This window comes from Rhinolophus hipposideros (assembly GCF_964194185.1).
Source record: "Rhinolophus hipposideros genome assembly, chromosome: 3".
In the NCBI taxonomy this organism is placed as follows: domain Eukaryota; kingdom Metazoa; phylum Chordata; class Mammalia; order Chiroptera; family Rhinolophidae; genus Rhinolophus; species Rhinolophus hipposideros.
Window position 1 is genome coordinate 65777250 of NC_138049.1, and position 72089 is coordinate 65849338.

The 72089-nt window shown below is 38.8% G+C and overlaps 1 protein-coding gene across 1 annotated transcript; it reads left to right on the plus strand.

The window, feature by feature from the left end:
- Nucleotides 1–5684: 5684 nt before the first annotated feature.
- Nucleotides 5685–36611, plus strand: TBX18 (T-box transcription factor 18). Its single transcript, XM_081039025.1, has 8 exons — nt 5685–7318; nt 8444–8648; nt 10819–10920; nt 14032–14203; nt 21006–21173; nt 25062–25126; nt 30865–30959; nt 32550–36611. Exons 1-8 carry the CDS (start codon nt 7021–7023, stop codon nt 33272–33274), a joined length of 1830 nt encoding a protein of 609 aa, XP_080895151.1. The 5' UTR covers nt 5685–7020; the 3' UTR covers nt 33275–36611.
- The last annotated feature ends 35478 nt before the right edge of the window (nt 36612–72089 follow it).

Consider the following 72089-nt stretch of genomic DNA (forward strand, 5'->3'; position numbering starts at 1 on the left):
AATCAAAGCATGTGGTTTCAAGAACGTTAAATGAAATACAATTAAATCTAATTTAATGGGGAAAAGATCAAAAAGTAGTGGGAAATTTTTCTCCAGAGCAAACTTAATTGTTGAAATTTTGACAGTTGCGTGGTCCAATTCTTAGTGTGGTGGTTTTAATATCAGCCCCTAGCTGGCTTCGCTCAAGTTGACGTCTCTCTACTTCTTCTGAGCAGGAACTCAATAAATACAGCACTCTCTGCTGACGGGCAACTCCTGTGTTGTGAGTAATATTTGCCAATAGATGGTCTGATGTCCTTTTCAGTGCAACCAGATGGGAAATTAAAAGAAAAATGTTTGCCTCTCCACATATTTATTTTTATTTGTTGTTGTGTTTGTCTTTATTTGTAACACATAAAGATGAGTTCTTTCTCTTAGAATCCCAAACCACAAATATCTCCAAAAAATGTATATTTCAAAAATTAAATCTACAGATGTAATACATACTGTGAACCCTATAAAATGCGTTTACAATGCTGACTTAAATAAAGAAATTTATAACTTTCATATGTACCTTCCTTGTGCAATAGGCAACTGCCATATGTTTCCGACTTCCATAATTCAGTTTTTCTTGGACATCTGTAGCAGGTAGTGAGTGCTTCTTAAAGTACATTTTATGTAATTTGAGAAGGAACCTGCACCAAAGACTAAAGGTTAACATGAAAAAAGCACAAGTCTTTCTAGAAATGCTAGTTGTTCTAAATTTACATCACCAATTATGCATAGACTGAGATAACTTTTTTCCTTCCCCTTTCTTCGTGAGACTGAATTTGGAAATGCAGTGATTCAGAAGTGCAGTATTGTGTATGCTGAGGATTCTTTACAAGCAAAATGTCTAAATGTTTTGGTAGAGTTCCTCTTGTTATCACTGTACTTTATTCTTTTGCTCAAAGATTCTTGCTTGGTTCTTCCTGAAAACGCAGGTTGGAAGTATATTCCAGTAAGATTCTTATTTGAGACAAAGTTTAATATTTTATATAAAAAAGGGGGGGCCCTCAAGCCCTTCCATTTTTCATCTATCTTAATTGTTTATGATACACTTAGTAAAGGATAGGAGAGTTTTCACAATTAAAAGTGAAAACAAAACAAAATCAAAAGTCATATAGAAAAGTCGTAGTTTGTTGTCAACTTTTTTTGCTCACATGTTTAAATTCAGGGTTCATTCCCAATGCTAATACTATTTTTCAATAGCTCACTTCTTTTTGTGCAGTTCCAGTGCTAGCTTTAAATTAATCTGTTAAAAGTCCTTTCATTCAGTTGAAACTGAAATGCCTCATCTGTCAGTACAAAAATATGAATAAATTCCAGCCACATTCTTCATTGTTTATACTTTCAGCAGATTATATAAATGTGCACAGAATTTCCACTGTTTAAGAACTGTTGGTATCTACAGATGTGAAATACGAGAACAGGTCCCAATTTACAGCCAATTAGAGGGTGTAATGATTTTTATAAAAAGCTAAACATCATACCTAGTGATTCTTAGACGGAGTCTAAACAGGGCACTTAGTTCCATTTTCAATTCATTTTATTAAACCTGTAGACTCAAGATAATATTTGTTTATAGGGGAAAATAGCATTAAATATTTAATTCAAAGAATATGAAGCTACATATTTTATATATCAATTTAAACATCACATTATGTAGCATTAAACTATTGGAATGCTTATTAACTGTTTGGAGAATATTATTTAATTTCCTTATTCGTTGTCTCAGTTTGATTTATGTCCAAATCTATCTGTTGCAATATTAGTATCAGCAATGTGTACCTACCCATCTTTGGGTATTGTTTTACATCTGGTGTTAATTTCATTATGGCCTTTAAGACATTTATAGTTGGATCAGGTATTAGTGATTGAGACAAGCGTTGCCTTCTTGGACATTTCTGTTACTAACTCCTAACTGTAGGGATGTGGGAGGAGTCTGGGTCAATGCATGAGGAAGTGAAGGCGGTGGATTTTCACGCACAGGGTGAAAAATAATGGCAGTATCGTCTGGAGGCAGAGCAAATACTGCTGGAAATTGGACGAGTGGGGAAGCTCATTCGCTCAGCCGAGCGAATTTTCCTCTGGACATATCACTGATTCTTAACTTCACCGCCCCTCCACCAGATCAGAGATTCCCTTCTCTCCCTTCCTTTCTCTTCCCGGTTGGAGAATTTGAAGGTGGGAGGAAAAGAGATATGAAAGGAAGCTTATCCTCAGAGTACACTCTCCTTTGGCTCTCCCCAAACCTCGCACCTCCCCTAAGCCCCAGCAAAAAAATGAACATTAATTGAAAAACAACACTAGAACATAATCTCTCCAGACCGGAACTGAGTTGGGGCTCTTGGGAGCCGCGAAGGGCTCTTCCATGGGTCTCGAGAGTTCTTTTTATAGCAGGACTTGGTCGCAGCTGACAGGAATCAGTAAGAGACTAGTCGTTGGAAGAGAAGGATAGTAAACAGTCACCAGCACATGGGGAGGTGCTATCTGTGCGTGCAAATGCGCAGCAAAAGCGAGCAGCGAGGAACTGCGATTCGGGTTAGCTTTCTCCACCGGGCCTATGTTTGCAGCTGCAGCCTGAAATCTGGCAGGGAGGAGGCCAGCGAAAGCGCTGCCGTCCATCCGTTGGCCGCCCTGTTTACTCCTGTAGCCTTTGTACATTTACATAGGTTATAACGTATTATATGTATATATATTTACATAGGTTATAACTTATTATATGTATTATATGTTTTTTATTAACCCAGAGCAGATGGGGAGGCGAGAAGAGTATGTGCAAAGAAAAGAGTGGGAAAGGGTAGGAGAAGGGAGGAGACAAGTAGCCCCAGCCCCGTGTGGGACCTTGCCCAGTGATTCAGGGCAGCTTCGGAAATCCACTACACGAATTAAGATAGGGCTCCTGCCCATATTAAATTACAAAGTAACGGTGCCAAACAAGTACCCCTCTTAGTGCTTGAATTGGGTACTTGCTCACCCCCACTCTCTTTTCTATTTCCGTATTTCTCACCGCGGTCATTTTAAAGCTAACATTAAGCATCTTTTTTATGCGCTGGAAGGAAGTCTGGATCGTGCCTGTGTGGAAATTTAGGGATAACCTGATGTGCCTGGAGTTCAGGGTCCAAGAACAGACAAACTCCCCTGTGTGCTAGGGCTTACATCCTTGTGTCAGGTCCTCAGTTTGGGAAATCAAACGTAAGGGTTAGAAACACTTACAGAGATGGTCAAATATAAAAGAGAAAAAAGTCTCTCTAGAGAAGGCAATCCTGACGCATATGATTTTTAAATTTAGAAATAAACAATGTTTCTAAATAAAATACAAGTAGCTTATATCAAGTAAGATGAAATATGTCAAGTAAGATGAAATAGCAAGTCCTCCCTAAATATATGTATGTATATAGTGTAAATAGTCTGTAGGCTAGAAAGCACAGCGGGAGCCGACGGAATGCACTTTAAAACAGAATCCTTCACGACTGCCCAATTTTAAACTGCACCAAGAAAAATAAGGAAGAGGAACCGGATATGCTTTTTAAAAACTCGCCCCCCCCCCCACACACACACACTCCGCCCCAGTTAGTTTTGCTATCTGGCTGGACACGAATTCTACTCAGCACCATTCTCCCAGAGCAGGACACGAAAGACTCCCCCCGACCTCCAGTCCCTGAGACAGACCCACTTTGATAATGTTCTTCCCTCGGTGACTTTTATTTGAAACGGAGTTCGGCTAGGCTTGCTTGCCAGGGGCCTGACCGTTTAATTCAGTTTTAATCGCTTCTTTAACATAGCTCATATTGGGAAAAGACCTTTTCTCTTCTAAAGTGATGGGAGGCACACGCTCTTCGTTACATACACGCCCACCCATGTTTACATGCGCGCAGGTGCACACACACGCGCGTCCACAGACACGTGCACTTACAGACACGTGCACAGGCGCGCACGCGCCGAGCTTTTTCTCCTGCCAATTCGCGCCCTGTCCCTGTTTCCTTTGCTCTCTTGACTGGCAAAGTGCAAGGCCCTGGCTCAGCCCCTGCATGCACGTGCCACGTTTTTGAGAACACTCGTTTGCCACCCCTCCAAAGGCCCAGACTCCGCCTGCCTGTCAACTCCGGCCTTTCCTCCCTCCCGCGCTAGGGAGAGGTTCGGCTCCCCTCTCTTCAGGAGCGAAGGTCAGGGTGCGGTGACGTCTGCGACCCGCTTCTTCGCGGGGTCGAGGGCAGCTGGTCCTGCTGGCTCCGGAGCCTGAACCCGATTCAACGCCAGCCCGAGGCGGCGAGCGGCGGTGCGACTCCATCGCTCCGGTTCCCAAAGTGCAGCCTGGACCTAGACTAAGGGGAACAGCGCCTCGGCCCGCCCCTCAGCACCCAGTGTACACCCGGGGTATTTCTAAGAGACACGTTCTATATGACATCGCGAGTGTCTGTGAGGCCCGGGTTTCCCGCTTGTAGTGTCTATGGACGCAAGTCCTCGGGCGTCCGCGCGTCCCCGGGTCTGAGCCCCTCGCTGCTCCGGGTAAAGGCGAGAGAAATGGTGGAGGCCTAGAGGAGGCTTTGGGGCGGTGTGATCCTCGGAGCGCCCGGCAGTCTCGTGTAGTCCCTTCTAAATCAGGGAGGACAAATGGACAAGAACCCGTCCACAAAGCAGGCTTCGCTTCTGGAAACCGCGTTAGTCCCTGGCGGGCTCGGGTTTCCGCCAACGAGCCTCTGCTCCTTCCCCGGCCGCCGGGTCCGAGTAGGCCGAAGGGCGCGGGCCACTCAACGCGCGGGCCTCAGCGCCTCCAAGTTTCCGAGGCCTCAGGGTCGGCCCGGGGCAGCCCTGGGTCTCTCCAACTTTGGGTCGCCGAGAGCCTGGGTCTAGAGCAGGGCCCTGCGTCCTGCGAGGCTGCGGCTGCGGGCTTCAGGCGCCGTGGCCTCCAGCGCGCCCCGCGCAGCGTCGTCCCGCAGCGCCCGCGCCGGCCCCCGCCCGCCTCACCGCACCCCAATTCCCGGCCCCAGCCCTCCAGTCCTTCCCGCTCTCTTAGGCGGGTGCTGGTCCTCCGCTAGGTTGCAGAAACCTGGTTTGCGCTCACCTTTTAGGCTGCACTGCCGGCCTGGGGCTCCGCGCAGCTGGGAGGCCCTCGGAGTCCCACCAGTTTGCAAAGCCTTTTTTTATTTTTTTGTTAAACAAATGCAAACCAACTCCTCCCGGTGGACTCGGTTGCTCAAGCTTTTAAAAGGGCCTCTTCCCCAAGGGTGTGAGGGGGTTAGTTTTGACCCCGAGGCTGTCGGACCCCAGCCGGCGGCGAGTGCGTGATGGCCGTGGGCACTGCCGGCTCAGGTTCCCACTCTTACCGCCGCCGTGGAGGACCCACCCGCTCCCCGGGCTTTGGTAAAACGTCTGCAGCGCCGAAGCTACTCGCTGAATCGCTCTACTGAAAGGTTAGAGAGAAGTTAGGGATTATAGGCAGCCAACAATTGTGGAGGTTGAATTGAGCGAGGGAGAAGAAAAATAATCGTTTGTCGTCTATTGTATACCAAAGATTTCAGAGTAATATGCATCATGAATGTTAGTCCACAAGAGATTTGCTTTATGTACAGCAACCCGTTTTTTGTTAATCCTGACCAAGAGTAGAGTTGAGATTGCAAACGGCTGTATAGATATACGTTCATCATTATTTTTTTAAAAAGCGTTGTTCTTTAAACAAATTGTTTTAAACAAACAAGTTGTCCCTTCTTAAAAGCCCGAGGGAAAAAAAAGATGTGACAAACTGTCCAAAGCAGGACAACAAATATGAAATTAAATTACAGAGATATTTAAAAACACAGCAATGGGAAATTTTATGGCATCTTAAAACTCATTTCACTTTGCGAAGTTTTTAGGGGTTTTAAAATCAAGTCCTTATTATTGAAGACATACAGAATTAAAATCCCACGACCTACGTTTTTCATTAACTTAATGCTTCTAAAGAAAAGGGAGGCTCCAAGAAAGGGCATACTTTTACTAACCAGTTCACATGAGGGTCTGAGCTTATTTTGGTCTCCTAAATATAAAGGATTTAAATATATCATGAATTCTCACTCCCTCCCCAAGAAAAATCCACCAACTAAAGCATAAACAAACAAACAAGTACGCCTAGTGTTATGCCGGGCACAGAGTGAGCAGAGGAATGTTTGAATGAGAAAAGATGGGCCCAGTGGATGTGAATTCTCTTCACACGTCAACATGTTCCGAGTTGTAGCAATATAAAGTGATAGGGAGTGGGACGGGACTTAAAGGTTTTTAAAAGATTCTTGATATTCTAGCTTGGTGATCATCCCGATTTAAAGTCAGAAGCCTTAGCGGTTCCGGGTCCTGGTGAGTTAAGCTGGAGATTGGGCTGGACAGGGCTATTGGAAGCAAGACCGACGCGGTTGTGCGCCCAGGGTTGGCACATCCGAGCCAGACGGCGGCGCTTTTCGCTCTAGGTTTTTTGCGACCTTGTAAGGAAGTGGGCGCGGGCTGCACGGCGTCGGCGCTTTCTGATTGGTCAGCCTTCTCGGTGATTGACAGGGACACGGACTCCACCCCCTCCGCTTTATTGACACTAATGAGCAAGTTCTTCCCACCGCTCTCCTGACTGGAAGTGCTGACAGATCAAGGCAACAAATTTCAATTACAATCCCTAATTTGTGTCCGCAGAGTGTTTTTTACCCATGTTAGTCCTTTCTGGCGCATCAGTCGAGTCAGATCTTGGAACAGCAGGAAGAGGTGGAAGGGGTGGGAGCGAAGGAGTGCATCATTGAGCGCGCGAGAGACCGAGGAAAGGAAACTTGGCGGGCGCGTCGCTGGTGCCTCGGATCCCCACACAAGCGAGAAAGAGGAAACACCAAATTTGTTTTTGCCCGTGGCGGGGAAGGGGACAGCTCTCGGCCTGCGGGAAGCCCCAAGAGTCGTTCAAATTTTGGTGGGGGAAGGAGAGCGAGTGTGCGCGTGTGCCGCGTGAGTGTATATGAGCGAGGGGCGGGTGGGCGCCGGGCGGCGGGGATGGCCGAGAAGCGGAGGGGCTCTCCGTGCAGCATGCTAAGCCTTAAGGCGCACGCCTTCTCCGTGGAGGCGCTGATCGGCGCGGAAAAGCAGCAACAGCTTCAGAAAAAGCGGCGGAAGCTGGACGCCGAAGAGGCGTCCGGGGCTGTAGATGACCGAGGCTGCAGCCGCAGCGGCGAAAAGAGCTCCCCAGAGGGAGACGAAGGCGCTGCGCTCCCACCGCCGGCTGGGGCGGCATCCGGGCCCGTCCGAGGCTGTGCAGACCTGGAGCTGAGCTGCGGCGCCCGCGAAGCTGCGGGTGAGTCGGCCCCTTTCCGCCCAACTTCTCTGCGACGCGTCCCCTCCCAGCCAGCCAGGTCCTGCCCTCCAGCCCGGCCGCGGAGAACCTGAACTTCCACGAGTCGTCGGCGTGCGCGAGCGCGGCGTCCCTACGCGTCCGAGGCAACTCCACCACTAGCGCCTTGGCCGTGGGTGTCAGGGCGCAAAGCTCGCTGCTGCCCTGGTCGCTCTCGCCGCGCCACTCGTGTCACCCTCCAGACGGTTAAAACGCAGCTCCCAGCCTCGCGTCTCCTGCTGCCGCCGCCCGGTCGGCGATCCGCACTCTCAGCCGCTGCCGTTGGCTCCGTTCGGCCGTGCGGAGCGGTGCTTTCCGCATCGGCCTCCCTTGGGGGGGGGGTCCAGCCTTTGGGTGCTCTTTTTTTCTTTCCTAGCTTTTAAAAGCGTGGAGGTGGAGGGAGCGATGGTATAACCCGCCCCCGCCCCAACCGGAACGAAAGCCCTACACCGTTTGGGCAAACCAGGAAGAGGGCGGCGTGTTTGCAAACGTGGTTTCCCGAAGGGTAACTGAACCGTTCCCTTTCCCTCCGCTATTGATTCCCGCTGCCAAGACAGACAGCGACCGTGGGCTTGCTTTTTGCGCTTGTTTTTGGCCCTTCACTGCTTGGCCAGGGCGGCCGGGGAGTTCGGCGGGAGCGGAGCCCGAAAGCTTTCTGGAGGGTGCCGCCGGCCCAGCCCAAAGCCAGGCGCTCCGGCCGCCTGTTACGAACGGAGGCCCCAGCGCTTGGGCCCGCGGGCCGGGCGCTAAGCACGTTTGCTGTGCTCTGGGGGGCGCGGGCGTACATCCGGGACCCGGCGGCTGCGCGAAACATATTTTGGGGCCTTGATCTGGCGGAGGCGGGGAGTCCCATACGCGGCCCGCTCGCCTCTCCAGGACTCGGGACCTGAGGGTTGAGCTTCCCTTAGACGGGCAGTGCGGGTGTTCCACCGCAGACCTGTTTGTTAGAAGGACCCGACGGCAGAGAAGCTGCCCCTTTGCTCCTGGTCCCTTTTTCTCTCCTGAGCCACCCTCCCGCGGTCCATCTCCCCATCAGGATTCGCCTCTTGAACTCTCACCGGTTGCCCCTTTCTACCCTTTGCTGCGCAGGCGGCTGCGAGGACGGCTTCCTGCAGGGCGCTTCGCCACTGGCGTCCCCGGGAGGCTCTCCGAAGGGTTCCCCAGCGCCCGCCCTGGCCAGGCCCGGGACCCCGCTGCCCTCGCCGCAGGCCCCGCGGGTAGATCTACAGGGAGCTGAACTCTGGAAGCGCTTTCACGAGATCGGCACAGAGATGATCATCACCAAGGCGGGCAGGTAAAGGGCGATCTGGCAAGAAAGGCCCCCAGCCCTGGCCGCAGCGCGCCCCTCGGGTGGCTGACGAAGAAGAAGGGCCTGCAGCGCGGTGGGGTCTCTGGTTAGCATTTTCTCACAGACAGGACAAGGTCCCGGGTAGTGGGTCCCTTTTGAAAGTGGCTTTGCCCACCTATCCCACAGTGCAGTCAGTGAGGGGCAGCCCCGCGGCTCTTGTAGGGTGCTCCGAAGAAAATCACTGTCGCCGCCACGGCGGTAGCCATTGCGATTGATACTCTGCGTGCAGGGTAGTTACAGATTCGTGGTCCTATTTACGTCTGTGCAGGCATTTATTTACGCGGTAGTTATTGTGTCTGGTTTATGGAACAAATCTACCCCCATTTGAAAACGAAGTTCACTTTTTAGAAAACCATGATTTGCTTTTTCATATTCGAGACATCTAAGTTGGTTCTTTATCTAAAGTTATCCTTGCAATGTGAGCAACAACATGAGAACGCGATGTGTTGTGCTATTTTGATATTAGACTACGATGAAAAGTTATTGCATTTCTCGGTAATGCATGCTTAATCCCTGCAAAAATGGTTACCCTGATTTTTGAAAACCAGTCTGTTTGTAGATCCACAGTTACGTAGCTAACGTTTTTTCCTACATGAAATACAACATATTAACCTAAATTTGCTGAAGAATACTAACAAACGTTTGTAAGAAGTTATAACCGTTTTTTGAAAGTGTGAAATTTGCACATCCATCAGTTAGTAAAATAAATGGATTTTGGGGCCAGATCATATTAATTTGAGGGAAGCACAGAAATATTTGCGTTTTAAAGTTTTCAGTTCATTTAGTGCAGTGAAATCTATGAATGATATCTTCCTTAAAAAGAACTTTAAAAGCACACACAACTCTTTCAGGGAGTACACATGGCAAAAACCTGGATAGCATAAAAGTATCCAAACTTATTAGAAATTACAAAAACATATTTTATTGAATCCATATGCTGCCTTCTGCATTTTCACAGAGCTATTATTAATGATCCAAATTCAGTCTTCAACAACACAAAGCAACAGTTGTCTTATAAAGGATGTAGTTAAAGACCTTTACTCTTTATCTTACAGGTGCACTGAAATAACACTAAAACAGCCAGCGTATTAAACCGTTCTCATGCCTAGTTAGGAATAATGGACTTTCTTTTTTGTGCATGAGGTCTTTAATGGCATTATTGATATAGAAAAAATTTGGTAAATAACTACTAAAATTTGCGTTATAAAGTTAAATTAGCAAAAATTAGATTAACTGGAAGGGTCCTAGACATAAATCATTAGATGGAAGTTTAAAAAAAAAGAGAAAGAACTGCTCTATTTGTTTTTTTATGTACAATAATTTGCTCTTATATTCCTTGCTATGTGCTCTTTTAAAAAGATAGGTGCATTTAGTTTACATCTCCTTTGATATGCATTTGTGGGGAGCCAACAGAAATTCGGATTTTCATTTGTCTTAATTGCAGTGTTTGGAGTAAGTGTGGTTAAATAAGAAAGCATTTTTCAGGTTATAGTGGGGGAAGGAATGATTTGGTAAATATACATTGTGTTTAGTTTCTGCTTTCAATAAAGAAGTTTTACTATACCTTTCAAATTTAGAGCAACTTTTGCACTTCACCTTTACCATGCTGCAGACAGGAAGTCCTGTCTCAATAAAGAACATATTGTTTGGTTATAGCATGGCACATTGGCTCCTTGTGGTTTTTTATAACCCTTTTAAAATTTCACATTATAATATATTTTATCACTTTTAGAAATTCAAATTTTCTATTTCTACTATTTGGAACGTTTTATTATTTCTACTATTAAAGTGAATGTGCTTATTGATTTTTGTTTTAAAAATACTTTCTTTAGTGCCTTTATTCCTGCGGTGTACAAAATTCTTATGCTCTTAGTTATACTGACATTTCAGTAAACATAGAACGCAAGTACAAGGTACAACAAATTACATTTAACAGCCTCAGTTTTGATATGTCCTGTGCTCGGATTCTTTGAATTAAATTACCAAAGTGAATGGTATAAATTTGTCCGTGTGAAAAATACAGATTCCAGAAGTTTCTTTGCTTATTCGTTCTCCATATGTAATCACAAACGAAAACAAAACCCAAACCCTCTTTCCTGCCCTCCTTTATACATAGGCGCATGTTTCCAGCAATGAGAGTGAAGATCTCAGGATTAGATCCTCATCAGCAATATTACATTGCCATGGATATTGTGCCAGTGGACAACAAAAGATACAGGTAAAGTGATCGGATGGGTACAGGAGGATAAGAAAACACTAGGATTTTGTAGGCTATGCCTATTTGATATGTGATGACTGTGATATTTGTTTCCAAAAGCCTATAGAATCCCCAGATCCATAATCCAGCACCCATCATATGCAATAGCCCAGAAGATGCCTTCTCTTCCAGTAAATGTGGAAACTTAATTTTTGTTTTGCTTTTAATAGATCCAGAAATGTCTTTAATACTTCATTGAGAACTTTTAATACTTCATTGTTGCCAAACTAAACGTGTCTTTTATATTGATTTACATTTCAATTAGAATTTTAAGAGGAAATGTAAGTAAAGCTTGTGCATAGACATCCTATTTAATGAAATGTTTTACATTTTTTGTGATTGTTTTATCTTTAAATAAATCCCCTGTATCTGGTTATATCCAAAATTGTCATTGTTTGCAGGCTTTTCCCCTTTACTTTGAGAAAATTATCGACGGAGTTTTACAATTTAGAAAAATAAAATCCCATAATTCATTATGATGTTGACATCTTTAAAGTGGTAATGAATTTGTTACCTTACTGTTGTTTTTTGATAGTTAACACAGTAATTTTTTTAAAAAACTGTGATATTTGGGTTTTGAAAGAGAATATATTTATGTAGACATCAAGTAAATTTGGAAGAGATATACATTCTTCAGTATCAAAACAGCCTTTCTTTGCTATTTTTCTTATGCAAGTAAGCGAATCAGCAATTTTTAATGATGAGGCTTTTTATTTTCTTGAAGAGTTAAAAATGCAAACATTTAAAAAAGGAGATTTTAAGTAGAAGACCAGAAAATGTTGCTCTAAATTTTGGTCTTCTTTGTTTCTGTTTTTTTTTGTTTGTTTGTTTTAATAAACACCTAGAACATTTAGTAAGTTTTTAAATGAAATCAGATTTGATTTTTATCACTTTTTAAAATTTAGGGAGTTGCTTTTTGGAAACAAGTTTATGGTGTCAAAGTATCCAGAGTTAATTAGTACAGGCACATATGGAACACTAAAAAAAATTGGTAATAAAAAGGACAGTTTTATTATGTGTGTTTTGTGTATAAGTTGTATTACTTATTTTAATTCAATAACTCATTAGGGAGTTTTGCTAAAATTATCTATTGCATAACAGAAGCTAGAAGACATTGAAGTTTTTTATTTAAATATACTTGGTTTAAAATCCATAGTCTAATGTGGGTTTTGTGCTGAGGACTATGATGTAATTCTTAATGAACTTAGAAAGTATTCCTTTATCTTCTAAGTTTGTCTCCTATTTCTTTCTCCAAATCTCTTTCATATATTTTTGATGGTTTGTTTTTCTTAACCGATTCTCATTACTTTCACGTGAAGCAAGAGCGATTTCAATTATTAATATTAAAATACCAGATTTTAAATGATCAAATTGTAAAACACAAGTTTGCTATCGCTTATATTGCTTTCCAAGAAATTTGCTTTTAGCATTTGTATTTAGAGTGTTTCACAAAGACTATGTAATAGGTGGCGTTTATTCTCTTAGTGGGTGTAGATTTTTGAATTATTCAATTTGCACACTTTTCCAAGGTTGTGATAGAGCTTATTACTTTATTTATTTTGGTAATAACACTATATCCATAGGGCAGTTGTTTTTCTTCATTTCTATGATTTACATTTGATTTTGCAAGTTTTTCAGCAGTAGTAGAAAAAATTTTTTTGCCTTAATGTCTGTTATCAAAATGTTATTTGGTCAAGTTAAAATGGTAGTAATTTATTATTAATGGTTGTAATTTATTAAAATGTAAAATTAATATTCACAAAAGCCTTTGAACTTAGAAACTTATTTATTGAAATTACATTGTACCAACTAAAGAAGTTTTTAAAAATTATTCTTAATTTTGTGATGATGAATTTTTCCCAATGAAAGGAATTAAAGAATAGAAGGCATATTGAACTCAAATAGAGCAAAGTATCTAACCATATTTGAAATAACATCTCTGAAACACCAGATATGTTATGAAAATGTTTCATGCTATTTTTAAAAGAAATTTGCATGTTGTACAGGTAGAATTCTCTGAGATTATTTGTAAATTGTAGCTTTAAATTCTATACCATATTTTAAAATACAAATGTAAGAAAAACACTTAAGTATATACAGTAATTTCATTTTCTAAGTCAGTCATTGCTATACTAGTTTTTAGTTTTTGAATTGGTATATTTTAACACTAAAATAATAATCTGAATGTAGGATTAAATATGATTTTATTACTTGAAACTTATATAAATTTATTGTTCTTAGGGTCAACATATTTGACCTACATAAACAAAGTTTTATCTCTTAATTAGAAGAGTAATATTCATTAGATATGCCATAATTTTAAAAGTTTGATGTATATTTGAATTAGTGGTATTTAAAAACTATTTACAGAATTTTTTTACTACTGTTAAGAAAGATAAATATAGGCGATAAAAGCCTACACAAACTTTAAAAATTGAACTGAATACTTTATTCTCAATTTATGTGTAATAGAATAAGAAAAAATAACTAAATGATAATAGATGAAATTTTTTTCGTATGAAAATGAAAGTTACTGAAACTTTGGAAATTTCCCCTTGACTTTCTCCTATCTATTCCATCAGCCTATATATAAGCCTAAAATGGGAAGTGTTAAAGGAAGTGGGACACTTTAAGATAGTATGACTCCCAAATATTTTTGAAATTTACTTAAAGGTGAGCTTGACCATTTAATAGTTTCTTCATGTCCATTGACTATCCAGATGAAAAATGGAAACTATCAGAATACAGACAGAATGAGTAACGTGAATAAGTGTGATTTATAAGAATTCGGATACTTGCATTTATGGTGGCGATAGCATGCATATTTTCACTAAACCCTTAACACACCACTTACTTTGAGTGGTCAATAGGTCACTGCTGCCTCAGAGAGCTGTGAAAAAGTTGTTGAAATCTTATTTTATATGCATTGGATGTAAGGAGCAAATCACTGTATTTTAGACAAAAAAAAAAAAAAAAGAAAGAATGAAAAGGTTCACGTTTTGTCTGATTCTACTGAATTGGAAATTCCAAGAAAGCAATAGTGGAGGTCCTGAGCCTTGTCTTGCCTTTTAGGTATGTTTACCACAGCTCTAAATGGATGGTGGCAGGAAATGCTGACTCCCCTGTGCCACCCCGGGTGTACATTCATCCAGACTCGCCTGCCTCTGGGGAGACTTGGATGAGGCAAGTGATCAGCTTTGACAAGTTGAAGCTCACCAACAATGAACTGGATGACCAAGGCCATGTGAGTAGATGACCTTCCTCATTCGCCACCATTGGATGGCGAATCTATATCTATATTGTGCGAGACTGAAGGGAATGAACTTGGCTAAGATCATATATTTCTGTCTTGGTTGATCAAAATGTGCATAAACTGTATCAGATCAAGGTGATACTTGCATCAGAGACTATGCCTGTAGCCAGAGTATCCTATGAAGCACTTAATAGATTAAAACTAGATACTGCGTTTGTATTGGAATGGAAGAAGCCCAGGCAGATGTTTTAGCCAAAACATTGTTTGAAATTCCATAAGGTGCTGATTATTAAACTTTGACTATGAATACTTGGGAGTTGGGTTAAATGGAATAATGATTTATTGTGTCCTGCCTGCATCCAGCTCTTTTTCCAGCTGAGGCTCATTGTTCGTCTATAATATTCCATCTGAAAGCTACCAATTGTTTTATAATGACACCTGATGTGTCAAAATATGTTACAATAATAACTCGTGTTAGTCTAAAAACTGCTGAAACATGATATGTAAGTCAAAGTCAGCCATTCAGATAATATAGTCTTTTTTAACACCTTATTAATTTTTATACAGTATTGTTTCTAGGCAAGATTACTACATTATAAGTAAGTAACTGTGGATACATGATGATTTTCATTCAAAGCTGGCATTTCTATTAGGTTTCTGTTATTTGAGAGAATTTTGATTGATGCAGGATTAAAATGCCTTTTCACTAGTTCATCATACATAAAATGAATACCAATTAGTTCATTTCTCAAAGGGGTGACAGAAAGATAGCATATTTATGAGCAAAACTTTTAAAACAAAATGCAAACTGTCACAAACTGGTAATACTGTGATGACAGGATATGATTTGCAAGTTGCTAGACAATAACTTAAGCAACTGACCTTACTGAAAACATTCAAGTACAAATTTCATTGTGATTCAAATGCAGTATCTAGACTTTAAGACACATCTATCTTACTTTGCCAGTGCTTTTGTTTATTTGTTGCCTTTTATGATTTAAAACAGAATCAGAAAGGTAGCATAGTAGATTTCACTTCTGAATCCAACTTCATGCCCTATATTTTAGTGCATGACTTCATTTCTCTTCTTTTTATTCTTTATTTACACAGTCAAGTTGTTCCAATTATTTTTCACTTGATTTCAATGAAAGAACACTAGCTACTTCTGTCTCATTGAAGGAACTGAGCCAGCATGCCCATTGAGGGATCTTTTATTGTTTTGGAATAGAAAAATTAAAAATGTCATCAAGTGCTACTTGTTTTAAAAAGCTTAAATATACTCTACTTTTCTGAGTTCTACAGTTTGAGAATATACCTTTTAAAGAGATAATTGGGTCTCAAACCTATATACTGTCATATACGAGGTACAAACTTCTTTTTCATAATTTAATATAGTTGTCTTATAATTCTCATTCTTTCAGGTAAAGTTTCTAGATGTACTTCTATGTCTAATATCTATAATACTAGGTATAAATCTAGTAATTTATCTACTTATATGATTTTAACTTTGTAATTTCACCAGACTTTATTTAAAACAGTATTCTCTAGAGAAACAGAAATAATAGGATGTGTGTGTTTGTGTGTGCATACACACACATAGATAGAGAGATTGAGAGATTGAGAAATAGAGATAGAGATTAATCGATAGAGAGAGAGACAGAGACAGAGACAGAGACAGAGAGAGGGAGAGAAGGAATTAACTCATGCAATTTTGGGGGCTGGTAGGTACAAAATCTACAGGGCAGATTGGCAGGCTGGAAACCAGGAAAGAGCTGATGTTGTAGCTCAAGTCTGAAGACAGTCTGGAGGCAGAATTTTCTCTTCCTCAGGGACTTCAGTCTTATTTTCTCAAGACCTTCAACTGATTGGATAAAACCTACCCACATTATGGAGGGTAATCTGCTTTGCTCAAAGTCTATTGATTTAAATGTTAATTTTATCTAAAAAGTATTTTTCATAGTAACATCCAGACTGGTGTTTGACCAAATATATAGATACCATGGCCTAGCAAAGTTGACACGTAAAGTTAATTATCACACAACATTTGTTTAAAACACAAAAGAATAGAATACAAATTGAAACTCCGGTGTAAATAACTAAATAACATTATATTTCACTATTAGGAAAAACAAAAAACATGTCAGAAAACAGGCAAAATCCAGAGAAGTGTGTCATCTGCCAGTGAAATCTTTCTTTTAAGGTTGTGGCAGGATGTAATACTTTAATAAAGGGAGGTAATTAATGTGTATGGGGAACAAGGAGAGAATGATACGTATCTGTGCCCTTTAGAAGCAAGGAAATTGCCTTTGCAAATGGTAAAAAATGTATCTATCAGTTAATACTAGAGGAGAATGGAGGAAAAATTCTCTTATTTATTTAAAAAACATATTTTTACAAACATCTTTGTAAAATGTATTAAAAGATAAAAAGCCATAGTCTTTGCCGTCGGTGATCTTCTAGCCTAGATGGAGAGAAGACATGCACACAGGTAATAACACTGTCTACTCAGAGAAGTACAGATGCCACATTATTCCAACCAGGAGAGACTGGGAAGGCTTCATAAAGAAACTGTTGTTTTCATTTACTCAGTTTGATGACTCCAAATGAGGTTAGATTAGAGACTAGGAATCTGTTTCTTATTCTGTTGTTGATGTGATTCAGATCCTAGGAACACCCTGATGGTACGCTTCCCGTGAGCTTTCTAATTCAGTTGTCCCATTCCTCGTGCAGAGACCCCACAGGGTCTCACCTCCTTGCCCTTTTATGTTGTGCCCTCTCCCCCACCACAGTTGTAAAGGAAGTGATGCTAATCTCCAGTTTATCAAATTGTAGGCTTAAGTGAGAAGTAATTTGCTAACTTGCACTCTAAATTGCTTTCTTACTTTTTTCGTGCTCTCAGTTCACAGTTTTACTTTGATAAAGATGTGTAAGTGTTCAACATAATGACTTGAGAACTCCATGTAGACCTGGGACTTTTATTAAACACAGTGATTGCAGGAATCATATTCTCACAGGGCTGTGAGTGGACCTAGAACTGCATGAGATATGAGATTATGTGTCACTGTGGTTACCCCAAAGTGACTTTTCATCTTTTCAAATGCCACGGATTGTTTAGAGTGGAATATTGGTAAGGATCTATAGTGGAAATGTCCCGCCACTCCACAGTCAATCCGAATGCTGGACTTTATAATCCATCCCTGCTTGCTCCTTGGGGAATCCTTAGCCAGCTCTATGTTGGATCCTGTGCAAACCAGGACTGGTCCTTGGGCTACCCATGTGCAGCTGGATAGCATGCTTCGGGGGTGGGGAGTATTTCCTTCTCATCACATTCACCTGGAATTTGCTGTATGGAGGGAAACATTTAGATGAGCATTTCCTTGAAGAATTAGAAGACATTTAACAGGTGCTCCTTAAACTTCAGCAAGACTCATACCTGCAGTGTTGGGGTGCTTTGGAAGAAAGCAGGGCCAGACAGCCACAGCCAGGGCACCTGTGAAAGAGTCTGTTTTCCCATCTGCTGCGGAATCATTGAGATGGAGGCACGCTAGCTCTACGTTTGTCCTCATCATCTTCTCATGTCTCATGGAGAATCTGGTGGGGAAGCAAGATACTACAGGGGAAATTGCCACACTCTTTCTAATGGAAAGAGTGTGCAACAGCTTAGAGGTTCAGCACATTCATGTTCACGGGCAAGTTGCTTTGGCTCTCTGAGGCTTGGCTTTCTCATAGGTTGTATTGGAACCAGAGAATTTTGAGTGAATCAAATGAGCTGATGAACTTGAAAGTACGTATCTGTAAGGAGTGCTTTATACACAGCATCACACCTGCAGCAAAACCAAGGCTGCCTTGCTGTAGAGCTTGTGATCTGCTGTGACTGCCTTGATTCCTACCATGTTTGTCAGTACTTGGTATCAAGGGAAATGCTGGCAGCCAAGTTTTTGTTCTCTGCTCCTCCTTGGTCCTTTGCTTGACTTGTTCCAACACTGCCATATAGGTCATCTAGAACATTTCCAGTCAGCAGGCAGTGTTTCCCTATTGATCTGTTTTATAAGGCACAGCTGGTATGTCTGTCACACTACAGGCATTTTTAGGCCCATCGGGTTGGAAATAAGTAATATCATGCTTTTTTTGACTTGAGCCTAGTGTCTCAAAAAAACATGTATTTATCTGCAAACCAATACTCTGTATTTAGGGACATAGGCCCATGTGATATCTGTGCTACTAGGTAAGGTCAAAACCAAAACAATCCTCTATCTAAACAGAATAGAACGCATGCAATATGCAGATCATAGGATTATTTGAGTTTCAGTGATGGGCATTATCATCGTGGTCTCCTCGTTTATAAGTCCAGTGATTCTCCTTGTTCAAATTGTTCTATTAATTAAGCAAAATATTATTGACTACTTGTCATTATAAGTTTGATAATTCATTAAAAAGCAAATAATGCTATGTTATAAAGATGACTTGTTTAGCATTTCCTAACAATTTCCAGAAATATACTAAATTCCTACAGATGGTACTGAAATATTATTTTGCTTGAATAATCTTCAGATTACTAGTGGCAGTTATCCTTTAATGTGCGAACATAGGCATATATCAGCTATTTCTGTACCCTACCACAATAGACCTCACCTTAAGTCATTTTGGAAATTTGGTGAGGATAGAAACAAATAAATAAAATAAAAATGTACATAGCTGTATGGAGAAATTTACTTGAGAGCACAAAAACTCCTTTTCATTGACTAGTAAGCAGAAACCCAGATCAGTTTTTGTTTCCTTCATTCCAAGTCAGTTCATTCTAGTCTTCTGAAATTGGCTATGCACTTTCTATTTGTGTAACGTGAAGCAGCTTTCTCCAATTTTTCTTCTGCTCTGGAATTTGCTGATCATTAGAATCATTAGAATTAGATCTTGCTTCTGTGTTTTTCACACTTTTTACTGACTCTCACAGCCAGACATATTTTGTATTATGACCCAGTGTGTGTGCGTGCACACACACACACACATACACACAGAAAACAATGTTTTGTAAGATAATACTTATCATTACTACAAGCAGCACACTATTCTGTACTTCATTTTATAATTTTATTTATTTAAAATATTTCTGGTAGCAACCCTGTAAATTAGTTTTGTGAGCCACTAAATGGGTTACTGAAATTCTGTCCTTTTTTAGATTTGGAATGAGATTTTTCCAGAGGTTGCAGATTTCTGTGTGTGTCCCCAGCTGATGATGAGGGCTATCGACTCCTCTTCTCCTTGCCTCATACTTATGCTGCCTCCTTTTCAACCATGTTTGGTGGGCACCATCACCAGATCTGCTATCCAGGCATTTTCTCTACTGACAGGAAATTTTAGGGTAAAAATACAAAACAAAACAAAACTAACCACTGTGCTGGTTATTACCAGAGAGTGAAGACATCCTCTTGTGGCAGCAATACAGTCTCCAGATAGAGGACTATTTGTGTTTGGCTGACCAGAATTCTGAGTTTGACTTATTAAACTGCCCGCATCCTGAAAAACGTGAGGCAGGTCAACCACTGTTTTTTTCCAAGACTTTTCTTTAAGCATTTTCCCTCTAAACTGATAACACTCCAAAACCTGCATTCAAATCATAGCTTAGGAAAGAGTGAGGCTTGTTAACTAAACTCATTAATGAATACTTGAATACAGACTCCTAGCAGCAAATAGAAAATCCCATTGGATGAGGTTATTTCTTTACCCTAGCTCCTCAACGTTGAAAGCATAAAACATGAAGAAGAAAAAGTTCACCTACCAAACCATCATCCAGAAATGATCACTGTTCATATCTTTGTAGGGGTCCTTTTTACTATTTTTATGTAGTTGTGATAAGTTTACAAACAACTTGGATCCTTTTTATCATGTAAGATTTAAAAAAAAAGCATTCCATCATGTAGTTAAAAATGTTCTAAACAGCATTAGTAATGGATGAATAATACTGTATCCCATTGTGTGGACTTTCATTTACCTAACCAGTCTACTCATGTAAGTGGTTTATAGTTTTTCCAGTTAGGAATGGTATGCTACACATCTTTGTACATGAAATGCTTTTCTGGATTTGGACTATTTCCTTAGAACGAATTCTCAGAAGTGCAATCATTGGTTAGAAGATAGTTCAACCCTATTGTCAGATTTCCCCTAGCAGAGTCTGAGAGTGCCAGCTTTTCCATCCCAGGCATCTGAGTTTTGGAAGCCTTGTTGTGGTGGAGGCATGGACTCTACACTCTCCAGACAAATCAGAGACTTCATGAGCCACAAACAAGGCAGATCCTGGGGTATCCTTAAAATTCCCTTTGACCTTGACTAGACATGTTGCAGTTATAAACAGAGGAAGAATGTTCTGTGAAGAAAACCTTGCTGTGCAAGTACTTATTTTTTAAGGGATGGTTGTAGTGGAATTTAAATAATCATTTCAATCTCACTTTCAGTTTTATTGGTTTAGACCCTGTATTCCATTCGGTTCATTATAAATAAAATGCTTATGAATTTATTTTTGTATTTTCAGATACAGAAAATTTGATGTTAAGTTCACATGGTTGTACATAGGGTTCCACCAAAATAATGATTTTCTTTTTCCTTTTGTATTTTTATGTATATCTTACAAGTAACTTTCTAGCCTTCCAGTTTTGATATACTTTATTAAACGGGCATTTCTGCATCTTTGGAATTTTTCATTTTCAACTGGGATTCATTTTACTATTAAATATTTAGTCATGGTGTTGAGATTGAGCAGACGTTCCTGATAAATTTCACTTTTCTTTCCTTGACATAGATCATTCTTCATTCTATGCACAAATACCAACCACGCGTCCATGTCATCCGAAAAGATTGTGGAGATGATCTTTCTCCCATCAAGCCTGTGCCATCTGGGGAAGGAGTGAAGGCATTCTCTTTTCCAGAAACTGTTTTCACGACTGTCACCGCCTATCAGAACCAGCAGGTATTCTTCTCAGAATTGGTATCTTTCTAGACTTTTCAGATGTAAATAGAAAACTAGCTATCCTTTCCATTGTATCTAAACATTATGAATTGACATAATGCATTTGCCATGTATGATGTCCAAGAATTGTAATAACAGTTCTTTATCCAAATAAGGCTACTCTAGTGAGGATTTCTTTAGACAAGAATGTGTCTTATGACTCGCAGTGTAGGTTTACTTTCTATTTTGAGATACTGAATCATGATGTCATAATTAAAATTAGAAAGCGTGTGTATTGCCTAGGAAATATACCTTTAGAATATGAAAAGTGAATTGTATCAGAGAGCATGGGCTTTGGTAGCTCACTTTATTTTAAAACTGTAATTTATGTGTTATGAGAAATATTTCAGAAGCATTTATCCTTTATAGTCATTTGGGGATATATACAAAAAGGGACGATTCTATCTTGAGATGGTTTAATTGTGATAGAGGGTAATGCATATGCTTATAGTTTGAAAGATCAGCAATTGTGGAGTAACCCTCTCATAAAATTAGAAATAATTTGATAAGTGAACTATTTTTTTTTCTGTGTAGGTAAGCATATGTATTTCTCTAAGGTTGTGTCAAGTAGGTGGATAAATTAATTAAGGCAATTACTTAATCCATGCAAATCTGGCCAGTTTTCATAAGAAATAGGGAAGTAGTTGAGGCTGATGTGGTCTGTGGTACATTTTTTTTAAAAGTTCAATGGTCAGCAGAATTATTTTAGGTCTCCACTTATCTTTAAATTTATATACATCTCAGTTAAAACTTTAAGGCTCTACAATCTCTCAGTTGTGGTTTCTGTTGTTTTCAAGCTTCTTCGGAGACTTGGATCCTGTCCTGTGTGTCCCCCCTTAGGGTGGAGAGGCTCACTCACTCTCCTCTGTGTGGAGATGCCAGGCCCACAGCTGAAGCTGTCTTGTCGTCTCACACTCACTTGTCACGCTTTTATGCAGGCTTTTAGAAAGCAACAGGAAATTAATCTTTCGAAGGGCTGGATGTAATTAGGAAGATATTCTTAAAGTATGTTTAGGGCAGAAAATAATTTTTTTTGTTTTTTAGGAAAAATATGATGCATGAGTAGAAAAGAGTAGTCATTTAGTACCTTTTAAACAAACCCAATTCATCTCCTCTCTCTCTCTCTCTCTCTCTCTCTCTCTCTCTCTCTCTCTCTCTCTCAACATGCAAAAATTAACTGCAAATATGTATTTTCTCCCAGCATCTGTGATGTAATACATGAGATGCAGTGGGTTTTCAGTACATGTTGGTGACTAACACCAATTAACAAATGTTGACAAATTGATTAAGAGTGTGGAAAAATTAGAAGAAAGGAAATTGGTAATTATAAAATGCAGTCATGTTCATTTTTTTACTTCCCAGCTACTATTTTGAGGAACTTGGTGGTTAACAAACAGCATGGGCTCTAAAACCTGGGGTCCCAGCCTAGTTCTACCACTAAGTAATTTCATGATCATAGGAAACTTAAGTCTCGGTTTAAAAGAAAACATAAAATTGGGATAATAATTACGTATAAGTTGCTATGAGAATTACATGCAATAATATACATCAAGCTCTTAGCACAGCATACATGGTATACATTCAATAGGTGTGATGTCAGTAATGAAAATAATGATAATAGTAATGTGCTATATCTATTTATACAAGGCACCATTGTATAAATCTGTACTCTTTTTAAACATACTATTTTAAACAAACATTTAAATTATTTAACATTATTTAAACATTACTTAAATGAACAGAGCATTGAACTATAATGAATTATAAAGAATTTCTTCAATGAGAGAGTGACAGACATGGTGAATCAATTAGCAAACCTTTACATTGTGTCATTTATGATGTAGTTTTATTCACATACTAGGACCATATCATATCAAACATATGTATCTCAGGAGTTACCTGGCTGATTGGAGGATGGCTAAGAGCACACATAAGACAATATAGAGGGATTGCAGATGACTTTCCAAACAGGCCTTTCTTTTTTATTTTACTTTATTTTATTTTTTAAATTTTATTGGGGAATATTGGGGAACAGTGTGCCTCCCCAGGGCCCACCAGCTCCAAGTCATTGTCCTTCAATCTAGTTGTAGAGGGCGCAGCTCAGCTCCAAGACCAGTGGCTGCTTTCAATCTTTAGTTGCAGGGGGCACAGGCCACCATCCCATGCAGGAATTGAACCGGCAACCTTGTTGTTGAGAGCTCACGCTCCAACCCACTGGGCCCCCCCAGAGATACCTTTCTTTGCCTTTGTGTTATCCAACAGTGTTTGTTTGTCTTTAGCCAAAATGGTACAGTCAGAAGTATGTTAATTAACTTTGTAGATTCCACTAAGCTAACAAACGTAGGAAACAAACCATGATATACTTCTTAGAAAATAGGAGGTAGAACCATACAATTGCACTCATATGTGGGATATAAAACAGAAAGAAACAGACGAGCAAACAAACAAACAAAAACTGATAGACACAGATAACAGTATGGTGGTTACTAGAGAAGAAATAGCGATAGAGGGAGGATGAAGAAGGTAAAGGGAGTCAAATGTATGGTGATGGAAGGAGAACTGACTCTGGGCGATGAAAACATAATGTAATATACAGATGGTATATTATAGAATTGTACACTTAAAACTTATATAATCTTATTAACCAATGTCACCCCTATTAATTTAATTTTTAAAAAATAAAATAGGCCTGTAAATTCCTCTGGGCAAAGTAGAGATCGTGTAAGAAATAGATAGAATATTGTTTATTAATGTTAATTTCAAGATGATATAACTAAAAAAAAATTGTTTTTAATGGAGACAACTAGACCATTTACAAAAATTTTCCCCCCAAATCTTAGGGTCTTAGTAAGCCAAAAGCTAGTGGATCAAATATATGGCGATGGAAGGAGAACTGACTCTGGATGATGAACACACAATGTGATTTATAGAGGATGTAATACAAAATTGTATACCTGGAATTTAGGTAACTTTACTAAAAATTGTCACTCCCAATAAACTTTAATTAAAAAACAAACAAATTAGAACTGTAGTTAAAATTAAAATATCATTTATTTCTATTACATGTATAATATTTAATCCCATTAGCACTTTCGAGTAGTGGTTACCTCTGGTTAGACATTACTATATTGCTCTGACGAGGTCAGGACTCCACAGATAAAAGAGGAAAGAGTAAAACTTTTGGATGACTGCCATAAAGATGGTTCAAGGAGAGATAAAGAAAAATAGAGGCAGAAAAGTGAAGGAGTGTATGTGACCTAATTCTGAAGAAGAGAAGGATATATAGGAGCTTAACAACATTCAAGGATATAAATGACTGTTAAATAGAAGTTGGATATTAGCTGTTTCCCATCACCACAATTGCAAGAGAGACAGTATTAAACCATGTGACAGAGTTAAGGAGAAGAACTTTAGTACAGAGATATTGTCAAACAAAGGGCAAGTATTCAAAAGACTATTCAGAATCTTTTCTAGGGATATTAAGAGCAAAACTAAATTTATTTATTTACAGAGTTTAAGTAGGGGTGGGGGAATGTCTTTTTTATAGCATATGAATGCCTCGATGATACTTGAAATTTTCTTCTAGCTTTGCTGCTAAGATAATAAATTATCTGGGCAACGAGAGAGGAACACAATAGAATCCTTTGACACTTAATTTTGGAATTAGTTGTAGTTCTTCCATTTTTTTTTGTTTGTTTATTTATTTATTTATACTTATTTACTGATTTATTTTTAATTTATTGGGGTGACAGTTGTTAGTGAGATTACATAGATTTCAGGTGTAACTTCCAGTTTTTAATAACCTTATTTAGAATAAAATTTGATACGATTTTTTTTCCTGCTCCGCAGATTACTCGTCTGAAGATAGATAGGAATCCGTTTGCCAAAGGCTTCCGAGACTCTGGGCGTAACAGGTAAGTCTTAGTGAAGAACATTCTGGCTGTGATAAACATATTTAATTTTTTTATTGTGAATTTTCCATTACAAAGTAAACAGTTGAATTTACTGATGTGGTTTTGAAATCATTTTTGATGAGGATTTAAATTTGTTAAAACTGTTGAGCCTTGGCTGTAACTCATTTTTAGATGCAGTGTTGTGACCTGCCCATTCTTAAGGTGAACTTCGATGTGTAATGCTGGGGTGAAAATGGAAGTTCTCGGGGTGTACAGTGCAGCAGCCACCTTTGAAGGAGCCTTGAAGAAGCCTGTCATTACGGGTCCTGGGGCCTCAGTATTTTCTCTGCATCTGCTCTTGGTTTAGAATTTGCTTAGTGATGTCCAACTATCTACTGATTCTATCTTCGGAATATGACAGGGTCTCTGGTTCCCTCAGATTTCCAACGAGAATGTGAAACTACTCCCCATTGCCAAGAGAGCTGATGTTCTTTAGTTTCCAGATTTGTCTTGGCTCTGCTGACAGCCATACACTTGTTTATTTTTTCTGTGTGTCGTGTTTTATGGTTGTACTAAGTGGGAGAGCTACAATAATGAATTCTACTCTATTACTTTTATCAAAAAGCAGATCACCCTAGCCTGTGTGCCAAGAGCTTTTGAATTTATTGATATGATTCTATTCCAATATAGTTTGGTGCAACGTTTTCTAAAATAACTGTTGATAGTAGCAGAGAGTAATAACAGACTAACGTTCTCCAGATGCCTTTTCAGGGTAAGGCTTTGACTTAAATGTTTTTAAAAGCATTTTATTTTTAAAAAGAAATATTTGAGAAAGTTTTTATTACTTTACTCCAGAAATGATTCTGATACTCCTTGAAAACTTGGTATTGATAGGCCTTGTCTATATGAAGTTGAAATTTCCAATTATCTTATTTTAGGAACAATTTCATTTAAAATTGTAGAAAGAAACAATCAGGTAGTAGTCCAGATTTTCAGTTCTTTCTGCTGATTAATTGGGCCAGATAGGTGTAAGCAGAGATCTTTTCTCAGAATACACTCAAGTCCTTGAAAGACTTGATTTCATCTTCCTATGCAATGATATTGTTTAAACACTATGCAATGTGAGGACTAAAATGCAACTGAAGTGCTTTGAACACTAAGCTTGTAACTTAGTGCAGGTAGACCAACAACAGGGCTCCCTTCTGAAACTCTTCTCTCTGTAGGAAGGTTTGCAGGTATTCCTACTCTGTTGCCTGCTGTATGGAAATTATTCTGTCATTTTAGATGTCTGTTTCAGTGTGGAGAAAAACTTTGCTTGGCTATTGTTACATTACATTAGCTCCTGGTTAACTTTGCTTTTCAGAGGAGTTTCTGAAAGTTGAATAATTTAGTAACTGAGATGGTCCCTGGTGAGGTGACTAAAGGGAGCCTTTGGGAGGACTCCTTTTCTACCTTGACAAATATTTTGGTGGAATCTTCTTGTGTTTTTGGTTTTAGCAGAATAGTATTTATCCATTTAAGAGTTTTGCATTAATTTCACAGTTCGTGGTGTTTTTGTTTTTTTTGTTTCGTTTTTTTTTCTCAGCAGAGAGTACATTTATTAAAACTCACTGAAACTCTGGGAGGATAGCACTGAGGCTTGGAGAGTATACAGCCAGGAATTCTGTTCAAGCTCTCCCGTAGGATTCCTCTAGCAAAGACCTCACTGCTGTTGACAGATCACACTGCTTGTACAGCGTTCTTTTATTTTTGAAGCAATAAATTTAAAAATATTTTAAAGGCATATTTTGGGTAGATAATAATAGTGAATAAACCTACAAATGGAAGTGAGATGATAAGACCCATTTGACAGGTTTTCAGAAAGCATGTCAGCATAATGAAAAGATATGTCAGCGTAATGAAAAGGCATTTGGTTTTTTAAAATTTGGTCAGTGAAAAAAAAATCAGTGGTATTGGTGAAAGTGAACTACTGCGCTTCTTGTTTGGTATCAGGAGGTCAAAATGTTGGGTTTAATATGAATATTGTCCTTCCCTTCGGCTGTTTCAAGAGTATATAGGCTTGGCATCCATAGTACTTTACTACTATTTTTTTCCTGACTCTAAAACTTTCAGTTTCTACTGGATTTACAGAACATATTGAATTACGTTATAACACTTTTTAAATTTTTCTAAAACTTAAAGTTTTAATTTTGCTTCAAATGTATAAACAATATCTTAGTACAGGAAAAACACGTTAAGCCTCTATGTAGCTTTCTTGTTGGTGAAATGAATAGTTTCACTTTTTTCTTATTGAAATTATTTTTTCTACTTCTCATATATAAGCTTTCCAGTGCTCATTTGGAATGCTAAATGTCTGTAAATCAATATTCCCGATTTAAAAATATCTGATTTTAACATTTTCCATTGATAAATACAAAAGACACTTATCTGGAGAAGAAAGGATTTAGTCAGCTTTAAAGATTTCTAATTTATGTATTATTTTCCGTAAAAAAGAGCCTAAGTTACATGTAAGACTTGGAGGGTACATTGGTGTTTGGGGCCTGGGGGAGGCCTGATATTTTTTATATATTAGTTGAGAAGGAAGCCCATGAGAAAAAATTCAGTATATTTTTTTACTACCCCTGGTTCTGTTTTGTGGTTGTCATTGCTTTCTAATACAAATTCTGTTTTTATTTTTCCTCACACATGAAATAAACAAATCAAACAGGACAAGAAATGAACATGGACTTGTGATTTTTTAAACTTTATAAAACAATTTGCTTTAATTAAAAATTATCCCTTCCTAGCTATTTATGGTTCTACAGCCTATTTTATAGAAATCAGTAGCTTTAGCCCTTAAAAGCTCTCCTGCAAGACATTTGCTACGTGAAAGAGAATTTATGTGCTGAGAATAGTTTCATTCTTCAGTTAGGCCTTAGGTTTGACCCTATAAAATTTTTTACTCAGGAAGGTACAAAAATTTCTTCTCTTTAAATACTTCAGGAAAAACATAACCATTTTACTAAATAAACTTGGCCATTTGATAGCATAAATTAGGGTGGTGATAAAATGTGGAAATTGTTCAAAGGCATCTTGTATAAATTATCGCCTTGGCTACACTCCTGCAGGAGGTGCCTTTTATCTTTTCTTTAACTAGACGGGAAAAGTCTCCATTACTGGAGAAAATGAAGGCTTTTTTAAAAAAGTCCAGATTCAGCTAATAAATATTTTATAACTGTTTCCTGCAAAATATCTGAAATTCTTTTTGGAACTTGCAGTGTGAAACAGCAGCCTGAAGAAAAATGTCGATAGCTCCAAATCAGATCACTTGTAGATATGCCACCTTCAGAACATCACTATAGAGCTTAGGGTTCTATGTTTGGCGTGATCAATGACTTCTCCCCAAGAGTTTAGCCTATAGATTTGCGTTTGAAACGTACTAAATTTTACACTGCTAAAGCAAGTAATGCAATAATGCTCATCTCTGCAGTTAATACATTTTTAAGTCCAGTGGCTGCTCATTAATTACCTCTTAGTAAGTTTCCCTTGAGACCACTTCTTTACCACTTTGGTATCTTTAATATTTAAAGCTGTGATTACTAAAACTCACATATGTGATAATAAAGAAGCAGTTTTATATTAAACTGTGTCCTGACATTCTTTAGCATTTAAAAAAGCTTGTTTCTAGAAAGTCATACAGATTTAGTATTAGTACAAGCTAAATATAGTGTAATCAACTAAACAGCACCTAGTATTCATTAGTCGAATATTAAATGCAACCTGCAGGCTATGTGGAGTTTGGGGACTGACTGGGCTACCAAACTCCTCCCCCCTCACACACACAAATTAATTCTTAAACATACATAAAATATTACTGAGTAGAGTGATCTTGGATTTGGCTTGTGGTCAGCCACAGATATGATGTCTGGTTTGGGAAAAATTAATTGCAAACAACTTTAGAGCTAGGAGAGGATTCAGAGCTTTTGGCTTTTGTATTCTAATCCTCACTTTGTGGAAAACTGAAGTCCAGGGAGGTTAAAACATCACATAGTGAGCTTTAGTGAGTTGCAGTCACAGTTCAGTTCTCCTGACCCTCAATCCAGTTTCCTTACCACTAAACAGTCTTCTCTCTGTGGCACACTGGTTATATCTGCAGCCAGATTCTGCGCTTCAGTCTCAGTGAGGCCCAGGTAAGGCATATGCAGTTCCACTCTGTGTCCTGCCCTCCCCTTTGGCAGCCCCCTACTAGCACCTGTGTGGGGCTGGTGATGGCTCTTTGAATTGCTTCCAGAGCAGCACCCCTCTCAACCGGTGACTTCAGAAATGGGTCAGATCCATGTATGGACTCAGGAGGATGCTTTGCATGCATCACATCATCCATCCACACACAGCTGTCTCTTCTTATCATGGAGACAGGGTGGTCATGCTCCTTATGGATTCATGACAGAAGCCCACAAAAAATGGAGTCTGTACTCTGAACACTTGAAGGAAGGAAATTCAGTGTGTAAAACCTTAGGACGAAACAACAGGTCATGTGAGATGGTTTTATCCACACACATCACTTACCACTGGTGTTTAGAGAGCTTTCAGCATGTTGTGTAGTTGGTGTGACTCAATCAGGGGAGGGGTGTTTCCTCTATTCTTAGTTCATAGTTCATGATTTAGGGATGCGGGGAATCCAGAGGAGGTAGCACTTTGAGTCTAAGCTATTGAGGATAGACCCTATCTTTGATACCTGTACTAAATACAGATTATCTGTGTTAAATAAAACAGTATCTGACAATCACAAGAGATATCTGAATATTGATTGACACTCAGGAAGCAGCCATTTCCTACAATGGAGCTATGTGTTTCAGGTTGTTTATGGCTGAAGTGGTAGCAGGAAGTATGGTGAGGTCTTGAGAATGGATTAGTTGAGTGAAGGGCCTCATTTCCAGAACAGACAGGACTTAGTTATCTGATGTAAGGAGTGGATGACTTTGAATCACTTATGGTAGAGGATACATATGTTTATATATGTATTTAGAATAGTTGACCTTGTTTAAAATATGCGTGTATCGTGTAAATAGTCCATAAGCAATTTATCCTGTCTCTTTAAACATCAATCCATTAAGTGTATGCAGGGACTTTAAAATAATGTTTGATGCTAATGCTAGCTCCATATAGCTTACTATCCTCATGTTCCTGCTGTCCACCTGCACACTGGACTGAGAGGCCGGTGCTGCCTCTGAGACCCCCTGTTGCTGGAGGGATCCCACCTTGGCCACCCTGGAGATCATGTCCCCAAGAGATAAATCAGTTTTCTTTGGATGAGTGCTCTTCTAAGCTCGTTGCCAAGGCACCAAATGATGGGCAGAAAAGAGGTGGCATGCTTTTGTGGCAGAAGCTTCCTCACCAGAGGGAGAAATAATGGAACAGGGAGAGAGGATGGGTTCCAGATCATAGCAGAGCCTTGGACTCACATCAGCTAAGATGGCCAGCTCTTCATCTCAGCTTCTTAGCCCGAGGGGACAGCTTTTTATCCTCCAAGTTCCGCTTAATTTTCTGAGAATGTTAAGAGGACTTCTTGGGTGGTTTCCATCCTCTTGTGCTCCTGGTGACGGAATGGTAGCCCATCTCTGAAGCATTTCTTTCTGCCAGTGCCAAACTGCTAACCAGCCAATGTGGGGGGCACTGTCAACACCACCAGTGTTTTCTGAGCTGCTTATTACTGAGGAAAGCTCCAATGCTCCTAACGAAGCTTCTTTTGTCCACCCCCCCATCCTGATACTTCCGTTTAGAATGGGCTTGGAAGCCCTTGTGGAGTCGTATGCATTCTGGAGACCTTCACTACGGACTCTCACCTTTGAAGATATTCCTGGAATTCCCAAGCAAGGTAAATCACAGAGTCTTCGGGTCATATACACAGCCAGTTCCTGCCTGGAAGCTCAGTCACTGAAAAATGTGCAAGTCATTCTTTACATCTACAATGGCAACCTCATCACCGACATCCTCCTGTAACAGGATCCGTCTCTTTTCTGTGTGGTATGGAGCTGGACTGGGAAAAATGGCTGTCATGGTCTTAGGTTCATTCTGCAATGTTTTAGGCTGTTTATGTATTTCCCGACCATTACCTCACCCGGAAATCTCTTATTAAAATTAGAGGTAGACTAGTGGGCTCTGGCGTCAGGTACACCTCAGAGAGATTGCCAATGCCCGTTCTAGTTCCCTCTTTCTTGTCAGCTTCTTTCTTCTCTTCCTGTAGCAAAATTGCCTCTAGTCAGGGTTCTCCTGTTGGATTTATGATGAGAAGGTCAGGCACACTTGGGCAAACTTCCCTGGGTTTACCCACCTGTGAGCATTTTCCCCAAGCCCAGGGCTGGTGTTTCCACAGACAGAGCTTCCTGGAAAGGGATGACGCTTCCTTCTCTGCTTGGTGTAGCTATAGCTAGGACGCTCAGCCCACTCCCGCCCTCAGGCTATTTACGCCTGATCCTGCCCAGCTTCCCAGTGAGAATTTAGCATGCTGGGTTTTAAATAATTATCATTGGTTGGATTAGGCTTTTAGATTATTTTGAGAAGCTGTATAAAACACTGTCGCTAGAGCAATGAAGGTTTTACAACCTGTCCAGCCCATTGGAATTCTCCTCTCCTCCTCAGTTCTGTCAAGTTTGCAGACATTAATCTGCCAGCAACTCCAGAGAGGGGAGTTAGGCACCATCGCAGTTATTGATTGGACGCAGGGTTAACCATCCTTTCTGTTTCACAGGACTTTTTGCTGGTCATCTGCTCTTGTGTTAGCATGTGATTCACCAACCTGGTTTCTGGTTGGAAATGAAATTTCTGAAGTTCTAGAATATTGCCTATTGCAATAGCCAAGCCCTGCATAGTAGTCATTGACACACAGATGCTTTCAGTGGGCAGCTGCAGACACATGTGAGGTGGGATGTACCTTTGACCAGCTCAGCTCTTACCTTTGAGTTCCTTCTGTTATCTTGCAAAAAAATATATTGATTCAGAGCAAGCTCTGCTGAAAGCTAAGGTGAAAGGTGGGTAGAAGAGAGGTGATGGTTATACTTATGGAACAAGATACAGATTGAGATGAAATTTATATTTTATAAAGTCAGGGAAAGTGCAGGGAAAGTCAGTATGTAAAATATTTATTATCATAAGTCAGAAAACTTTGACAAAGCTAACTGAGAGAGAAAAATGTGAAAATTTTGTGTAGTTGTATCCTAATATTTCTGCAATTAAAAAAATACATCATTCCCTGGGGACATAATTTGCCTTGAAAATATTGAGATGATCTGTGTTTGGAATATTCATCTGAATTCAATTGAATTATAATTGTTTGAGAGCTGAAACCATCTCCTTTTCATCTTTGTAGCACCCCTTGTAACAAGCAGTGTCTAGCTCCTGTTTACAAAATTGAAAGGGAATGATGGCTGTGGAGTCGTTGCTCTTTACATTTCGCCTTCTTTTGTAGGAAATACAAGTTCCTCCACCTTACTCCAAGGTTCTGGGAATGGCGTTCCAGCCACCCACCCTCATCTTCTGTCTGGTTCCCCTTGCTCCTCTCCTGCCTTTCATCTGGGGCCCAACACCAGCCAGCTGTGTAGTCTGGCCCCGGCTGACTACTCCGCCTGTGCCCGGTCCGGCCTCACCCTCAATCGATACAGCACATCTTTGGCCGAGACCTACAACAGGCTCACCAACCAGACCAGCGAGACCTTCGCCCCACCGAGGACTCCCTCCTACGTGGGCGTGAGCAGCAGTGCCTCGGTGAACATGTCCATGGGCAGCGCTGATGGGGACACCTTCAGCTGCCCACAGACCAGCCTATCCATGCAGATTTCGGGGATGTCTCCCCAGCTCCAGTACATCATGCCTTCACCCTCCAGCAACGCTTTTGCTGCTAACCAGACCCATCAGGGTTCCTATAACACGTTCAGGTTACACAGCCCCTGTGCCTTGTATGGATATAACTTCTCCACATCCCCCAAACTGGCTGCCAGTCCTGAGAAAATTGTTTCTTCCCAAGGAAGTTTCTTGGGGTCCTCACCGAGTGGGACCATGACCGATCGGCAGATGTTGCCCCCTGTGGAAGGAGTGCACCTGCTTAGCAGTGGGGGTCAGCAGAGTTTCTTTGACTCTAGGACCCTAGGAAGCTTAACTCTGTCATCATCTCAAGTGTCTGCACATATGGTCTGATGAAGCCTTTAAGTTAAACGACATTCAAATCGAGCTAATGTATTTTCTTTCTTCATTTTTCTTTTGAAAGCAATATGAAAAGAAACTCTCAGTAATTTGTAAAATGTACAAATAACAGAAAATGAAGGCTCACTGAGTTTTTCGCCTTTCTCATGGTGAGATTGTAATTATCTATGGTGTATATGTATACTGTATATAGCCTGTGGAGTTTCGAAGCCTACAAAGCCACATCCTCCCTGTTTTTTTTTTTGCCCCTAGTTCATCCAGTTGCACAGAGTATTGCCATAAATGTAATATGTTTAACCAAAGTTCTCAGACTCTTTTAAACACCAAACAGCAAACTTAAAACTGGGCAGTAATACTAACCAGACTAAGACTTACAACCAATTATCAGAAAAATGCTCTATACGGTTTCATACTTGAGTGTTGATAACCAGCAGTAACCAGCACAGAGTCTTGTGATTTCTGTTATTCTTGGGCACAGTCGAGAACCTAAAATGCAAAAGCCAGTTGAAGTCTTAGTATTAGTTGTGAGGTATTTATAATCATAAAGGATTAGCTTTTGTTTTCCTGCTTGCTCTTATTATCACAGATATTAGATGACCTTGGTTCTGTAAAACTCCATAATAATTACTTTCTTAAGAGAGGTGGAGGAGAGGCTTGTGATTTTTAAAAAAAATTTTTCACTTTCCATTGGGCATATAAGAGGTTTTTTTCATCTGCAGAAAATAAATTTCCAGTATTTTGAATTTTTTTTTCATTTTATTTAGTTTGTAAAGTAGACCATTAGAGAATATTCTATAAACATTTTTAAATTCCAATTTTCACTAGGGAAGGAATATATGATATGAATCGAATGGCAAAAAGAAAATAAACCCACCTCAAATTCTTTGATTCCAATGAGAAATGTTTATCTTTTTGAATTAAGAGGAATAATATTGTCAGCTATCCCTTAGGTTTTTATAGTATGGTTTTTCATTCAGGATATTTTTTCCATCTCGTTGTGGGATTCTGGACCCAAGGTCTATAAGTAAGGAAAAGGGCATTTATGATGCTTATTTATGTCTCATAACCCCTACAAATTGAAACCTCTTCCCTCCTTAACCTTGTCCCTCTGAGTTTTTCCCAAAACAGATAGATTCTAGGCCTTTACGGTGTTAAATAACGCTGTGAGGAATTTCAGGGGGTTATCTCCAGCAATCTGTCTTTTGGAGGTGGTAGTGCAAAGGCCAAAGCCTATTATTATAAAAGCAGGCCCTTTTGGAGGACTCAGGAGGAAGATACTAATTATGATAAAGGAGCAATAAAACTTTTAACCTCAACAGCATTTTTAACCTCAAAACTGGAAAAATGAAAACAGCATTAATTTTTTTAAAAAACTCCCTAAAATCATGAATACATGCTTTAAGATTGTAAAACAAGTAGCATTGCTGGCACGTTATGAGATGACTAGGAAAGGCTAAGAATGCATGATGAGGAGCTTTACCAATGTGTGTGCTGAAAAACTACAACCTGTCTGCCCACTGACTCAGTACATTGCATATATTTGCCAAACTAAAGCAGTGTGTGATTGCCTTTCAGTGCGACACAGAGTTGCTCCAACTCATCCCTAGTTTAGGTGGGGAAAGGGTGTAGTTCTTGATTTACTTCTTTACTTTAAAACATCACAGCTGTTAAGATATTTCTGGGGATTACTATTTGAACAGTATTTGCACGGGATGTGATTCTGTTTATAGATATTGGTAAGTTTCCTCATGCATTCTGTGACAGCTCATCAAATTAGTTTTGAGTTTTAAATTTAAGATTAGCATGAAGGGACATGATATATTTCCAATAGATAGACCTATATAAGATATTCGTGTATGGTATTAATAGCTTGACAGTGATTTGGGAAAAGTCCTCAGAGTACATCCCAGCCTTAGTGCTTGGTATAATTCAAGGAGAACAAGAGAGTTTCCCATCTTCAGAAAACATGGAAGTAATCATCTATACCCATATGTATTAATAAGGAGAGCATTTTCCTTTTTGCTATTGGTGATTTGAGATAACACCACAATGCGAGTAGAATTTTTATTAATCTTTTTTTTTTACTTAGCAATATTGTGCAAATGCTGTTTCCTTTAGGTTATACTGTAAATATTAATCACCATGTCACTACAAAGACTAGGCTTTTATCATTATATTAAATGACATACATGCATTGATAATTATAATTATATATCTGTATTTTATTAAAAAAGTGCTTAAGATATTATATATTAAAGTGTGTTACTAAACCTTTTATGACGTTGGAGGGTAATCATTTAAAGTGTTTATAAATGTTGTTCCAAGAATAAGCACACATATGCATACCCCAAACACAAATTTTATAGCTTTTGATTATAAGACATGGAGAAATGGGCCTGGTATTCATTTTTCATGTGTTAAATATAATTTCTTGATGCCTTGACCATGTCATTGAAGGTGAAGCCCTGACAAATGTTCAACACATGAAAATTCAACTGTGAGAAGAGGAGGGCAGAGGGGTATGTTTTGTTTCAGGTCCAGGGGAGAAGGGCAAGGATACAAGAATGAGCTGCTTGTACCACACCAGTGATGACAGATCACTTCTAGACCCCTTGATGAGAAAACATTCCAAGGGACATTGCGATGAGATGAGGTTGCTGCTATCACAACCAGTCACATTTTGAAAATTAACACTTGCTTCCATACAAGCTCCCACCCAGAGGTCAACAGCTTTTCACAAGCAGGGCACCCAGTTGCTGACCCCTATTTCTGGAATGTAGGGGGTCAGGAGACTTTGGTGGCCCCCAGGGGAGCTTGGGGCAGTGTTGCTGATATAGCAAAGGATCATACTCTTTACATTAATTAGTGAAATTTTGAGCGCAAAAGGAACCTTACTTTTAAAATGTGAATTCCCCAGACATCACTCACCAGGTTTAAACCTGTCAGCAACTCACACCTTAGTATGAAATAGATAAATAGATGGCGACAGCTGGAGTTTTTATTAGGAGAAAAGAGTAATTTTGGGAATAGAGCAATTCTGGGAAGATTTGAATGGAGAGGGTGAAGAAGGTGCAAGAAAAGGACTCTAACTAAGCCTGGCATAAAGTCATTAAAAATAATCATTTCATGAGCTTTTTCAGGAGTCATGGTAGAGTTGGTAGATGCTATGCCAATGCTCTCTCTAATGAGACAGGTTTGAAAGAATCCTTTATTTTGAAGTGTAACTATGATGGGTTTCCTCAATGGGGGAATTTATTGACTTATCTACCTGAAGGTTTTCTTAAGCCTGTCATTGGAAATTAAATAATTGTATTAAATTATTACTACATTGTGCTTTAATCTTGTTGATCATCATTCTTTATAAGAGGTTCTCAGATAATTTGAGACTAAGGTTGGATATGTGAGCAGTTAAGTAAACGTACGTGATTATAGCCCTCTAGGAGATCAAAGTTCAAAAACATTATCAGTGGTGGAAATGAACAAATAATATATATTCAGGTATAAAAACATCCAATAGACATAAACTTAGTGTCCATCTACATGCTGTTAGATTTTCAAATAATTAATTTTCTTTTTGGAATTTTGGTATGGTGAGATAATTTTCTTGGGAATTAGAGAACTTGGTTTCAAACTATGGATTTTCCAATCATGATTTTGGACAAAACCTTAACCACTTTAGGTAGGTCTCGGGTTTTTTTTTTGTTTTGTTTTTTTGTTTTCTTTTAATATATGAAAAGAGTGGCTTGGATGAGAATCTTTACTATTCCTTTCTGTTTCAACTTCACCTGACCTTAGTATGTAAATAGTATTCAGCTTAATAGTAGGAAAATAATTTTATAAAAATATATATTTTGGAAAAAAAATGTGTCTTTACAAATAACGTAATACCTCTAGTATTATTTTAAATTTATTGGATTACTTAGAATTTATCTTTTAAACGGAACTGTGCTTTCCTTAGTTATAATATGTAGGACATACTTTAGTATTTCAAGGAAGCTGAATTTAATAACCTATTTTGAAGAAAAAAAAAGATGTTAATAAAATTTCTATGGTGCTCTTAATTGCATGGCAGAAAATTATTTTACTTTGGAATAAGTATGGCATCTGGTAAATTCTCCAGAGGTCATTCCAAGTCCATTGAAAATATGTTTAAATCCTCACTGAGAAAACACTTGATTTTGTCATTTTGAAGGGTTTTATTCATGGTAAGACTCAGAAACAATAATATGAAAGTTAATTACTGTGCAATTCATTGGGTTTATATAAAACTGGATCAACACATCCTATGTCCATGCTATACGTTCTATTAATCAGATTAGTAGAATAATGTAATAATAAGGTAAAGAAATTTTTCTAAATAATAGCTTTATTGAGATGTAATGCACAAACCATACAATTCACCTAATGGTATTTATAGTGAACAATTCAGTGGTTTTCAGTATATTCAGAGTTGTGCAACTATTCCATAATCAATTCTTGAACATTTTCATCTCCCTGCAAAAAACTCCATTAACAGTCACCTCACACTTTTTTTCTCCAGCCCTTCTTTACCCCAAAGTCTTAGGCAATCACTAATCTACTTTCTGTCTATAGATTTGTCTGCTCTGGACATATCATGTAAATGGAATCATATAATATGTGGTCCTTTGTGCCTGGCTTCTTTCACTTCCCATAATGTTTTTTTTCTTTTTTAAAATTAATTTCAGGTATACAAAACAACATAATGATGAGACATTTACACCCTCACAAAGTTATAACTCCAACAAATCTACTACCCATCTGACACCATATGTAGCCATTCCAATACCAGTGACTATATTCCCTAAGCTGTACTTCACATACCATGACCATATATATATATATATATATATATATATATATATATATATATATATACACACACACATATATGTATGTATTTCACATCCTCGTGACTACTGTGACTACCAATTTGTACTTCTTAATCCCTTCACTATTCTCTCCCATCCCCACTCCCATCTAGCAACCACCATGTTTTCCATATCTAAGTCTATTTCTGTTCTGTTTGTTAGTTAATTCTGTTCTTTAGATTCCACATATAAGTGAGATATGGTGTTTGTCTTTCTCAGTCTGACCCATTTCACTTAGCATAATTTTCTCTAGGTCCATCAGTGTTGTTGCAAATGGTAAGATTTCTTTTTTATGGCAGAGTAATACTCCATTGTATAAATGTAAAACGGTCTATTTATCCAATCGTCTGTGTTTTTGGTGTTGAGTTGTATGAATTTTTTATAAATTTTAGATATTAACCCCTAATCAGATATATCATCGGCAAATACATTCTCCCTTCCAGTAGGCTCTCTTTTCGCTTTGTTGATGGTTTCCTTTGCTGTGGAAAAACTTTTTAATTTGATATAGTCCCATTTGTTTACTTTTTTCTTTTGATTCCCTTGCCTGAGGAGATAAATCAGTAAAAATACTAAGAATAATGTCTGAGTAATGTCTAGACATTACTAAGAGTAATATCTTACTTCCTATATTTTCTTCTAGTACTTTTTGGGTCTTACATTTAAGTCTTTAATACAATTTGAGTTTGTTCTTCTATGTGGCATAAGAAGGTGGTCTCTTGTAGACAGCAATATGCATGGGTCTTGTTTTCTTATCCATTTAGCAACCTTATGTCTTTTGACTGTAGCATTTAATTCATTTACATTTAAAGTGATTATTGATAGGAAGATAGTTATTGCCATATTATTATTCATATTTTTTATCTTTGTTTATTTTCTCTTTTATTTTGTTTAAAGAAGTCCTTTTAACATTACTTATAATACTTACTGGCTTGGTGGTAATGAATTCCTTTAGCTTTTTCTTGTCTGGAAAACTCTTTATATCTCCTTCAATTTTAAATGATAGCCTTGCTGGGTAGAATAGTCTTGGTTGAAGGCCCTTGATTTTTCATTTCTTTGAATATTTCCTGCCACTCTGTTATGGACTGCAAAACTTCTGTTGAGTAATCCACTCATAGTCTTATGGAAGCTCCCTTGTAAGTTACTAGTTGCCTTTCTCTTGCTGCTTTCAGGATTCTCTCTTTGTCTTTAACTTTTACCGTTGTATTTATGATGTGTCTTGGTGTGGGCCTGTTTGGGTTCATCTTGTTTGGAACTCTCTCTTCTTTCTGGGCTTGTATGTCCATTTCCTTCACCAGGTTAGGAAAATTTTCAGTCATTAGTTCTTCATATAGGTTCTCTATCCCTTGCTCCTTCTCTTCTTCTTCTGGTATTCCTATGAGGAAAATTTTGTTACGCTTGATGTTGTCCCGCAAGTCCCTTAAACTATCTTTTCTTTTGTTGTTCCAGTTGGGTGTTTTCTGCTACGTTGTCTTCTAAATTGCTGATTTGATCCTCTACTTCATCCAGTCTGCTATTGATTCCTTCCAGTGTATTCTTCATTTCAGTTATGTCTTCTTTATTTCTGACTGCTTCTTTTTATGGTTTCTATGTCCTTCTTTATGTTTACTATCTCTTTGTTGAAGTTCTCACTAAGTTCCTTAAACATTCTTATAACCAGTGTTTTAAACTCTGTCTTTGGTGGGTTGGTTGCCTCCATTTCATTTAGTTTGTTTTCTGGAGGTTTCTCCTGTTCTTTTATTTGAGACATGTTTCTTTGTTTCCTCATTCTGGCTGCCTCTCTGTGTTTGCTTCTATGTATTAGGTGAATCACCTATGTCTCTCAGTCTTTGCTGGCTGGCCTTTTGTAGTATGTGTCCTGTGTGGTCGAATGGCGCAGTCTCCCTGATCCTGTGTGTGTGCGCCAGGAGTGTCCCTTGAGTGTGTTGTGTGTGTTCTTCTGTTGTAGTTGAGGCTTGATTGCTTTTGGCACATCAGTGGTGGGGTTGTCTCCAGGCTGACTGTGAGGACTGGCTATGACCACAGTGTATGAGGTGCTATGTGTGGGTTGACCCCTCAGAGTAGGATTCAGCCCCTCGGGCTCTTGTGCCTGTTGAGACCACCCATTTTGGGTGTTCCACTTTGGGGGCTCACCAAGTAGTGCTCCGGTCTGACGCGGTCTGAAGCTGGCCTCTGGGTATATTGTTTATAGTGTCTCTTGGGAGGGCCTCCTATGAAGACCAATTTCAGCCTTGCCTGTGACTGGCCCACAGCTATCCGGTAGGAGCGACAAAGCTATATGTGGTTGGCTGCTGCCTGTGTTGGACCTGGAGGCATGTGGGGTGGCCTTGCTGTGAACTGAGGCTGGTTGCCACCAGTATTGGGCCTCAGGCAGCTTAGCAAAATGCCCAGGGTCCCTCTAGGCCTATTGTCACCTGTTGGCTGCCCATAAGGGGCTCAACTGTGGAAAGAGCCTCCTTAGGTGTGCGAATTGGGCTGGTTGACCCTGTGTTGAGAGTGTCCTTGGTGATGATGCAGCACTAGCTGGGTAGTGTGGGGTTCCAGGAAGTCATGAGACATGGCTGGTGGTTTTTACACAGTTAATGCAGATTCAATTCTTGTGCCAGTGCCTGGCCTATGACCACTTCACAAAAACTCCCTGAGAACAATGCAGGCAGCCACCACTTACTTTAGACTGATAAGTCCCTCTCAGCCTCACAGGAGAGACTGCAGTGCAGGTTTTGGGCCATCGACCAACACCAACATTTTCCCGGACTGCTGCAGGCTTTCCACTGCTGCTGTAAAGGGTTTTTGCAGCTTGTGGGTGGCGCTGGTGCTCAGTAGTCAAGAGTGTTCTGGGCGATGCACTACCAGCTGTGTGGGCAGGAACCCAGGGCGTCACTAAGGTGGTAAGCATGCGCAGATTTTACCGGACCAATGCGATCTCAGATTTGGCCCTTCGTGGGAGCGTTCAACATAGAAAAGATGGGTCTCTCCAGTTGGCTACACATGAGTCAGGTTCCACACAGGGATAATGGCAGCTGACCCCCCCCCCTTGCCCTGAAGCTACATAACTTAGTCTTTCCCTATGTCTCTGGCACCTTTTGAGTTGCTGCTCCTCCACCAGAGCCCAGGTGAGTGTTTGCAAGTGAGCGAGTTTGTGTTTGGGTTCTCTAAGAGGACACTTGGGTTTCTTGTTGCCCTCCCTCTTGCTGGGATGGGGAGACAGAGTCCTTGCTGATTTTCACTGCTAGATGTTGTGGGAACACCCCTCCCTGGCACTGAATCCCTGGGCTGTGGAGCCCAGCATGGGACTGGGACTGGGACCCCTCCCTTCTCTGGGTGACCTCTGCCATTGAGGTGTCCTTCCTAGTGTTCAACTACTATCTGTGGGTTTGGGGTCAGCCTGTCCTGCATCTCCACCCCTCCTACCAGTCTCGATGTGGCCTCCTCGTTATATCCTTAGTTATAAGGATTCTATTCAGATAATCTTCAGATGACTCCTGAAGTTGATTATTCTACAGTTTATTTGTAGTTTTGGTGTGATCCTGGGATGCAGCAGGCATAGCATTTACCTAATCTACCATCTTCCCCCATAATGTTTTTAATTCACATTGTCGCATGTATCAGTATTTAGTTTTTTTTTTATTGCTGAATAATATTCCATTGTAGGTATATAACACATTTTATTTATCCATTCATTAGATGATGGACATTTGGGTTGTGTTGAATTTTTGGCTGTTTTGAATAATGCTGCTAAAATAATTGGTGTACAAGTTTTTGTGTGGACAAATGTTTTCATTTCTCTTGGGTATATAGGAATGAAATTGCTGGGTCCTGTCATAAAATGTTGTTGAAATTCCAGACTGTTTTCCAAAGTGGTTGCACCATTCTACCTTCTTACCAGCAAGCAATGTGTGAGGGTTCTGATTTCTCCATATCCTTACTAACAGTTGTCATTGTCAGTCTTTTTGATTATAGCTGTCCTCATGGGTGTGAGTGCTACCTCATTGTGATTTTGATTTGCATCTCACTGACGATATTATTTTCCTGATGATGCAGAGCATCTTTTCCTGTGTTTTATTGGCCATTTGTATGTCTCCTTTAGAGAAATATCTATTCAGATCCTTCACCCATTTTTAAGTGAGTTGTCTTTTAATTATTGTGGTTTAAGAGTTCTTTATATATTCTAGATACAAGTCTTATCAGATAAATGAATTGCAAATCATTTGTCCCATTTAATGGGCTGTCTTTTAATTCATTGATGATGTCTTTTGCATGACAAGTTTATAATTTTGAAGAGATCCAATTTATTTATTTCTTTTATTGCTTATGCTTTTGGTGTGAGGGCAAGACATTTTGATGGACTCTTTGAATTTACGTTTTCAGATTCTTAGTAGAAGTAGTGCATTTTAAATGTGATTTTCAGGTGTATAAGTTTAATAGTACTTGATAAATTGCCTTCTCCCAACACATCTGAAATGTTGTTTGTGGGTAAATAATTGTACATTTTTTCAGTGTCTTAAAAGGAAGGTAAAAAAACCTTAAAGCATCGTGAAATTTTTATTACCATAGAAAAAGATTGGCACTTTCAATATTTATTTAATCAGTAAATATTTATTGAGCATCTACTACTTGCTTGGCATTATTTTGGAGATTTGGGGTATAGCAGTGAAAAAACTTTTGGTGTCTTCAAATGCCTTGTAAAAGTTGAAATCCTGGTTTCCTGGGGGGGGAAAAAAACCTTCGGACTATAATATATCACAGTTGGCAGGGAAAAAAAGTGTTGGCTCTTGGTTTCTCTGTGAGTTGGTGCCCTCGCCCTTATTACAATGTTACACATCCCAGATGGTCACTGCAAAATGCTTGCTCCTGTGCCAAGGTACAACAGGGATGCATTATCGCCTTAACTCTGAGTTTGTTTTGTGGTTTTCTTTGGAAACCTTAACATCACTTAAATGCAATTTTTTCAATTTGGCTCTGTTTATAGAACTGTAATAAGATATTTCTCTATTAATAGCAGGAAGGGAAAACCTTGCTTGTTTAGGGTTTTGGAAAACTCATGCACATTTTTTTTTTAAGGTATTTGGTGAAATGGATTGCAGAGATTTGCCGATTCCTTTTTCTTAATTTGCCTAAATGCATTTCAAGGGAAAATTAGTTGAACCATATGTTTTCCAAACAAAATAACAGCTCTCACTCAGCAATAATAAAGAGAGGCACTTCTGTCAGGGAATGTTACAAAGTTCCAGTAGTCCCTTGCCTCAGGGAAGCTTGGCTCAGCATGAATGAACATCATGGCAGTTCCTTGTAGCTTCTGCTCGTTTTGTTTTTCTGAATTTGATGACCTTGGTGTTTTGGAGAAGAGAGGAGCTAGAAATTGTATATGTTTAAATGTCCGTTGTCTATTCAGTTTTACATTGAGGATACTGGGAAGATGGGGAGACAGAAATATAAAAAATTAGAGCTAGAAGATCCTGAGAGATCAAGTAGGAGAGTTGTGAGTGGAGAAGCAAATGACCTTCAGAGGTAACAATTTTGACCCATCTACAAGCTCCAGACAAGATATTCAGCAAAATCAGTGATAGGATCAACCAACGAACCAACGACATCAAACATTTTCAGGCTTTCGTGTGCTTCTTTTTGTTTTTCCCTCAGGCCTGAATGTCCTTTAAACTTACATTCTTAGTTTTTTCAACTCTCTCTCTCTCTCTCTCTCTCTCTCTCTCTCTCTCTCAACCTCTCTCTCTCTCTCCCCCTCCTCCCTCCCTTCCTCCCGCCTTCCCTCCTGTTTTCCCTCTAGCCACCCTGCCCCCGAGCTGAGTCTTATGAACAGAAGATTGCGATAGACATCCAAATAAGATGCTTCTCCCCAAACTGTAGGTATTTCATTATGAATATATTCTGAAGTTATTAGGATGTTATGTGAATTCAAAGGGGAAGTACTCCTAAGGGAAGAATGTATTACATGCAACTTGGAGATCATTCAATCTAGGGAGCTTCAGCAGGCCAAGCTGTAATTTCAGGAATTGACTCTGTTGCAGGCACACCCTAGAGTCTAATCTAGAAATAACAAGAGGAAAGTGAGGCCTTCTCCATCCTTGGACATCCAGCTAGTCCCAGATATTTTATTGATTTCAGTAAGGTAGGGTGATAGAGAATCCCAGGCTTCACAGGAATTGGGCATACTATATCCTGGGAGTTATGGCTCTAAAGAGATTGCTGTATTAGGTTACTAACATGGTTACTTCTAGGTTATTAGGTGTACATCTGTATAAGAGAGATGATATTGCAATTAATATTTTACCTATAAAAGTGATTATTTCATAATATTTTTAAAAAATGACAGGAGAGGACCTAGAGATCTCTCCAACTCTCTGTTAGGAAAAAAAAATGTTTTTCCTCTTGGTGGAGACCCAAGACAATTTGGAGAAAACCTTTGCTATGAGAAAAACCATCTTAGGGGTGAGCAGCTTAGATGAGTGAGGTACCGCATATTAGGGCACACAGGCTCCTTCTCTCTACCTGTTCATCCTTTTTCTCTGGAATACAGGAAAGTACTTTCACTTGGTTTTTCTTCAGATTCTAGTGGTAAGATCCACCTAAGAGGTTAGGGATGAAATAGGCATAGACGGGAGAAAGGGAGCATATATAAAGCAGTAGGCCCCACGGAGTTCATAGAACATTTTATTTATTTATTTATTTATTTATTTATTTATTTATTTATTTATTTATTTATTTTACCATAGCTCTGCGTTAGGGGTACCAGATATCTGCCCAGGTTGATAAAATGGTACTTTATTTCTGGTTTTTTAACTTTTTTCTTTTTCTGTTTTCTGTGTGTATGTGTGTGCGTGTGTGTGTATGTGTGTGTGTGTATGTATGTGTATGTGTGTGTGTGTGTGTATCCGTCAGAACCCCAGGGGAAAGGGTGTTAATGACACCCTAAGCTCCTAACAGATGTGCTTGCTTATTTACATGAAGTGCAATCATTCTTACATCCCTGCATTTAGCCTTGGTTAAGCACTTCCCACATGGCACATGTTGCTGGAGATGTGGTGAAGAGCAAGAAAAAAATTCTTCTTTTGGGAACACTCAGAGTCCATCAGAGGGTCACATGTGCAAACACATAGTCATGAAACAATGTAGAAAATGTTAAAATAGAGATAATACCATGAGCTGTGGGAAATTGGAGGATATGACGAAAGTTATATGGGGAGCGGAAAAGGATCAAAGAAAGCCCTGAATTGAGACTATTTGATAAAGGCCAGGTAGGGCTGGTGAAAGTGAGGGATGAGTATTCTAGAAGAGAATTCTCCAATAGTCCAATAGATTTTTCTGCAGCAATGTAAATATTCTCTGTCTACACTAATATAGTAGCCACGTGTGGCTATTGAGCATTTCAAATGAGGCTAGTGTGATTGCAGGACTGAATTTTTAATTTTAGTTAATATTATTTCAAGTTTAAATTTAAAAGCCACATGTGGCTAGTGTCTACCATGTTGAACAGTGAAGCTTTAGAAAGCTCTGCAAAGCAGAAAGTAGTGTGTGTCCTTAGAGAACTATGGATAACAGGTAATGGGGACAATGGCTTCTTGAATGTGCAGTTCACCCATGGTGTGGATGATGCTTCTGGAGGGTTGTTATTAGTAGGTGGTGACTCTATGGTCACTGAACACTGACTAATGCTGTGTGACTCTTCCAAGCAACTCACTTATGATGTATACATTTATTGAACACCTCTGCAATTTTTCTGTCCTCCAGAATGTTGGTCTTGTCATACAATCAATCATCCAGTGATGACCCAGGCCTCAGGTGATTTCCCTTCTATGAAGCAGAGGCCAAAAGAGTCCTTTTTAGGGAGCTTACACATTGCAATTCCCTTTGACATGGTTTGTTTTGGGAAGCCCAGTTATTAATTCTGAAGCAGGGAAGACTGTTTCAGTATCAGAGCTACCTTCCTGGGTGAGGTGACTCTGGCACCCTGATCCCTTTCTCTTTAACCTACTCACCACACTCTCTGCAGTACCCACTATTGAACTACAGGATAAAAGATTGTCTGGTGTCACCTCATCCTATTTCCTTGTCAAACTAGACTAAAGCTTAGATAATCACTTATTGGTGAATGTGATCCTTTTTCTTGCCTTACCCTCATTAAATGAATTAAGAAGACAATTCTTCCCAGGGAAAGATGGGGAAAAAATTAATGCAGAATTTTCCTCATATGAGGTATATATATATAAAAAAACCAACAACTAGAGTTTGTGCAGCATTTTGTAGTACATACCACATATTAAAATATACTATTTCATTTAGTCTTTACCACAATCCTGTAAGATGCCTTGGTAGTTACTTTATAAATGAGGAAACCAGAGGTCACAGAAGTTAAAGACTTGCCCACAATCACCCAGCCATTGTTTGATAAGCTGGGGCTCAGCCTAGGCCTTCTGATGTCTAAATGGTGTTAACAGCATGGAAGGAAAGAGATTGGGGCAATAGTAATGACTGGGAAAAAAATCTTGACTAGGAGAGGAGGGTGAGAGAAGGGAAGGAAGAGGAAAGGAGAAAGAAGGTGCTCTTTGCTGATTTTGTATAACTAAAACACAAAGCTCCTATCCGGGAAAGCAATTGGTTGGTAGGACCAAGCACCAAAACATATCCTTCAACACAACTTCCCTTCTTGCCACCTGTTTCCTATGAACAGTTCCCTACCATGAATGGGTAGCTGAAGGATTCAGAGCTGTGGCAAAACCAGTGGGAAAGTCTTGGTCATATTAAGAGTTGTTAAAGGTAAACTGAGGCATATTAAGTATTTTAAGAGTTCATTTGAGCCAAAAAGGATTCTAATCAGGCAGCACCAAACCAGAAGTGGTTAGAAGCACTCTTTTTTTAAAAAAATTCTTTTATTTATTTATTTATTTTAATTTATTGGGGTGATGATTGTTAGTGAAATTACATAGATTTCAGGTGTACAATTCTGTATTATACTGAGATTATAGAGATTTACTGCTCTACTGCTCTATAAATCCCATTGTGTGTTCACCACCCAGAGTCACTTCTCCTTCCATCACCACATATTTGATCCCCCTTACCCTCGTCTCCCTCCCCCCACCCCCTTTACCCTCTGGTAACCACTAAACTAACCACCACTCTTAAGGACAGGAGCTTGGGGACAGGCTTTTTAAGAGAAAAGGCAGAAGCAAAGTAAGGAAATTATTGATTGGCTAATAGCTTAAAGCCTAGCTGGCTGTTTGGGATTGGTTGACCTTAGTGTTTTGATTTCATAACCTTGAAACATTTATAGGCGTAGATTTTGGTTTGCTTAAGAAAACGACTACGGCATTACCACCACATCAGTCTGATGGGCTCCTTGTTTAATTGATTTAACAGAGTTTACTGTTCGGCATTAGAAGGGGAGAAATGAAACTGTCAGCTTTCCCTCTTATGATCCCCTCTGGAAATAGGTGTACAAAACGTCAAAATGCCATGGGAAATTATTTCTAATAGTCAGGTCTTCTTTTGAGAGAATTATTTTTCCTATGCTTCTTAAAAAGGAGAGCAAGTGTGCTGAGATATTGCAGATCAAGAAGAGAAGAATGATATCATTCTTTCTTAAAGGAAAAGTTTACCTCATGCCACAGTTCACTGATCTCAAGGAAAAGGCTCAAGGAAAATCCTACCAGCCTGAAATTTAAATCTCATGATTGTTGATGTCATTGTTGAATATTCTTTTAACATGAGGTGTGATCCCAAAGTTCATTTACATGTTTTAATTTCCAAAATACAAACAAGGATTATTTAGTACAACTTTATAAATCAGTAAATTGAAGCAAAAGGACTGACCTACCCAGGATCACCCCACTGGACAAGAGCAAAGTCAAGATTTGAACTCAAGTCCATCTGATCCCAGAATTGCTGTTACAATAATTGCTGTGTTACAAAACATAATGCTAGGCAGCAAAAGTAAAAATAAATTGGACTTCATCAAAATTAAAAACTGCATTAAAGGACACTATCAACAGAGTGAAAAGGAAACACATAGAATGGGAGAAAATATTTGCAAATCATATGTCTGATAAGGATTAGTATCCAGAATATATAAAAAACTCCCACACATCAGCAGCAACAACAAAAAATTAAAAAACAACTCGATTAAAAAATGGGAAAAGGTCATGAGGAGATATTTCTCCAAAGAAGATATACAAATGACCAATAACTATGTGAAAAGATGCTCAACATTACTAGTCATTAGGGAAATGCAAATCAGCATCAGAATGAGATGCCACTTCAGACCCCGTAGGGTGGATATTATTTAAAAATAAGACAGAAAATCGCATGCTGGTGAGGATATGGAAAGATTGCAAGCCTTGTGCTTGCAGGTGGCAATGGTGTAGCCACTGTGGAAAATGGTATGGTGGTTCCTTAAAAAATTAAAAATAGATTACCACATGGTCCAGCAATATACATATATATATGTGTATATATATATATATATATATATATATATATATATATATATATATTTGTTCAAGGCCCTACTTTTAATTATTTGGGATAAATATATATATATGTATATATATATGTGTATATATATATATATATATATATATATATATATTTGTGTGTGTTTGTGTGTGTGTATATATATATATATATCTCCAAAAGAATTGAAAGCAGGGACTTGAACAAATATTTGTATATTAATGTTCACAGAAGCATTTTTCACAGTAGCTAAAAGGTAAAAGTGAGCCCAGTGTCCATCTATGAATGAACAGATAAAGAAAATGTGGTCTATACATACAATGGGATATTATTCAACCTTAAACAGGAATGAAATTATGGTACATGCTACGATATGGATGAGGCTTGAAAAAAAATGTGCTAAATAAAATAAGCCAGATATAAAAGGACAAATCTTGTATGATTTCACTTGTATGATGTACCTAGGGTAGTCAAATTCAGAGAGACAGAGTGGTGGTTGCCATGGCCTGGGGGATGAAGGAATGGGGAATTAGTGTTTAATGGGAACAGAGTTTTGGTTTGGGAAGATGAAATTGTTCTGGAGATGTATGGTGATGTTAGTTGCACAACAATGTGAATATATTTAATCCTATAAAACTGTACTCTTTAAAAATGGTTAAACTGGTAAATGTTATGTTATGTACATTTTACCAAAATAAAAAAAATATAAAAAGCATAATGCTAGTATGTTCATAGCACTTACTAATTCTAGTAAGACTAAAAATAATCTTCATAGCTTTCAGAAAATAAATTTCATAATCATTTGTCCATCTATTCTTTCAATCTTTAACAAATATTTATTGAAGATCATTTCTGAATCAGGCATCATTCAAGACATTGGAAATACTGTGACTAAAACACAGAACTGCCCTGTACACATAGAGTGTATGATCTAGCAGAGGAAACAGACATTAACCAAATAACTCAAGTATAAAATCACCACAGTGTAAGTGTTCCTCATGAAAAGGGCATCAGTAGTACTATGAGAGCATACGCATATACTAGGAAGAATGTGATTGAAGGAAGGGTGTTCCTTGGTCTCGATGTTAAGTTTTATGTTTAAAACATAAACACTTACACTTGTGTACTGGACACACTATACTCTGCCCTTCACTTAACATGAGTTGCACTGGTTTCTCAAGTTCCTCATTTCTACAAGCCAAGTGTATCTGTGATACTGCTCGACTAAGAAAGGCTTGGGGATGCTTCTTGTGCAACTGCCAGAGTATGGCATTAAAAACATAAGCTTGAGGGGATGGCCGGATGGCTCAGTTGGTTAGAGTGTGAGTTCTCAACAACAAGATTCTCGGTTCAATTATTGCATGGGATGGTGGGCTACACCCCCTACAACTAAAGATTGAAAACAGCAACTGGACGTGGAGCTGAGCTGCACCCTGCACAACTAGATTGAAGGACAATGACTTAATTTGGAGCTAATGGGCCCTAGAAAAACACACTATTCCCCAACATTCCCCAATTAAAAAAACAAAAAAATTAAAAACAAAAAAACCCCATAAGCGTGATATGCAAATAAGCCTAATACACAAATGCAACTGGTATGTATTTGAGTCTCATCTGTCATCTAATTAGCAAGCACTCAGTTCTCCTGGCAATCTCCTGTCAACAGCATTTAGTAAATCTCTATGGTCATTTCTATTAGACCTTAAGTAAGCAAGAGGGGAAGATTATTTTACTTTATTTATAGGCAATAGAGCACAAGGAAATTTCATTGTTTCTCTAATTCAGTGTTGCTCACCTATAAAAACCCAAGTGATTCATATTTTAAAATAATAATTTAAAAAAGGAAGTACATAAATTTTATCCAACCATCTTCTATGTTAGAAGAGAGAGCAGGGGGCAATTTATTATTTATCAGTGACAAGGAAGTCTCTTAGGAGTGTGTCACTGGAGCCCAAAATAAACTGAGGGCACAAGCTCTTTAATATTCTTTGTTGTTATATTCACTTACATATTGAATTTTTTTGGAATCGAAGATTTCTTGAACCACTGAGGAAGAAAACATGATGCTAATTAAACTTGATACAAGGCCTTGTCCATAATCCTGTGCAAGACATGAATCAGTTACACCAGGCTCTCACTTAGCAGTTTCTTCTGCCTTCCAGTGCGTTGTTTGGCATGCAATAGGCTAGCCTTTTGCATATGTCTCCAACAAACTCTAAAAGGCGGCTTCTTTTACTTGTTTGGTCCCATAAAGCACTTGGTCGTTCCTTTGTAAGAAAAGGTGGACTTGATATCATTCCTCCAGTGATGACTTCACTAATGTCAGATTTATGCTCCACCTTTCTCTCTCTGAGCCTTTTTATGTGCACAACAGCCTTTCAGTGTTGTAGCCTGATGTAATCATCCTAAAGACATCTTATTTTGCGGTTAAACTCAACCTTATTGTACCGACCGTGCAAAGAACTAAGTGATTAAAATAGAACTGGCATGACTGAATGAGCACACGGCATGCATGCAACAATGACCTCACCATTGAGGCTGCCTGGCCTGCAGCGACTGCAAGGTGTCATCCACTCTAAGATGCATTTCTGTTTGGAAGATATTAAAAATGTGGCAAAAAACTCACACAGCCTCAGATCTTCGAACTATGATATGTTATCAATTACTTAAAATATTTTATGGAATGCTTATGGAAAGTCATATTTGATTGAAAGTTAAATGGAAATGAAATGATATGTGATATCTGATCGTAATTTACTTGTCCGCCTATCATCTGCCTCTACTTTGCCTCTCAATCTTTCCAAGACTTTTCTCCCCTCCTAAGAAAGCAGAGGATTTGCCGGTACCTTTGAGAGGTTGTCACGAACGTAAACTTGCTGCCCAGATTTTTGACTACACTCGGTGAGATGGGCCACCTACAGTAAAAGCTGAGCAGCTTTTCTTTCTGCTCCGTGAGCACTTGGCAGAAGCGTTGATGACAGTTGCAAGAATGTGATGCACAGCAGTATTCTTTACAGCAGTTCAATCTGTGTCATCGAATCTCCAGAAACCATGATTAATAGCAGCACTTGAGTTTGTTCTCAAGTTGTGTATTTGGTAGTGATGAACTTTGATCTACGTTTCACTTTAAAGAACAGTTATGACACAAACTTTGCCTGTAATCCTTCCATCTAATTTAAGCTCCACACAGATACCATGTAGGGGAGCATTTAATGCCATTACTGTAAGCTGTGTGTTTATTACACCATTTAAAGCACTTTGATAAAGGGAGAAGGGTGTGTCATGTCCAGGCATTGAGTAGTCAGCTGTCACACAGAGCAATGTCATCACCCAGAAGTGCCAGTGTGAGGTTGTGATTAGGACCATGGAATGGAAAATCAGCCCTACAGTGAGCCAGTGACTTAGTCTCAGATAAAATTGTTTTCTTTCATATAGTTAGATGGGATAACTTGGTATTTTGTAATTCGCCTCCCTCTATCCTTCCCCGCCCTCCATTTCAATGTAGAAATTGCTCTTTCTGCTCTCTTTATAATTCCTTGCTAGAGTATTGCTACCCAATAGAAATATAAAATGAGCCACATGTGTATTTTTAATTCTCTAGTGGCCACATTCAAAAAAGAAACAGGTGAAATTAATTTTAATAAAATATTCTATTTAAACCCAATAATATCCTAAATATTATCATTTCAACATGTAATTAATATAAAAAAATTAGTGGGAGATTTTATGGTTTGGGGGAGACTAAATCTCTCAACTCCGTGTTTATTTTACACCTAGTAGCACATCTCAATGTGGATGCTAGATTTTCGAAATTTCAGTGTACCCTTTCCAAAACAATAAAGTTGTGTTTAATGAAAACATATTTTACATTGCTTGTTTTAAAATTTAAACTTCAATGAATTAAGATTGTGTAAAATTAAAAATCTAGTCCTATAGTTACATTAGCCACATTTAAAAGGCTCAATAGCCACCAGTGTTTAGTGGATACCATTCCAAAGGGGAATTTCTTTCATGTTCCGTGAAAATGTTTATTGGTTTACGATAAGCATTAGGTATACCTGGCACACTAGAGTTGTATGCATTTTGGAAAGAAGACATAGTTAAAATTGGATTTTGGATTTATTAGTCGCTATAATAGAAGCGGAGTGGACAGGGTGGGACAAGTGTTGTGGAAACAAGTGAAAGTGCTCAGACAAATGTGGAAACTTGTGGGCTGGCCAGCAGGCTTGTTCCATGTGTCTGGTGCCCTATTGCTGGGACAGTAGAGCATTGTTCCTAGCCCGAGTCTTCCCAGGATGGCCCATCTTTGGCTTCTCTCTCTGCCACATGGTTTTAGATACAATCTAGGCTTTCCAAGAGGGTACCAAGCCAAGGTTTCTAGGCATAAGGACAAGATAGCAACTTTTCATGGAAATGTGCCTGGCCTGTGTGATACAGCGAGTTAATTAGTGATGTACAAAGTACTAAACTACCACCAGCTGTAACACTTACAGGAACCGAGTCTCTATGAAGAACTCTGAGAGAATGGAAACCCAATAAAAAGTAACGTTGAGTTGGCATGAGAGAGGGGAGGAAAAGGAGCTATCTAAGTGGAAGCTGAACTTCTTGTTTGTTTAGCTGATCCATCATAAACTTCAAGAAGAGTCTGCTTGGCCCTGACACCATCTTTCCTTCTGAAGTGAAAATAGGTTGGATAAGGAGGATTATCAGTATGGCTTCTAGAGACCATGCTTTCTTTCTGCTGTTACTGAATTTATAAGAAGAAAAGAAAACTGTGCTGTTCCCAGAGTGACTCATTTATGGGCTTCCACATTGGGATTATTCTGTAAAGTCTTGAAGCATGTGAACCTGAACTGCTGTACTGGGGTGAGTGTCACTTTTAGAGACTGGAACAAATGTGATAGCTCATGAAGATTATGATCCTGTTAAAGTTATTCTTTAATTCCTCCTGCTGTGTTGGCATAGCATATCTGGCTTGTTTTTTGGTTTTTGTTTTGTTTTCAGTTACAAAGAACTGTAGTCATTGACCTTTTGGAAAACAATCCTTTTTTTTCTCAGTCCTTTGAAATTTGGTCTTCATGTTGATTCTATTATAGGTAATGTAAGTCTCTGAGTAAACAGCCTGGGGTCTTTCCTTAGCCCACTTCCTTTCCATCAAGCAATGAGAAGTCTACTTTTTCAGGCACTGTTAAGCACCTGTGGCTTAAAATGAAGAAAGACAGAGGGCTGGAAGGTTTCCCTTTCTCTTCCTTCTTCATGCAGTCCATTCCTTTCCTGGAACTCTTTCCTAACACTGATCTGAAGTTGTGAGGTGAGTCGCCTAAGGGCTGTCACACCTGTGCCATGGTGGACTTTGGGGGAGTATGAGGGAGAGAGAACTCCAGGGATGAGGGTTCTGTTAGGAAACAGGACAGTGAGTGGTAATAATCACAACTGCTCTTTATTATGCACTTATTATTTTTTAGATACTCTATTAAGCCTGTTACCTACTTGATATAATACAATCTATGTAACTGGGCTAGGAGGGAGGTAATAGTATTACCTTTATATTACAGATGAGGAAACTGACACTAAGCAAGAGTAAATAATTTACCAAAATTGCACAGCTAGTGAATGCTCGAGCCAGGACTCATACTAGGTCTGATCCATCCACAGCCCACTTTATCAAGGGTTGTGAAATGTCTGTAGGCATTTGTAAGTGAGAGCCTTAAACCAGCTTCCTCAGCCCAAGTGCCTTCCTCTGTCTACTGCTTCTCTCCGGGCTCCGGGCTTCATATTCCTTTTCTAATTTACATGTACACATGCCCTTTGGGTTCTGCTCCTGCTTCTGTTTGGGGAGTGGAAAGGTTCCAAACTTTGTAAAGGCATGAAAAGTTGGGAAAGGTAGCTTACATTAATTAAAAGATACACACAAAAGTTGGAAAAACAAGGGAATCAGGAAGTACAGGACAGAGTTTGGCCAAGTGAGGGCTAAAAAGAGAAGGATACAGAAATGAGGGGGAAAGTTTGGTTTTCACACCTGACAACTTTAGTTCTGAAATAATGTCTTTCACATTTATGTGTGTGTGTGTGTGGGGGGAGGGTTGTGTTTTAAAGGAACAAATATTTATATAATGCTTTTTATGTGCCAAGTAAATTTTGAATGCATTATATATATGAACACATTTGCTCCTAACAACAAAGCTCTGCAATAGGTTATTACCTATACTATTAGTATCATCCCCATCTTATAGATGTGGACACTGAGTCTCAAAGAGAGATTAAATAATGTGCCCAAGATCACAATCTGTAAGTGGCAAAGTCAGGATTGGCACCCAAGGGTTCTGGCTCCAGAAACCAGGCTCTTCATCACCCCTGTTGTCCCACCCCCTGCGCTGTGTTAGTGAACTTCAGGGCTTCTAAAGCACCTTGTCAGTGCTTTCCAAAGCATCTTAGCAGCAAGTGAAGCTCATGGAACTGGGAGGCTGCAAGGCTACAAGTCAGTCCCACATCTTTTCTTTGTTCAGGACTCTCTACTCTATGTCACACACATGGTAGTTTCATAATAATACAGAGGGTGCCAAAAAATGTATACATATACACATTTTAAGACAGAAAAAAAGTATTAAAATTTTAATATCAATATATATCGATAACAAAAGATGAATACAATTGCAATTACAAGAGGTGCTCAAAGTGGTTACCATCAGTGTAATTTTAATACAGTTTTTCCCTTTCTTAAAATGTGTATACATTTTTTTTTGGCACCCTGTGTATTTGTTGAATAAATGAATATTCTAGAAAGGGGATAGGGAAAAAGATTGTTTGAACATTGTGATACTGGGAATAGGTACTGGGACACTGTAATACTTGAAATGGATATTCTTAATTTTCAGTTGTAGGACACAATCTCCTCACTCCGTCACTACACACACACACACACACACACACACACACACACACACACACACACACTACACTATTTAGTTTCCAACTCACATACTGTCCAAAAACAACTGCTAGGTGTCAAGTTCTTGCACAAATGCACCCCTTGAGAGTTTCTTGCTGAGAAAGAATAAGTGTAATTTTCATGGATTGGCAAGAGGTATTTCTTATTTCATACCCTTTTCAGGGATTACCTGCCCAGACCCCAACACAAACCCACTGAGCTAGCAGAGTGGATGGAGAATGACTGTCCAAGAGTGTCCCTCAGATTCCCCAGCTGAGTGGGGCCCTCCTCAGTGACCGAGGACCAAATGTGTGAGCCAAAACACATGAGCTCTTGAATGCAGTCTGTTTCTTTCCCCCACAGCTCTGTAAAATCAAAGTTTGAGGCACCGCAGGAGCTCTTTTAAAATGTCCTGGCCGGTTCGCTGCAGCCCAGATGTTGTTCCAGTCATGAGCTGCAAGCTCCAATAATCGCATGACTTGTGCCGCTAGGCTGCAGACCCACTCGCCTCCACTGGCACTGCTCCGTAGATGTTACAGATGCCACAACTCATTTCTTTGAAGTCAGTGTGTTTTTTTTAAAAACAGCCCTTTCGACAGATTTGGCCCAACTTCTCATTATATAAGCTGATCTGTTGGAACATCTGTCACCATTGCGGCTTCAGCCCCCATCCACTGCTGAAGTATAATAACTTGACATTAATAAATAATGAGGCAGTGGTGAGTTTAACACACATATTATGAGGCATTGAGGCTAAAATGGTAGCCTTTCATCTTTCAGGAAGACCGAAAGCCTAGATTAAGCAAACAAGGAAAACGCAGCTAGGGCCCAGATGAGAACTTCCAACTATTGCTTGCTTAAAAAAATTTATAATGTATCTCACATAATTGACTGTCTCTTAATAATACAGATTGGCACAAGCTTAATGGGAAGGGCTGGAGCTTCATAGCTGGAGACATATTAATTCAGTAACTTCCATTCTATGCCCTCATGGTTACCACTTCTCTAAATGCCCTCTTCTGCCCAGAGAAAGTGTTTTCTTAGCAGAAAAAAACATCATACTTCAATCTCACATTAACCTCTACCATACGCATAATGCCCTAGTGGTATTATGCACTTAGCTAACACCAACACATGAGAATCTCATTGGTGCTGTGAATGTTTGATTGGTCCTTATTTTTCTATGGGGTATCCACTATGTGAATACCTCTAGGCACATGCTAGTGAATGCCCCTTTGTGTAAATAGAAAAGATGGCAGAATCTAGTTATGCTGTAGTAGTGTGAAATCCAATGTTTTTGCAATTCAAATGTATTTCCACTTATTATCGGTCAAAGATAACCTAAAATCAAGGCAAGCGCATGTAGTTAGAAATATGGCAAATGGGATGTGGTTCCAGATTTTGTTCTTCAGCACACACACATACACACTCATGCACACACACACGCACACATATACACACACCTGCACACTCTTATTACCCTGTACTTATGTGCCCAGATTATGCCTGTCTTTTGCATCATGAAAACTCTAAAGCCAGGAACAGTGTCTGTCTGGCTTAGCCACCCAGCTCCAACTTTGTGTCATGCATGTGGATACTTAATAAACATTTAGTGATAAAGGAAATCGTACAGTAAGTGAGGATGGCTGCTATTATTCCCACTTCAGAGATAATGGAAGGCTAGAGATGAATTGCTTGAAGCCCACATGGTGAGTCAGTTGTAAACTGCAGCTTAGAAGGCTGAGTCCCTGGACTATGCCTAGGTTTTGTCACATTTGGGCATAGAAGACTTATCTTTGGTGTTGGATTAGAAGCCTGCTAAAATTAAAACAAACAAACAAACAAACAAACAAAACCCCACAGATCTCTGGGAGCTTACATTTTAAAGAGAAGGTAGTACAGAAGCTAAAAATAAGAATACCAAAAAGCAAGACCTGCCCAAATCAGTAGGTCCTGGTGACAGAGTGGAAAAGCACTGGAAGTTTCTCTGCTGGTAACAAGCCCAGGAGAGGCTTCTCCTTAGTTCTTTTAAGGAACACGTCCACATAGTTCATTGTGATTATGGGAAAACTCCATTTCTTTCTCCTGGCAACAATTCAGCATTGTTTGCCAGAGTTCCTAGAGAATGTGACTCACTAGAGGCCGCAGGCTGGGTCACAAAGACAATTGCCCCTACCCAGCCTCTCCCCTAGAGTTGACCTATTTGAAAATGATTGTGGATAATTTTTTTTTAAATACCATGCTTGTATTCATTTTCCATTTTAATGCAAATTTTCATGTAGAAACTGGTTTATTTTAGTCCCTTCAGACTGATGCTGTTATGTTATTTTTGTTGACTCAACACAAAAATATCAGTCCCCTTAATGTGATTAGACTCAAGCCACTTGCTAAAATGCTGGGTAATTCTGATACTCATTTTTATCCAAACTAAGTTTCTCTCAATTAGAATAGTTGAATTGTTAATGTTCTGGTAACTTAACCCATTTGGTATATCACCTTCTGTTTCTTAGCAATTTATAATATGGCCTCAGGACTCAGAAAGGAGAGCAAAAAGATTATAAAAGATATTTATGTCTGGATGTAATAATTTGGGATATTTTATATCCCACTGGTATAGAGTTGACTTGTTATAATAAAATCCTTCACAGGTTACTAGGCAGAGCTTAGCCCTGCACCATTGACAGATTTGTCTAGTTTCTGTTATCAAAATATACTGTAACTTGTTTACACTATTGGTTTTGGTCATATTGGGGAACACTGCAAGCTGTCTACCCAATAACCATTCCTTGTTTCTTCCTTCTTGTCAGACCTCAATTTTCTTTTTTTTTTTTTTTTTTTTTTTTTTTTTATTAATTAATTTATTTATTAGTTTCAGGTGTACAAAACAAGGTAATACTTAGACGTTCATCATTTATATCCCTCATACTGTGAACCCCCCTCCCCCCATCCACTATCCCTCCGACCTCACACTGAACCATCACATTATATATATAAAATTATAGTTGGCATTCATTAATGTTTAGCTTCTGATGTACAATGCCCTGATCAGGTATCCACAGTATCCCTGAGGTGGTCTCCCAAATAGGACGCATGTCCATCGGATACCCAACAAAATCTTTACAACATTATAGAATACCTTCCCCAAATTAATTTTCAAAAGAAAAACCCTGAGGCCATCTTGTGGTTACCAGCTGCTTCCAAATCCCTTCACCTTTCCCCTTATCCCCAACCCCCTCCCACACACCCATCTAACCACTCTCGGTTTTTTCTCTGCGTCCCCAAAACTGACTCTGATTAGTTCATTCACATAGTCTTTTCTTTAGATTCCATATATAAGTGAGATCATATGGTACTTGTCTTTCTCTTTCTGACTTATTTCACTTAACATAATGTTCTCTAGATCCATCCATGTTGCTGCAAATGATAAGATTTCTTTCTTCTTTATGGCTGCGTAATACTCCATTGTATAAATGTACCACAGCTTCTTAATCCAGTCATCTACCGATGGGCATTTTGGTTGTTTCCATATCTTGGCTATTGTGTAAAGTGCTGCAATAAACATAGGAGTGCATACAGATTTTTGAATTGGAGTTTTGGATTTCTCCGGGTAGATGCCTAGGAGTGGAATTACTGGATCATAGGGTAGTTCCATTTTCAGATTCCTGAGATACCTCCATACTGTTTTCCATAGTGGCTGCACTAATCTGCAGTCCCACCAACAGTGCACTAGCGTTCCCTTTTCTCCACATCCGCGCCAGCATTTGTTGTTTGTTGATTTATTGATAATAGCCATTTTGACTGGAGTGAGGTGGTATCTCATTGTGGTTTTTATTTGCATTTCTCTGATGGTTAGTGAGGTTGAGCATTTCTTCATATGTCTTCTTGCCTTCTGTATGTCCTTTTTAGAAAAATGTCTCTTCAAGTCCTCTGCCCATTTTTTAATTGGGTTGTTTGTTTTTTTGGAGTTGAGTTGAGTAAGTTTTTTATAGATTTGTGATATTAATCCCTTATCAGATATATCATTGGCAAATATCTTTTCCCATACATTAGGATCCCTTTTTGTTTTATTGATGGTTTCCTTTGCTGTGAAAAAACTTTTTAGTTTGATGTAATCCCACATGTTTATTTTTTCTCTTACTTCGCTCGCGCGAGGGGATATATCAGTGAAAATCTTACTCCGGGTAATGTCCATGAAGTTTCTTCCTATATTTTCTTCTAGATATTTTATGGTTTCAGATCTTACATTTAAGTCTTTAAGCCATTTTGAATTTGTTTTTGTATATGGTGTAAGGAGGTGGTCCAGCTTCATTTTCTTGCATGTGTCCGTCCAGGTTTCCCAACACCACTTATTGAACAGACTATCTTTACCCCATCGTACATTCTTGCTTCCATTGTCGTAGATTAGATGGGCATATAGGCATGGATTTATGTCTGGACTCTCTATTCTGTTCCATTGATCTATGTATCTATTTTTATGCCAGTACCATGTTGTTTTGATTACTGTAGCCTTGTAGTATAGTTTGAAATCAGGTATCGTTATACCTCCCACTTTGTTCTTATTTCTCAAGATTGCTGAGGCTATCCGGGGTCTTTTATGGTCCCATATAAATTTTAGGATTATATGTTCTATTTCTGTGAAAAACGTCGTTGGTAGTTTGATAGGAATTGCGTTGAATATGTATATTGCCTTAGGCAGTATGGACATTTTAATTATATTAATTCTTCCTATCCATGAACATGGAATGTGTTTCCATCTATTTATGTCTTCTTTCATTTCTTTCTTCAGTGTTGTATAATTTTCTGAGTACAGATCCTTTACATCTTTGGTTAGATTTATTCCCAGATATTTTATAGTCTTTGGAGCAATTGTAAATGGAATTGTTTTTTTAATTTCTCCTTCTGCTATTTTATCATTGGTATATACAAATGCAACTGATTTCCGAATATTAATTTTATATCCTGCTACTTTACTAAATTCATCTATCAGTTCTAATAGTTTCTTGGTGGAGTCTTTAGGGTTCTCTATATATAGTATCATATCATCTGCATATAATGATAATTTTACTTCCTCCTTACCAATTTGGATGCCTTTTATTTCTTTCTCTTGTCTGATTGCTGTGGCTAGAACTTCCAGCACTATGTTGAATAGAAGTGGAGAAAGTGGGCAACCTTGTCTTGTTCCTGATCTTAGGGGGAATGGTTTTAGCTTTTCCCCATTGAGTATGATGTTAGCTGTGGGTTTGTCATATATGGCCTTTATTATGTTAAGATATGATCCCTCTATTCCCACTTTCTTAAGGGTTTTTATCATAAAAGGTTGCTGTATTTTATCAAATGCTTTTTCTGCATCTATTGATATGATCATGTGATTTTTATTTTTCATTTTGTTAATGTGGTGTATCACATTAATTGATTTGCGGATGTTGAACCACCCCTGCATACCAGGGATGAATCCCACTTGATCATGGTGTATGATCTTTTTAATGTATTGCTGAATTCTGTTTGCTAATAATTTGTTGAGAATTTTTGCATCTATGTTCATTAGAGATATCGGCCTGTAGTTTTCTTTCTTTGTGGTGTCTTTGTCTGCTTTTGGGATCAGGGTGATAGTGGCTTCGTAAAAAGTGTTTGGGAGTCTTCCTTCCTTCTGGATTTTTTGGAAGAGCTTGAGGAGAATAGGTGATAATTCTTTTTTGAACGTTTTGAAAAATTCACCTGTAAAGCCATCTGGTCCAGGGCTTTTGTTTGTTGGGAGATTATTGATTACTGATTCAATTTCCCTGGTGGTAATCAGACTGTTCAGGCTTTCTGTTTCTTCTTGAGTTAGCTTTGGAAGGTTGTGCGCCTCTAGAAAATTGTCCATTTCTTCAAGGTTGTCAAATTTGTTGGCATATAGTTGCTCATAGTAATTTCTTACAATTTTTTGTATTTCTGTGGTGTCTGTTGTCACTTCTCCTCTTTCATTTCTGATTTTATTAATTTGGGTCCTCTCTCTCCTTTTTTTAATGAGTCTGGCTAAAGGTTTGTCAATTTTGTTTATCTTCTCTAAGAACCAACTCTTGGATTCATTGATCTTTTGTATTGTTTTTCTGGTTTCTATTTCATTTATTTCTGCTCTGATCCTTATTATCTCCTTCCTTGTGCTCCCTTTGGGTTTATTTTGCTGTTCTTTTTCCAGATCCCTTAAGTGTGAAGATAAACTGTCAATTAGTGATGTTTCTTGTTTCTTTAGGTAGGCCTGCAGTGCTATGAACTTCCCTCTTAGGACTGCTTTCGCAGCATCCCATAGATTTTGGGTCGTCGTGTTCTCATTCTCATTTGTCTCAAGATATCTTTTGATTTCTTCTTTGATCTGCTGCTTGACCCATTCATTATTTAGCAACATGTTATTCAGCCTCCATGAATTGGTGTATCTTCCTGGTTTTTTTCCCCTGTAGTTCATTTCTAATTTCATAGCACTGTGGTCAGAGAAGACAATTGGTATGATTTCAATTTTCTTAAATTTATCGAGGCTTGTCTTGTGTCCTAACATATGATCTATTTTAGAAAATGTTCCATGAGCACTTGAGAAGAACGTGTATTCTGCAGCATTGGGGTGAAATGCTCTGAAAATATCAATTAAGTCCAACTGCTCCAAAGTATCATTTAAGGCTGTTGTTTCCATATTGATTTTCTGTCTGGAGGACCTGTCCCTTGTTGTCAGAGGTGTGTTGAAGTCCCCTACTATGATAGTGTTGCTGTTGATCTCTGTCTTTATGTCCATCAGTACCTGTTTTATATATTTAGGTGCTCCTATGTTAGGTGCATAGATGTTTACTAGGGTTATGTCCTCTTGTCGGATTGATCCCTTTATTATTATATAGTGCCCATCTTTGTCTTTTAATATTTTTTTCATTTTAAAGTCTATTTTGTCAGATATAAGTATTGCAACTCCAGCTTTTTTTTTGCTTCCATTTGCATGAAATATGTTACTCCAACCCTTCACTTTCAGCCTGTGTGTGTCTTTTGATCTGAAATGAGTCTCTTGTATACAGCATATACAAGGGTCTTGTTTCCTTATCCACTCAGCCACCCTATGTCTCTTGATTGGAGCATTTAATCCATTTACATTTAAAGTGATTATTGATAGGTACATAGTTATTGCCATTTTTAGATTTGTAGTAAATTGTTTTCATCTTTCTTCTATTTACAGAAGTCCTTTTAGTATTTCTTGCAATGCTGGCTTGGTTGTCATAAATTCTTTCAGTTTGTTCTTTTCTGGGAAGCTCTTTATCTCTCCATCAACTTTAAATGATAGCCTTGCTGGATAAAGCAATCTAGGTTGTAGGCCTTTGTGTTCCATCACTTTGAGTATCTCCTGCCACTCCCTCCTTGCCTTCAATGTTTCTGTAGAAAAGTCATTTGATAGTCTTATGGGAGTTCCCTTGTATATAACCTTCTGCCTTTCTCTTGCTGCTTTCAAGATTCTCTCTTTGTCTTTAAGCTTTGCCATTTTAACTATAATGTGTCTTGGTGTGGGCCTGTTTGGGTTTATCCTGGTTGGAACTCTCTGCACTTCCTGGGCTTGTATGTTGGTTTCCTTCATCAGGTTAGGGAAGTTTTCTGACATTATTACCTCAAATATGTTCTCAATCCCTTGCTTCTTCTCTTCGCCTTCTGGTATTCCTATGATGCGCATGTTGTTGCGCTTGATGTTATCCCAGAGGTCTCTTAACCCATCTTCATTGTTTTTTATTCTTTTTTCTTTCTGTTGTTCAGTTTGAGTGATCTCTGCTAACTTGTCTTCTAAGTCGCTGATTCGATCCTCTGCTTCATCTAACCTGCTGGTCATTCCTTCAAGTGAGTTCTTAATTTCGGTAATTGTGTTTTTTAGTTCTAGCTGGTTGTTCGTTAAGATTTCTACATCCTTTTTTAGCTCTAACTGGTTGTTCTTTATGATTTCTATATCCTTCTTTATGTCTTCTCTAAGCTCCTTAAACATTCTTATCACCAGTGTTCTGAACTCTGTCTCTGACATGTTGGTTACCTCTGCTTCATTTGGTTCCAGTTGTGGAGGTTTCTTCTGTTCTTTTATTTGGGACATGTTTCTTTGTCTCCCCATTCTGACTGACTCTCTGTGTTTGCTTTGATGTATTAGGAAGATCCCCTAGAGCTCTTAGTTCTTGCTGGGTTATCTTATGTAGTATGTGTCTTTTATATTTGACTTGGACTACTTCGTTCTTCTCTGCATGTGCTCCACAGGAGGCTCGTGTGTTTAGTATATCGTCCTGTTCAAGAAGAACTTTGATTGCTTTTTGCTTGTGAGTAGGTGGGCTTAACTCCTAGGCCGTCTAGTTGTGAAACTTGGCTCTGCTCACCACAGGGTGTTCTGCTGGGTGAGGGTTGGCCACTTAAATGAGGTTTGGCCTCTATGGGCTCTTGTGCCTTCAGAGAATTCCCTCTGGGTGTGTGACTTGTAGGTCAAACTCGGTAGTACTCTGGTTTGGTCCAGAGTTGGCTTCTGGAAAATGTTGAATCTTGTGCCTCTTAAGCTGGGCCCTGGTAGGGCAGTTTCAGCACAAATCAAGTTACCAAGTACAACAACAACAACAACAAAGAAAACAAATCAAGTACATTCACAAATAAAATACAACCGACAATCCCCCCTCAACATAGGCAAAGATATCAAAGCAATAATGACAGAACAAAGCAAATCACTACAAGCAGAAAAAAAAAAAAAAAAAAAAAAGGAAGTACCAAGCAAAGCAAAACAGAAAGCAGAACCAGTCTTGGCTTAAGCCCACCAGGTAATCTCCAGGTTGTCCTCTGCTGTGCCAAAGAGTTCCCTGCCTATTGCGCAGGCAGCGCTGGTCACCTGGTGCCCAGAGTGAATTTGGGAGTGTAGATTTAAATGCGAGGGGCTGAGGGGTCTGGATGACAGTTTTCAGAGAGACCATGCAGTTTCTGTCCTTTCCTGCACAAATGCACGCTGAGAGTAGCTCCACCAGCCCTGTAGACCTCAATTTTCTTTGGGGGAGTTATTTGCCTTCCCAGATTCCCTTTCAGTTTGGTGACAATGTGAACACTTCAGGCCAATAAGATATAAATTGATGTGCGCTTTAGGGATTTTTTGAAAAGCTTTTGCTTTACTGGTTCAGGTACCACCCTTTACTTCTTATCCCATCCCACTTTATTCTTCTTCTCACTTAAAATATAGAATAATCCTAGAGGTGGAGGAATCATTTTGTGAGCATCAAAATCAAGGTAGAGTGAAGATAGGTTGAAAATTGAAGATTTGAGCCAGATACAGAGGACCTTGTATATCAGACCATGAACTCTGGACATTTTCTAGGGGGCCAGGTGGAAGCATTGACAGGTTTCAGCACGAGAGTGGTAAGAGTAAAGTGACTTGTGGGGTCAGTTGTAAGGAAGGAAGATTCTTTATATCATTGGGGATTGGAGGCAGGAATGTGAGGCACTGGACTTCAATCAAAAACCTCTAAAATAAGATTCTGAACCATATTACAGTGAACTACTGAATCAGTAACTAAAACTGGATTGTGGTCCACTTGCTGTGAAATTGAATATTAATGGATCTGGAATCTGACATTTAGTAGAGATTAACAATTTAGCTGAACATTCAGTATATATGAATGTCCCATTTTTCTTTCCTGCTTTCCCTTTTTCTCCCTCTTCCCTCCCCAACCCTTCCTCCTCCTTCCTTTTACCCTTCTTATTTCTAGTTTTATTCCAATTCATGTGTGTGTGCATGTGTGTGTGCATGTGTGTGCGTGTGTGCATGCATGTGTGGGGGTGTGCATGTGAGTGTACATGTGTGTACACGCATGTGTGTAGGTGTGCATGTGTGTGTGCGTGTGTGTGTGTGCATGCACACGTTTAGCCATTGAACTAGAGGAAAATCAGTGGAGAGGACACATTGAAGAGCTACTCTCCAGGGCAATAGTGGCTTATGTTATGGTGTTCATTAACTTCAATTGCAGTCCCCCAATTCCACTTTTTTGGCTGTATGGCATTAGGAACCTCCTTGTTAGAGGGAACCATAATCCCACAGTGGTGAAAGCTTGGCAAGCTAACTGGTAGATCTTGTATTCTACTTTATAATGCTGTTCTTTGGTCTGGAGTAAGTTTTTGATGGGAAATAGCCTGAATGTGCATAAACTAAGCAGAATACTACTTCCTGCTCTCCCTCCATATTAAAGAAAATCGCTGCTTTTTGTTTTGTTTTGTTTTTGCCCTGCTGCATATTAGGAAGGCATTTAGCTCCTTCGTACTGAGCATTCAGTTGACTGCTATTTGGGGGGTGGGCTTGGAAAGTGAGAACAGTGCTTTTGCCATTTCTGTGGACAGTCAGAAACAAACAAACCGAGGAAATCTATAGGCTCCTAACAGATGGGTTTTAAAAAGTAGGTCATGTTTTGAGCCCACCAACTTTGATGACATCCCTGTAACAGAAACTGGATTCTTAAGTGTCAGGACAATACAAATGAGGTTCTAAAATGGTCTCTGGATCTGTTACAGCTTCCAAGTACAGCTGGGAAAAAAGTTGTGGAGGGAGGTCACTAAGGAATCTGGAAAGTAAAAACCATGCTGGAAAGCCCTGAATTTGTTGCTCTGTCTTTTTATTCCCCTATAGAAGAGATTGGGATTGACTTAGTCCTGAGGGAATTAAGACGATATAGAAATTTCGGGGAAAAATGAATGTGTGTGTGTGTGTGTGTGTGTGTGTGGCGGGGGGGGGAAGTGAGGACCATTTTTCACTTTTTTAGTGAGAAACATCCGCGAACAAAGCATACAGAGGCTAAATAACTAGGCAGAGATTTTTATTCCTCTGCTTTAAGACAGTCTGTTTCTGGCAACTGAAAACTAGAAGGTAAGGTGTGTGGCCTGTGAGGAGGGAAGAAATCCACCCATCTTTCTTCTGGCCTGGAGTATGTGTGCCAGAGAGCCATTTTTGATAATAGAATTATGTACAGATTAAGTTAATGAGCTTGAAACTCAGAGGAAGAGGGTTATAGGTCTATGAGAACTCAAAAGGCGAAGATAAAGTGCCCTTGTGTATTTTCCACTCTCCAGCTCTGGAAAGGGGAAATAAAATACTTTCTTAGATCCAAATATCTGTGGTTTCCCAGGCTTCACGCCTCATTGCAGTGTGAGAACAACAATTGGAAACCAGGAGGCACATTTATACATCAACACGGTTTTGCCTCCAACAGAATGAAGGACGAAATGGCCTCCCCAGATTACCTCTTGTTGATTGTTTGGCTAACCCAAATGCTAGTCCATCAGAAATCTGTTTCCTAAGTTCAACTCTCCCAAAACATTGTTGAGTTAGAAATACTTTTCCATTACTTTTGTCTCATCTAAAGAGTACTTGCCCTCCCTCCCTCCCTCATGATCCAACATTGGCTGAGATCCACAAATATTTTTTCTTTATAGCTTTTTCATCTTGACTATAAGTTTTGACTGATACAGAAATTCAGCATTACAGGCTGTTTACCAGGCACTGTTTATACTTGTTGCCTATTATGTTAATTTTTGTACTATTATCTTCCAAAATTGATTCTTCAATAGAATAGGTCCACACTTATGAAATGATTTTAAGAGTGATTTTGTATCATCAATCCTATTCTTTCCTTTTCAGTCAACCTGATGGGTGTCAAGCATTTCATGTTTACACTGGATGAGGAAAGAAGGAAGCAAGACCATATAACAATAGCAATAATAGTGATTATAGTTAGTTAAAAATGTATGTATCTATCTACCCATATATATCTAAATATGTATATCTATATCTATGTGTATAGATACAGATATTATATATACATATATATATATATATATAATATCTTGATGGTGTTTGAATATACTGCAATTGTTCTTAATCAGCTCTACCCTGCCTCTTTCTGCTCACATAAAACTGTTGTGAGACAGAGGTTTATCTGGTGTGTGGAAGCTATTATCCAATTGAATGGAAATAGAGTGGTTCATCTCTGATAATCCTAATGTATATCTGCAATTATGTTACTAGCTCTTGGACTATGGACAACAATAAAAAATGCTAACAAGAGGTTAGCAAGAAAATCACATGCCTAACATATAGACAGCTTCTGGGCAAACTCAAACTGTCCACCATAGCACATAAATTATCCTGAGCTTTGATTTCTTTACCTGTCTTTAAAATGACTTGAAATGCTACCTTTTCCATCTGACATTCTCAGATAGTTCTTTTAGTTCTATAGGTACAGGAGGGAAAAAATAACTTGGTTTTTGTATCACATTTTTATGAAAGGAACTTTGTGCTAAATTTGTTAAGTGCACGTTCAGGTCCTTATACTTTCTATTTTTGAGACCTTGGGCAAGTTCCATAACTCCTCTGAGCCTCACTTTCTTTATCTGTAAAAAGAGGGTAATAATAGTACTTACTTCATAGAGATGTTGTGAGGTTAAATCATCTCATAAATGTAAAGCAGTTAGAACAGTGCCTGGTACATAATTAGCACCATGTGAGCAGAGCATACACTGGCCAATGTGATTTCTATAAAAGAAGTTTGGATGCCATTAGACACACAAAAAAAATGATTATCAAATTTTATAGACTATTTGGTAGAGTGAATCAGGGGAAAAAACTTCCATTATACTACGTATACTGTATATAGTACGAAACTATTATATCTGAGAACATTGTCTCTTCATTATAAAGGGGTATTCATTTGCCTATCAATTTTCCTTTGAGTCTTTAAAATATGGAATGTATTTAAAATATTACATAGGATAACTTAGATTCTAAACACTGGTAGTTCTCAAACATGGAGGTGGAGATACACACACCATTAGGCATTTCCCTTACGTGTTCTATGGTAATATTTTCTTGGGGTCCAGCAGGTATATCATGGGAAAAACAAACAAACTGCACAGATCAATCTGATAAGACACTCCCTCATCAACTCCCACCCCTGCCCCTGACTTCAGCTGAGAATCCCCAGGAAAGGTGCCATACTCATTAGATCTCACCAAATCTGTCCACTACTCTACTTATCACTCTGCTCTCTGCTACATAACATCAAAATGGAGCCTGGGCCTTCAAAGTAGAAAACCAATGAATTAAAAAATGTTTGGCTGCTGCTTCCAAAATGGATTTGTATCTGAATGTCCTGTCATCTTTGCTAACATTAGTACACAACCTAAGATTGCTTCAGCTTTGACTTCAAAATTTATTGGACCACCTTAGTTATTTTTAAAAATAAGATCAATGTTAATAAAATTAAGTTTCTTCTGCTCAATGATTTGGACATCTCAGTATGGAAATGTTACACATCTTTTAAAGAAATACACCCAAACATGGTCATTAACAATGCTTATGAAAATAGTGACATCAAATATAGAAGTTTTGTGGAATCAGAAATCCAAATTCCTTACTATTGGATGTGATAGACAATATTTGGAGAGTTATTTATTGGGTTCAACTTTTAATGGCTTTTAATAGAGTGAACAGATTAAATTGTTCCATGCAGAATCAGCATGAATGAAGGTTGATACTCAATTCAGTAAATATTTGTTGAGGTACATTCTGGGAAAGAAAACAGTCTCCTCTATTCCCTCTACCCACAAAAACATTCATTTAAGACAAATGACTGGCAACAAATGAATTAAGGAGGGGTTGGAAAAGCAGGTGAAAAATAATTCTGAGCCTTAGAATTAATTTTGATCATTTTTTGTAGTTTAACTAGTCACCCTTAGGTTCATCTTATCAGGGTCCAATAGTTGATGGGGTCTAGATATTTTTGTAACAAATAATTAGATGGATTGTGATCCCTGGGAGGGCAAATCTGAGTGAAGTGAAAACCAACTTTCTCTCCATTGGGTTCTTTCTTATGTAAAAGTTGAATTTTGCAGATGATCATGGTCTCAACTTTCACAACCACAATTTTCACAACATTCCAAAGACCTTTAATACACAAGCAATTATCTAACATGAATACATACATTTAACTTTATAAATCATAAACAATTGTGTACAAAATGTATATTATTTGCTTACAGAGTTAGCATACTTGATTTAGACAGAAAGGGGTCACTCTGGATGTTATTCAAGCATTACTTTAATCATATTAAGTGAATAATAAAAGCTAGGCATTCTACTATGTGCTAGGAAATAGAAGTAAATGGACACTGCCTCCAACAAATTTATAATTCAGTAGTCTAGGAAACAAATACAGAAATAAAATCTTAGAGATGCCATAATAAAAATACATGTGGGATCTAGTAGAGTCTAAAAGGAATAGGTGGTAATTTCGTCAAAAACTATTTACTTGAAAATGAATTAAGTGCATAGTTATTAAAATAATGAATTGGTCAGAAATTAATATGCCCAATTATTGCTTTTTAAATATATTGGTAATTTTGTCACACATGGGAACAATTTTTCAAATTTGTTATTAGTCTTAGGCATAGTTGCCCATATTTTTGTGAGCATTTCCTCTTTTAAAACACATTAAAAATTAAAGAAAAGAAAGAAATTAGCTAGGAGCATGGAGGGAGTCAGTCCCAGATCCTATTGGATTAGGCAGGGGCACAAATAGAATATGACCATCAAAGCCTTCCTAGAAGTGACGTTTAAGCTGAGTTTTTGAAAGTTACCTGGGTACTTTCCAGGTAGACAAGAATCAGGGATAGAGTGGGGACAAAAGACCATTTCAGGCAGAGGGAGTTGCTCTTTGTCAATTGAGTTCATTTTCTATCGTATTCTCTTTGCTTTCCCTGAAACACATGGCATGAGCACCCCTGACCTTGCTTCAGGGCAGCCAGAAGCCTTGGTGAGGCTGGGCCAAACATGGGTGACTGACATCAAGACTGCAGAGGTGGGGACTAGGGACAGAGCAATAGGGAAGTTGTAGCAACAGGGTGTCAGAACAGTAGAGAGTGTAGCAGATCCTTCAGATAGTGTGGGAGATGGATTTCTATACCTTTGAGATTGTGTTACTACAGCAACACGGTGTGAGGGTACTAAGCATTGGAATAGTAGTGAGGAAAAGTTGAATCTGGGTCTTTGGCTCTGAGGTAAAACTCTTTAGAAAGATTGGAATAGTTGCAGATCATAGGTGCCCATTGATGATCAGCTGAGGCTGATCAAACTCTCTGGAGAAATGTTTTCCCAAGATAGAGCTGTAGGAGTTCCACAGAGCAGTATCGAGCCATACGAGTTCACGTGAAAAAATTACCAAACACAGCCAAAGAAAGCTCACTATAAAGAAGAGTAGGCAGAAAAAACAAATAACAGATTTGGACTTCCATGGACTGCTAAATTTGAAATGTTTAAAGAAAAGAAGGATGCAGTTACAAAGATGAGCATATAATAAAAAACAACTGAAAAAGTACAAATTAAAAAAACCCAACAACATAACTTCTAGAAAAAGAATATAAATGTCATAATTTTGAAAAAAATCCCAATGGATTGGTAAAACAACAGATTAAACACAATTAAAAAACGAATTAGTGAACTGGAATTATGTGAAAAATCTATCTAGAATGCAGCAGAGATACAGTGATATAAAATGTGTTAAAACTGAGAAATTCAGACGACAGAAATGGAAGGTCTTACCAATATTCAATAGCAGTTTAAAATACGAGACATTAAAATACACATTTCCAAGGAGCACAACATAGCCTGAAGAATATAAAGAAAAAGAAATCCACCCTAAATACATCATAATAAAACTCAGAACACCAAGATAAGGATGAGATACAGAAAGTAGCCAGAGAGTAAAAGTAGATCACCTATACAACAATTAGAACAACAATTAGAGTGACATCAGTCTTCTCAACAGCAGCAATGGAAGCCAGAGGACTGAGGAATGTTGTATTTACAATGCTGATAGACAACAACTATCGATCTATAATTCTGCTAGTTTCCCCAAGGTATTCAGGATGCTCCTCTGGAAACTGATTCCACCAATTTTGAAGGCCATCGTTTGTACTGTTTTGTATTACCATAGGCAGTCACATTGTACTTCAATGTTGGCTATGTGGATAGGTCCTGTGTTAAGTGAAAAAAAGAAATAAGCACACATGCACATCAATACACAAACACACATATTTCACCACACATAAAAATAGGTTCGTATTGAATAGTGAAATGTAACAACATCTGGATTGACCCAGAATGTACACTGATCAAAATGGCACCTGTATGTTTCACCAAACTCCAGAAGACTAAAGTAAGAGAAAACCTAATCCAGCATTAATCAAAACTTTTTTAAACATAATATACAGTGAGAACTATATTTAACAGCACACACACACACACACACACACACACACACACACACACACAAACCAAGCAACTGAAACAAAGGTCTCATGAAATAATATGTGATGTAGTGTATGTTTTATCCCATCCCATCCCACCCTATCTTTCTAAAAAGTGCCTGTTGCAACCCACTAAACTGATTTTGTGTCCTACTAATGGCTACAATTCTCAGTTTGATAAACACTGTTTTTGACCAACCCCCTTGTTTTCAGTTTTCTAGAAGAGAAA

Coding starts and splice junctions, on each gene's coding strand:
- TBX18 (XM_081039025.1), top strand. CDS start 7,021: ATGGCCGAGAAGCGGAGGGGCTCTCCGTGCAGCATGCTAAGCCTTAAG. Junction 21,174..25,061: donor CCGCCTATCAGAACCAGCAG/GTATTCTTCTCA, acceptor CCTGCTCCGCAG/ATTACTCGTCTGAAGATAGA. Junction 30,960..32,549: donor TCCTGGAATTCCCAAGCAAG/GTAAATCACAGA, acceptor CTTCTTTTGTAG/GAAATACAAGTTCCTCCACC.